General features: G+C 44.4%; 3 protein-coding genes across 4 annotated transcripts; all 3 read right to left on the bottom strand.

The window, feature by feature from the left end:
• Positions 1–7927: 7927 nt before the first annotated feature.
• Positions 7928–26721, bottom strand: LOC116982105 (interferon alpha-F-like). Of its 2 annotated transcripts, none has more exons than XM_033035424.1 (4): positions 26521–26721; positions 11954–12043; positions 8390–8629; positions 7928–8286 (listed from the first exon to the last, which is right to left on the bottom strand). In XM_033035424.1, the coding sequence occupies exons 1-4, from the start codon at positions 26539–26541 to the stop codon at positions 8176–8178; spliced, it is 462 nt and encodes a 153-aa protein (XP_032891315.1). In that variant the 5' UTR covers positions 26542–26721; the 3' UTR covers positions 7928–8175. The 2 variants fall into 2 exon arrangements, with proteins under 2 accessions (XP_032891315.1, XP_032891314.1); XM_033035423.1 differs by lacking the exon at positions 26521–26721 and adding an exon at positions 13006–13264.
• On the bottom strand, positions 21941–47803 carry LOC116982104 (interferon omega-1-like). Its single transcript, XM_033035422.1, has 6 exons — positions 47662–47803; positions 46579–46668; positions 44163–44402; positions 37990–38079; positions 22917–23156; positions 21941–22813 (listed from the first exon to the last, which is right to left on the bottom strand). The coding sequence occupies exons 1-6, from the start codon at positions 47680–47682 to the stop codon at positions 22715–22717; spliced, it is 780 nt and encodes a 259-aa protein (XP_032891313.1). The 5' UTR covers positions 47683–47803; the 3' UTR covers positions 21941–22714.
• Positions 47804–51795: 3992 nt separating this feature from the next.
• LOC116982252 (interferon alpha-1-like) lies at positions 51796–55694 on the bottom strand. Its single transcript, XM_033035532.1, has 4 exons — positions 55563–55694; positions 55179–55268; positions 52764–53003; positions 51796–52661 (listed from the first exon to the last, which is right to left on the bottom strand). The coding sequence occupies exons 1-4, from the start codon at positions 55692–55694 to the stop codon at positions 52563–52565; spliced, it is 561 nt and encodes a 186-aa protein (XP_032891423.1). The 3' UTR covers positions 51796–52562.
• Between the last annotated feature and the right edge of the window lie 5771 nt (positions 55695–61465).

Genomic DNA, 61465 nt, shown 5'->3' with positions numbered 1-61465 from the left:
AAACAGAAAATGTTGGAAACACTCAGCTGGTCAGGCAGCATCTGAGTTTTCCAGCATTCTCTGTTTTTATTTCAACAGACAAAATCTATAATTTTTTGATTCTCTTTAATATAAAGAGTACGGATAGGAATGGACAGAGATAGTTTAGAGATTTTAGTCATTGCTTTAAACTTTAGAAATGCAGCACGGAATCGGGCAATTCTGCCCAACAAGTCTGTTCTGATTTGCGATCATCCAGTACACAAGCTATCCTACACACTAGGGACAATTTATGATTTTACCGAAAACAATTTTAGCCAATTGTAGTGAGGAGGGCAGTTGGAAGCCCCTGACAAGCACTGTGGAACTGTCCACGAGAGGACCCGGCAATGGGCGGCTGAGGACAGGAGCGCGGTGGGTGCCGGAGGTCAGATGAGGACGTGCAACCTATACCTGGTGTATGATATGCAAAACAAAGAATTTCACTGTGAGATGTCACATGTGATAATAAATTATCTATCTACTAAACTAGCATCTGCATTTCCTTCCTACCCAACCGACGAACTTGTATGCCTTTGCAGTGTGGGAAGAATCCAGAGCACCTGGAAAAACCCATGCAATCACAGGGAGAACATACCAACCCCAAAGAAGCAGTACCAATAGTCAGAGTTGAACCTGGGTCTCTGGCGATGTAAGGCAGCAAATAAACTGCTGAATACTAGTCCTCACCTTTCACCCCACTAGCCGTCACATACAACAAGTAATCCTCCGTCAGTTTCGCCATCTCCAACGTGATCCCACCACTCGCCACATCTTCCCATCTCCCCCCATGTCTGCTTTCTGCAAAGACCGCTCCCTCCGCAACTCCCTTGTCAATTCTTCCCTTCCCTCCCGTACCACCCCCTCCCCGGGAACTTTCCCTTGCAACCGCAAGAGATGCTACACTTGTCGCTTTACCTCCCCCCTCGACTCCATTCAAGGACCCAAGCAATCATTCCAGGTGCGACAGAGGTTCACCTGCATCTCCTCCAACCTCATCTATTGCATCCGCTGCTCTAGATGTCAGCTGATCTACATCGGTGAGAATAAGCGGAGGCTTGGCGATCGTTTCGCCGAACACCTCCGCTCGGTCCGCCTTAACCAACCTGACCTCCCGGTGACTCAGCACTTCAACTCCCCCTCCCATTCCATATCCGACCTCTCTGTCCTGGGCCTCCTCCATGGCCAGAGCGAGCATCACCGGAAATTGATGGAACAGCACCTCATATTCTGCTTGGGGAGTCTGCATTCTGGTGGCATGAATATTGAATTCTCCCAATTTTGTTAGCCCTTGCTGTCTCCTCCCCTTCCTATCTCTCCCTCAGCCCTCAGGCTCCTCCTCCTCCTTTTTCCTTTCTTCTCCCAGCCCCCACCCCCCACCCCCCATCAGTCTGAAGAAGGGGTTCGGCCCGAAACATTGCCTATTTCCTTCACTCCATAGATGCTGATGCACCCTCTGAGTTTCTCCAGCATTTTTGTGTAACTGCTGTATACACACTGTACTGCCCCAAAGGTTAAGGTTGGTAGAAAGGGCATCCTGTCTGGACAAGATAAATCTAAGCATGCAGAGAAATGGATTGAGGTAGTGACTGCTCTGCTTATATTTTTCCAATCCTCTTCAGATATGGAGGAATAAACTTGGCCATCGCACGTCAGTGAGCCTCATGTTAACAGCACCATTAGTTTTAGAGACAATGATTTGAGACAAAATTATTTTGACTTAGTAAAAAAAAAAATTATTAGGACAGATATATGGAAAAGAAGGGATTGGATGGCTATGCGTCAAATGCAGACAAATGGGACTAGTCCTGTATGCCAACCACATTGGCATGGACAAAGTGGGACAAACTATTCAAATGTTTTAATGTGACTAGTGCTACATCTATCTATATTACTAAAAGTCTGTTCTTGACCGGTTTTGGCCATCTGTGCTGCGATTTCCGAGAGAACGCCGCCACCTACGGCCGTCATTTTTGGCCACCTTGCTCAAAGCCCCCCCCCCCCCCCCCCCTCCGCCGCATGTGTGCCGAGGATTTTTCCCGTTAATGAAAAATGACAGAGATATTAATGTTTTTACAAAATTCCCCATTCTCTCTGCTGCCCCCACTGGCGGCAGGGGGGAGGGACTATAAAACCAGGAAGTGGTGTGCCTCAGTCTCTTCAAGATGGAGGAAGGCAGAGGGTTACGTTTCTCTGAGCTGTGAATAACACTGAACACATGTCTACTCAAATGTAAGTACCCTTAGTGGTTCTAAAATGCTTGCAGAATATGTCTATTGGTTCTAAAGCTTGCAAAAAATGTTTATTGGTTCTAAAGCTTGCAAATAATGTCTATTGGTTCTAAAGCTTGCAAAAAATGTATATATTGGTTCTAAAGCTTGCAAAAAATGTCTATTGGTTCTAAAGCTTGCAAAAAAATGACTATTGGTTTTAAAGCTTGCAAAAAATGTCTATTGGTTCTAAAGCTTGCAAAAAAGTGTATATTGGTTCTAAAGCTTGCAAAAAAATGTCTATTGGTTCTAAAGCTTGTAAAAAATGTCTATTGGTTCTAAAGCTTGCAAAAAATGTCTCTTGGGTCTAAAGCTTACAAAAAAATGTCTATAGGTTCTAAAGCTTGCAAAAAAGTGTATATTGGTTCTAAAGCTTGCAAAAAATGTCTATTGGTTCTAAAGCTTGCAAAAAAGTGTATATTGGTTCTAAAGCTTGCAAAAAAATGTCTATTGGTTCTAAAGCTTGTAAAAAATGTCTATTGGTTCTAAAGCTTGCAAAAAATGTCTCTTGGGTCTAAAGCTTACAAAAAAATGTCTATAGGTTCTAAAGCTTGCAAAAAATGTCTATAGGTTCTAAAGCTTGCAAAAAATGTCTATTGGTTCTAAAGCTTGCAAAAAATGTCTATTGGTTCTAAAATGGTTCATACTAGCGCTCCAGAAAGCCCCCCCCCCCCCCCCCCCACTGGTCAGCAATATTGGAAGTGGTGCAGAGGTGGATTATTGCGTTGGGGGACCAGCCCTCCCATATGAAGCTGGGACCCAACGGGTCCCACTTAGTCTAGTATATTACTAAAAGTTTGCAAAAAAATGTCTATTGGTTCTAAAGCTTGCAAAAAGTGTCTATTGGTTCTAAAGCTTGCAAAAAATGTATATTGGTTCTAAAGCTTGCAAAAAAATGTATATTGGTTCGAAAGCTTGCAAAAAAATGTCTATTGGTTCTAAAGCTTGTAAAAAATGTCTATTGGTTCTAAAGCTTGCAAAAAAATGTCTCTTGGGTCTAAAGCTTACAAAAAAAGTCTATTGGTTCTAAAGCTTGCAAAAAATGTCTATAGGTTCTAAAGCTTGCAAAAAATGTCTATTGGTTCTAAAGCTTGCAAAAAAATGTCTATTGGTTCTAAAATGGTTCATACTAGCGCTCCAGAAAGCCCCCCCCCCCCCCCCCCCCCACTGGTCAGCAATATTGGAAGTGGTGCAGAGGTGGATTATTGCGTTGGGGGACCAGCCCTCCCATATGAAGCTGGGACCCAACGGGTCCCACTTAGTCTAGTATATTACTAAAAGTGTGCAAAAAAATGTCTATTGGTTCTAAAGCTTGAAAAAAGTGTCTATTGGTTCTAAAGCTTGCAAAAAATGTATATTGGTTCTAAAGCTTGCAAAAAATGTATATTGGTTCGAAAGCTTGCAAAAAAATGTCTATTGGTTCTAAAGCTTGTAAAAAATGTCTATTGGTTCTAAAGCTTGCAAAAAATGTCTCTTGGGTAAAAAGCTTACAAAAAAAGTCTATTGGTTCTAAAGCTTGCAAAAAATGTCTATTTGTTCCAAAGCTTGCAAAAAATGTCTATTGGTTCTAAAGCTTGCAAAAAAAATGTCTATTGGTTCTAAAATGGTTCATACTATCGCTCCAGAAAGTCCCCCCCCCCCCCCCCCCCCCCCCCACTGGTCAGCAATATTGGAAGTGGTGCAGAGGTGGATTATTGCTTTGGGGGACCAGCCCTCCCGTGTGAAGCTGGGACCCAACGGGTCCCACTTAGTCTAATATATTCCTAAAAGTCTGATCTTGACCACTTTTGGCCCACTGTGCTGCGATTTCCGAGAGAACGCCGCCACCTACGGCCGTCATTTTTGGCCACCTCGATCAGAGTCCACGTCTGCCTTCCTGGACCAGAGTATTTTTCCCATCTATGAAAAATCAGAGAGAAATTAATGTTTTTTAAAAATTCACCATTCTCTCTGCTGTCCCTGCTGGAGGGAGGGGGAGGGACTATAAAACCAGGAAGTGGTGTGCCTCAATCAGTCTCTGCAAGATGGAGGTCATTCTGAGCTCTGAATGACAATGAACAAATGTCTACACAACTGTGAGTACCCTTAATGTGGTTTGAAAATGAAAATATGGTTAGTTTGAAGTTAAAAAAAAGCACTGCCTGCAAATGGTTGTTTGGGTTGAAGTGAAAAGGCACTCTCTCTCTCCCCCACTCCTCTCTCTCCCCACCTCTCTCTCTCCCTATCCCTCTCTCTTTCTCCCTCTCCCTATCCCTCTCTCTTTCTCTCTCTCTCTCTCCCCCTTGTCTCTCTCCCTTTCTCTCTCTCTCTCTCCCCTCCTCTCTCTCCCCACCTCTCTCCCCTCCTCTCCTCTCCCCTCTCTCCTCTCCCCCCCCTCTCTTCTCTCCCCCCTCCCCACTCTCCCCTCTCCTCTCCCCCCTCACCTCTCCCCCCCTCTCCTCACCCCCTCTCCTCACCCCCCTCTCCTCTCCCCCCTCTCCTCTCCCCCCTCTCCTCTCCTCTCACCCCCCTCTCCTCTCACCCCCCTCTCCTCTCCCCCCCTCCTCTCTCCCTCCCCTCCCTCTCCCCCCCCACTCCTCCCCCCCTCTCCTCTCCCCCCCTTTCTCCTCTCCCCCCCCCCTCTGCTCTCCCCCCATCTCCTCTCCCCCCCGTCTCCTCTCCCCTGCCCATCTCCTCTCCTCTCCCCCCCTCTCTCCTCTCACCCCCTCTCCTCTCCCCCCTCTCCTCTCCCCCACCCCCCTCCCTCCTCTAAACCCCCTCCCCTCCACACCCCCTACCCTCCACACCCCCTACCCTCTTCCCTCCACCCTCCCCCCTCTCTGCTCCCCACCTCTCCCTCTCCCCCTCCTCTCAGCACCCCCTCTCTCTCCCCCTCACTCTCACCCTCTCTCCTCCCCTCCTCCCCCACCTTTCCCCCCTCACCCACCCTCCCTCTTCTACTCCTCTCCACCCCCCTCTCCCTCTTGCCCCTCTCTCTGTGTCTCTGTCTCTCTCTGTGTCTCTGCCCCTTCTCTCTCTGCTCTTACTCTCTAACCCCGCCCCCCCCCCGCCCTCTCTAGATGTGACTGTAAGTTGGGGGCTATGCGTCAGTAGATATGGTGGTTATGGGGTGAAAGGAGCAAATTAATAATATTAATATAATATCAAGGGGGGTAATTAGCGTGAGTGCGGGGGGGGGGATAGTTAGTGTGTGTGACGCTGCATGCCGCCTCCCCCCCCACAACCGCACGTTGGGGGAACAGACCCAATGGGTCTGCACTTGACTAGTTAGTTTAATATAGTTTAGATATTTAGAGAAACAGCATGAAAACAGGCCTTTCAGCCCAACAAGCCTGCGCTGACCAGCAATCACGCATTCACTAGTTCTGTCTTACACACTAAGGACAATTTACAGGAGTCAATTAACCTACAAATCTGCATGTCTTTGTAATGTGTGAGGATACAAGAATATCCGGAGAAAGTGCATGCAAAGGGAGAACATACACACTCTGTACACACAGCACGTACTCAGGATTGAACCTGGGTTTCTAGTGCTGTAAGGCAGTAACTCTACCACTGTGCCAATGTGCCATGCTGTAAATATGGAACTTCAGAGTTATATAAAAGACTTCCAATGCATCTACCTTTTCATTGACGATCTGCTCTCACCCACTGAATGCCCTATATCTTCATAACAGCACTATCTGTTATCTGTGGGATGATCACTATCTTCCTTTCACTATCTGTGGGACATTTTGGGCTTACCCCAGCCTCATTCAAGAGGACAATACAAAGATAAATACCAAAATATGAAATCAGTCCCCCATCCAGAAAATGGGAGATTGGGCCAAATCAGTTCAAAGTGCAATCAGAGGATTTGACTGATCAATGTCATTGGACATTACAAAGTGGAGAACAAAATGAGGGGAACAGCCTTTAACAGGGAGCAAGAGGAAATTAGAGAATTTATGCACAGTAAGGCAGTCAATAGACACAAATAAAAGTGTAACTTTGAAAATAATTTATTTAAATACTCATCTTCAATAAAAAAATATCAACACAAAAACTTTATCAACTGTAAACGGCTCATTAAATATTAATAACTTAACAAAGAATTTCAACTCTACAGAACTGAGGACATAACACTGAATAAATATTAAATAAGATGACCAGAGGTGAATTTATGCTCTGAAGGAACAAGCACTTAAGCATCATTGTGCAGTGTGGAAGTACAAACTTCAATGCCAAAACAATCAAATTAGGTAGATAACAGGACTTCTGGTTATCTGCCATGGGGTGGGATTGAGTTGTATTTGTTGATCTGTGTCTTTTGGAGGTACATGATTTATGATTGTTATAAAACCAATTCTGAAGAAGAAAACATGCAATGCAACAGTACACGACACATTAAAGGTAGATTCTGTATATTAGGAGCAGATGAATCTTTGTTCGGTGAGCAATCTGCTAGATTGCTCCCAGTGATCGCTGTATTTGATGCTCTTAAATAAGTCTTGATTGCCTTCCCGATGTTTGTGGTGTGTTTTAATGTTTTCTTTAACAGCAGCTGGGCTGAGATTAAGTCTCATCAGCCCGTAAATTCAACCTGCAAGTGCCCACAGTACTCTTGACAGAAATAAGAGACTGAATGATGGTTTGGACATTCCAAAAGCATATTGCAATTGGAATAGTAGCGATTCAATCAGAAGCTACAGAGAACGAAATAGAAATTAAGGAAATGGTCTTTGAGAAGGCACAAAAATCTACCATTCTCCAATTCATAATGTCACTACAAAATTAAGACAAAAATGTTCTGAGAATAATAGCACACTATGCACTTAAAACTACAGTCTCTAAAATAACCTAGCATAATTCTCAATAAATATTAAAGATGCTTTCTTGTTTTAGTCATTTTTGACTTTGCATAATGTACAAAAACAGTAACATTACATTGGTATAAAACCATTGAATGGGAAACATCACTCAGTTCATTGCGGAGGGTGAACTAAAGTAGCATCAACCAATACAGGTGGAATGAACAGAAGAACAGTGAGACAGGTAAGATGCCCGCAGTGCACTTGTCATGAAACTGTGAGTTGTTGCATTGGGTAGTCTATCCGAGCAGGAGTTGTACAAAACAGAATCATTCACTGAATTTCCTTACAGAACAATAATAAAGCAATGAATATCAATAAGTTAAAATTAACTCTGAGATGGTATATTTGATATATACATACACTGTAAATATTTGTGTGTGTGTGTGTGTATATATATATATATCATATTAATTAAATATAAATATACACACACATACATATGATCCTGACAAACATACATATAAATATGTGCACACATACACACACGCACACACACACGTATATATATATATAAACAGATACATAAATGCAGATATATATAAACACACACATATATTTATATATATATATATATATATATATATATATATATATATACATGCACGCGCACACACACATATATATATATTTAATTAATATGTATCACATATATGTGTGTGTGATACATATTAATTAAATATATATATATGTGTGTGTGTGCGCGCATGTATGTATATATATATATAAATATATGTGTGTGTTTATATATATCTGCATTTGTATATCTGTTTATATATATACGTGTATGTGTGTGTATGTATGTGTGCACATTTATATATATGTATGTATGTCAGAGGATCAGCAGACTTAAATAAAAGAGTGATATTGAGAATAATTATGTTAGAACCTTGCCCTCAATAAAAGATATCAATGTAAAAAGTGTTGCCAAATGCGTAACCTTCAATAAATGACAATAAATTAACAAAGTTTTTAAAACACCATTCACAAAGAAAGGGGTTATCTTAAATATATCATAATCATTCCCCGTCTCCATGTCACTTGAGTCTTCCATGTTCCCTGCTGATTGTTGCCATGATGAGAAGGAGCTGTTGTAAATGCGCCCTGGTCTCAGCGCGAGTAATTTCCCAGGCACAGTCACTGAATCCCTGAAAAGGGAAAAAGTCAAAACAATATATTAGATTGTGTAACAGATATAAATTGCCTGCAAAATCTGTTGGTAATCACAATGTTTCATGTCAATCAGCTCACCTTTTGTTTCAGAAACCTTCTCAGTTTCCTGAAGTATTTACGAACTGTAGCATTCTTCTTTGCCCTGGACCCTGTGCTTGGTTTCCTGACACAAACTTCCAGCTCCGTGAGCTGCCGATCCAGGAGAAGCCTGAAGTGTTCCACTGTGGCCTGGACCCACGTTACTGAGCTCAGGTTCATGCTGTAGATCTTGCTGAGGTGATGCAGTGTTTGATGGACAATCTGGATCCTGTCCTGGGCCTGTGCAAAACACACACAGTGGCATTAGTGGGGGCTTTGTCCCATTTCACATTAGAATTGCTCTAGAGTGCTCTGAAAACTACTATCAACAAGTTAAAAACCAGCAGTAGCACTCAACTGGAGCACTGAAAGGAGTTCAGATCCAGATGAATAGTTGGTAAAATAGCTAATGATCAACCAGCAACGCCTCTGGTGCAATTATGATATCCAAGTTGCTAACCACAAGTTCAAAAGAATGGTACCAAGTTACATGAGTTGTGGCAGAGAGAGGGAAAAGAAATCTGGGTTGAATAAATAAGGGAAGTTGTATCAAGTTATTATGAAGTTGTACGAGAATGTTTAAGTGAAGGTATAGTGAGAAAAGATTAAATAGGAAATTACGCAAATGCCCAACCTAAATAATTGTATGGTAAGAACTAGAAATGTGGCAGGGCAAGGGATAATAGTGCCAGGCCTTTCAAAGATCTCCTCCCGGCATGCGACAGAGTTACAGCAATATGTGACTTTGCAGCACAGGCTACACCAGCCTGATACTTTAAAATGGTTAGGCAGCCTGGAGAATCTTAAAGCATTTTGCAGCTATATGGACCTAATATGGATCTCCATGAATCCAGGAATATAGTTTGCTGTAGAGTGAGATTTTAGGGTGAGGGTTAGGGAAGGATATTTGCAGCAAGGTCGGCCTCTGAGAACAGCTGTAGCAACGTGAAATTTCAGAGCATATTTTGCAGGACTGTAGTGCTTTACAATGGGTTTTCAACAATGCAGGATTCGGGAGAACAGAGCTGGAAGCAAATTATTCTCAGTCCTGAGGGCCTGCATTTCAAAAATGAGATTGAAAGCAGAACTGGAGCTGGAAACCTTCATAATTATTGACTGCAGCACAGGGGAGACCTAGTGAGCGGAGCAAACTTGTACAAGATGTAAAAGGTAGACAAATATGCTGGAGAAACTCAGCGGGTGAGGCAGCATCTATGGAGTGAAGGGAAAAAGTGACGTTTCGAGTCGAGACCCTTACTGACGTGGGGGTGCGGGAGGGGGGGGGTGGAAGACGAAAGGAAGAGGTGCAGACTGGCTGGGAGGGGGGGGGAGGGGGGGGGAGACAGAAAAGGAGGAGAAAGAGGGAGAAAGCAAGGAATACCTGAAATTGAAGAAGTCAATGCTCATACCGCTGGGGTGTAAATTACCCAAGCGGAATATGAGATGTTGCTCCTCCAATTTGCGGTGGGACTCTGGCCATGGAGGAGGTCCAGGACAGAAAGGTCGGATTCGGAATGGGATGGGGAGTTGAAGTGCTGAGCCACCGGAAGATCAGGTTGGTTAATGCGAACTGAGCGGAGGTGTTCGGCGAAGCGATCACCAAGCCTGCGCTTGGTCTCACCGATGTAGAGCAATTGACACCTGGAACAGTGAATACAATAGCCGAGGTTGGAGGAGGTGCAGGTGAACCTCTGCCTCAGCTGGAAAGACTGTTTGGGTCCTTGGATGGAGTCGAGGGGGGAGGTAAAGCGATAAGTGTAGCATTTCCTGTGGTTGCAATGGAAGTACCAGGGGAGGGGGTGGTTTGGGTGGGAAGGGACGAATTGATCACGGAGTTTTGGAGGGAGCGGTCTCTGTGGATAGCCGAAAGGAGAGGAGATTGGAAGATGTGGCCAATGGTGGGATCCCGTTGGAGGTGGTGAAAATGTCGGAGGATTATCTGTTGTATGTGACACCTGGTAGGGTGGAAGCTGAGGACAAGGGGGATTCTGTCCTTGTTACGAGTGGGGGGATAGGGAGTGAGAGCGGAGCTATGGGATATAGAGGAGACCATGGTGAGAGCCTCATCTACAGTCAAATAGGGGAACCCCCGTTCCCTAAAGAATGAAGACATCTAGTTTGGAACACCTCATCCTGGGTGCAGATGCGGGGTAGACGGAGGAATTGGGAGTAGGGGATAGGGTCCTTACAGGAAGCAGGGTGGGAAGAAATGTAGTCCAGATAGCCATGGGAGTCAGTGTACAAGATGTCGGTGAGATGACATTTAGGGTATTGTTTCAATGTTGGTCACCCTGCTATATGAAGGATGTCATTAAGCATGAATGGATGCAGAGAAGATTTCCAAGAATGTTTACCGGAGTCATGGGCCTGAACGTTCGGGAAAGGCTGGGCAGGCTCGAACTTCATTCCCTGGAGAGCAAGAGGTGGAGCGAGTTCTTATAGAATGTATAAAATCATGAAGGAAATTGTTAGGGTGAATGCACAGTCTTTTACCCAGGGTAGGGAAATCAGGAATCAGAGGATATGGATTCATGGTGAGAGGAGAAAGATTAAATTGGAATGTTTTAACTCAGAGGATGGTGAATATATGGAACATGCTGCCAAAGGAGGTAGTTGAGGTAGGTACTATGACAGCGTATAAAAGTTGCTTGGACAGGTACATGGATAGGAAAGGTTTAGAGGCATATGTGCCTCATGTAGGCAAATGGGACGCTTAGATGGGGCATCTTGGTCGGCAGGGTCGAGTTAGGCTGAAGGGCTTATTTCAATGCGATATGATACTATTACTCTATGATTAGGAGGAAATGTGTACACTTTGCTGCAACATGATCAGAGGCAGAATCCAAACTCTGAAGCTGTGTAAAATTATACAATTTGGTTGCATTATATCAATTTAAAATATAAGTAAGTATTTTGGGATTTGTTTCAAAGTACAATGTTTGATAACTTAATGAGGAAATAGTTGGACAGAATGGCATAGATGGCAAAAGGAATGTGAAGGATAAAGGCCAGTCCTTGGACCATAACTGTCAAGACAAGGTGGTACCAGATGTACATGAATGTACACAATATACACAGGTGGCCTCTACTCTACCGACCTCAAGTGCAGTCAAATCCTCCCTGTCCTGAAAGACAAATCCAGGGACGACAACGCTTTAAATTATGGTCTTGAGGTGCAAAATGTGGAGATGGAGACAGACAAAGTGAGATGAGCAGACATGTTATTTGTTGATTGGAGGCTTGGGAGATTGGTTGTAGAGAGATAATAGGGTGTAGTTAAATAACTATAACAGGTGATGTGTGTGTGTGTGTGTGTGTGTCTCAGCGGGTTTGCAGTATTTGTGGAGGAAAGTGAACAAACAAGGTTGAGGGTAGAACCTTCATAGGAAAGCAGGTGATTTGGAAGGTGCGGTTAATAGATCAAATGTAGTAGTAAATTATTGCAATGAGTGTGATGATAAGAACGGAGTGAAGGATTTGATATTCTTCTATTGTCAGGTTTTTTTTTAATGTTCATACCAGCTACATCAAAGTAGGTAACATAAAAATGCAGGGTTTACTCACCTCAACCCCCATGGAAAGTTTCACCAGGTCCAAGGGCTTTGTTTTAAGCGACCGCCGCTCAGTCCTACATTGTCGGGGTAGGTGGCCACCCTGAGAAAATAAGATGTCTGCGTTACTCACAACCCCAGAGCTTTTGTTCTTCATGCTATCATTCTAATTAGAAATTACTATGCATCAATGCCATTAAGCAAACTCAAGTACAATGGATAGAGCGAAGGGGTAGATACTGAGTGCAGAATATAAACAGCCCCAGGGAAAGAAATACGGGAGAACAGGCTCCGTGTAATCACTGACTTTTTAACAAAAAGCCCGGACGGAGAGTGCAGACGGTCATTGGGAGCGGGGATAACTCACCATATCATTCAGTTTGCCAAGAGTTTCCGTGTTGAGAACTTGCAGTAACTGCAGCCTCTCACAGCCCAGGCTCAGGGTCCCGGATAACAACACACACACAATCCAAACTCTGCAAACACTGCCCAAAATCATCTTCGACGTGCACTGAGTAAAGCTCCGAGCTGAGACAAGAATCGGCTTCGAAAACGGTTCCCGATCGCTGACTGAAACTCTGGATATGGAAATGCAGCAACTTGTGATCCGAGAGGGGCCGCCTGTGCTGCCGAGACCGGTGGCTGTGGATTCTGCGAGTTGTCTCTGCCATGCTGCCCGCTTTAATATGTTACAATCCGAAGATAGGTGATGTATGAAAAGTGAAATGATTCCACTGGAAATTTGCAAGGTGTTGGGAGAGAGCGGTCTCCGTTCTGAAGTAAGGAATGTGAAAGCGGGAGAGTCCCGCAGCAGCGACAGGGAAATCCCCGATGGGAGAGAACAAGCAGCGCTGCGGCTCAGAGCTTCGCAGGTTCACATCAGGGGGGTCACAGATGTTGTGGGGGAAGCTCAGTATCGGCAGGGGACGGGGTGGGGAGGGGACGTGAATGTGTCTGTGCATCGCTGGGAGCTGCATTTTATCCGGGTTATAATAACACTGCGCCTTTCAGCCTCACCCTCTGAGACACGGACAGAAATTGTGTTAAAGCCGCCTCTCCACTCACCCAACTGCGGTGAAGCCACATCTCAGGGGAACAGTGCGGAGAGCCGGCTCACGGCCGCTTGGTTGGTGGCGACTCACTCAGCGCCGATACAGCGGACCCACACTCTGCTCTACGAGGAGAAAGTGCTTCTGCCTCTCTGTTCTTTACACCAGACATTTCTGCTTTTATTTGAAATTAAAAGGCTTCGAGCCGAGTGTGAAGTCGGTCCCGATCCCTTTCTTGTCTTCTCGCCGCCGCGGGAAGTCTCCGGCTCGGTCTGTTGAGGGGAAGCGGCCGAAGCGAAAGTGTGTCGGGGCAAAAGTCGGGCTCGTCACATCCGAAAGTGGGCGTGTTTGTGAACCGCTCGGGTCCCGCTGAGAGGCTGAAGGGAACGGGATAAACTGGTATTGGTTTATTATTATCACGTGCACTGAAATATTGTGAAAACCTTTGTGTTACCGTCATTCAGTCATATCTAACCTGGCTGGAGTCCAGTTTAGTTCAGAGATACAGCATGGAAACAGGCCAGTCGACCACAGAATCCATAATGACTTTCACACGCGTTCTATGTTATCCCACTTTCTCATCCATTCCCTACACACTAAGGCATTTTGAAATTCAAAATAATACCTACAGTTTGTGATTTAGGCCGCTGGTTATAAGCTGCATAAATGCTCTGTTGCGTTTGCTTGTGTTAGCCAGGCGCAGTTTGCTCCGTATTAGAGATTTGAATGTTCCACAATTATTACCACATCCATACTGGGCCAAAAAAATTTCACATTAACAATTCACAAGAATTCACAAATTTGAAAATTATGAATGTTGCGTCTGACAAGACGAGGGCGAGCAAATAATGAAATAAAAACCAATCATTTGGAAGCTGTGCGTTTGAACCTCTTTCTCACCTGGTAAGACTGTAGGTGTCTCTGGTAGAAGTGGGAGAGTTAGTGTAGAGATAGGTATTGCATGGCCTGCAGTTGCAGGGGGAAGTACGTGGTGAGAGGGCGGTTTGGGAGGGAAGGGAGTGGTGAAACAAGGGGTTGGGGAGATGGGGGGTCTCCGTGTAAAGAGCGGGTAACGGGACGTGCGATTGGTGGTGGGATCACGTTGAATGTGGCGGAATTGTGGGAGAATGATGTGTTGGATGCAGAGGATGGTGGGGTGAACGCCAAGGACCAGGGGAATTACTAAATCAATTATTTAGGTGAAGGGATTCAAAGTAACATTAACAAATTTGCAGAAGACACAACGCCGGGTGGCAGTGTGAACTGTGAGGTGGATGCTATAATAATAATAATAATGGATGGGATTTATATAGCGCCTTTCTAATACTCAAGGCGCTATGAGAATGCAGGGTGACTTGGACAGGTTGGGCAGATGCATGGAGCGAATGGAGCGGCTGGGCATGTACACTCTGGAGTTTGGAAGGATGAGAGGCAATGTTATTGAAACATATACGATTATTAAGGGTTTTGAAAGCTAGAGGAAGGAAACATGTTCCCGATGTTGGGGAGTCCAGAACTAGGGGGCACAGTTTAACAATAAGGGGTAAGCCATTTAGAACGGAGACGAGGAAACACTTTTTCTCACAGGGATTTGTGAGTCTGTGGAATTCTCTCCCTCATAGGGCGGTGGAAGCCGGTTCTCTGGATATTTTCAAGAGAGAGCTAGATAGGCCTCTTAAAGATAGCGGAATCAGGGGATATGGGGAGAAGGCAGGAACGGGGTACTGATGGGGGATGATCAGCCATGAATGGCGGTGCTGGCTCGAAGGGCCGAATGGCCTACTCCTGCACCTATTGTCTATCAGTCTATTTTGTTCCGTCAGGGGAAGTAAGTGAGATCCAGCCACAGAATACAGGGAGAGGAGTATAAAACATTTGCAATCGTAAATATATTTACAAACAACTGACATCCACAAACATTAATAATAAGACCAGTTCAGAAAAGATGTGAGTTTCTGAACAATTTATTGATAGTAAATTTGAATCTTTCAGTGTAAAATATTCCAGTGCAAAAAAAAATTACATCTCTTAATAAATAACTACAAATAAATATGTTACAAGATTAATTTACATAGTTACATTGAACAAAGGAATGCAACTTTCGTGGGCTGAATAATCAGCACATTTCAGATAAAACCACAGAAATGAATGAATAAATAAATATATAAAAGTTAAATAAACCAAGATAAATACATAAATAAACCGATATAATCCACAGTTTTAAAACAGGAATACACGTTGACAAGTTACGGCCAGCCGCTGAATGTATGTATTCAATGTTTAAGAAGGAACTGCAGATGCGGGAAAATCGAAGGTAGTCAAAAATGCTGAAGAAACTTAGCGGGTGCGGTAGCATCTATGCAGCGAAGGAAATAGGCGACGTTTCGGGTCGAGACCCTTCTTCACTGTTTGTCTTCCAGTGAAAGACATAATCCAGACGAAATTTCCACTTTCTCAACTCCCGGTTGAAGACGTTTACAAATAAATTATTGTTCAGTTAATTCTTCTTTCCCCGTAGATAGACACAAAGTGCTGGAGTATCTCAGCGGGTCAGGCAGCATGTCTGGAGAAAAGGAATAGCTGTGGTTTCGGGCCGAGACTCTTCTTGTGCTGCCCCAGCCCGGGGAAATGTTCAGTTTTAGCTCCTCGTGTTTGCCGTTATGAGAAGGATCTGCTGTAAATGGGCTCTTGTCTCGGCGCGGATCATTTCCCAGGCACAGTCGCCAAAGTTCTAGAAAAAGGAAGGAATCAGGAAAATACATTAGGCAAGGGACAGACTGAATTTGGGTGAAATGTAATATCTGCAAATAAAAACGGAGTATAAGCATAACCAACTCACCTCTTGTTTTCGAAAGCGTCGCAGTTTTCGAAAGTATTTGTGAACAGCAATGTTTCTCTTTTGCTGAGACTCCGGCGCCGGTTTCCATGCGCATTCCTCCAGCTCTCTGATCTGCCGATGCAGGAGAAGCCGGAAGCTTTCCACCTCTTCGCGGGGCCACGGGGCTGAGCCCGAATCCTCGCTGTAGATCTCGCTGGTTTTCCTCAGTGTTTGAAGGACAATCTGGATCTTTTCCAGAGCCTGCGGAGAGGAGACAATGTGGCATTAGAGCGGTCTTGTCGGCAATAGGGGTCTGTCAGTTATTGAAAAGAACACGGGGTAACGAAACCTGAAACCAATGAACGGGGATCATTTCCCAGGCACAATTTTAATTAACATGGGATATTTAGTTTTAATTAACATGCGTTCTCCACAAAGGGTGTAGAACGCATATTTACGAGAGATAGCAAACGAGCAATGTTAGGTGTTTAGAAGATAATGAAAAGTATTTTGGGTGCAGAGACAACAAATATTGGCGAATCAGTAAAAACAGTCATATTTCCCAGGATAACTAGAGACATCCGTACTTCAGCCTCATAATAAAAGACGAGCAAAAACATCGTGGCGACTTGCTGTCAGACAACCAGAACCTCAAAGAATCAATGAACACGCAAACTTTATAACAGGAAGGGAGTTCAAATTATTTTGTGTAGGCACATTAATAGGAAAATAACATTTACAGGATTTCAGTTGAAAAGAAAAATCAACTTCTGGACGTACTGTACACGAAGTAAAGGAAGAAACAATGTCACATTACTGGAAAGTATTCGAGATGTTCACAACGATGAATATGATGAATTTCTTTAAAAGCTTTGCAGTATTCAAAGTACATATTTATCTAGCTTTTTTAGAATTCAATTAAGAACATTAGAAAGGCAAATAAAATAAAAATATGGTTCTTAATGCAACTGCCTGTTTTAGATATTGGATACATTCCAGGAGATGGAATAAGTGGAAATATAACTCCCACGTCCCATAAAGATGGAAGGATAATCCAGAAAGGAACATGCAATTTATCTGCACTTCAATGTTAAGGATCTTGCTCTAATAATTCCAGGATTATATCACTTAACTGGCACCGTGTCATGTTCATGACATTGAGTTGAGGACGTGAGTCAGCGCCAAATTGTTAACGGGAGAAAGGTATGACATTCCCATGCGATTAGAGTGGAATTAAACGTTTGAAATGGACAGTAAGATTATGTCCATCGCGTTAGAAAGTGTGAGTAAAATAGGAAGGCGCAAAAGATTTTCTAAGACTCTGCCTGGAGAATATGTATTCAGAGATATGCAACCATCTGAGGAAATAAGATGCCTACTTTCAGTCTTCAATGACGATCACATGTTTGTAAACACTGAGCCGTGAGAACTGGATGATCCCAAAAGTGGAACCACACTCCATTTTCCACTCTAAATTTCAGTGGGCATCAAAATCTATCAGAAGTAATCAAAACTAGGCTTATCAGATCAACGGCGATCTTTCTTCAGAAGGAGGAGGCTACAGCGACTGAAGGACCCAAGTGCAAAATGCCAGGAATTTCCCTCTTTTGTTGGGTACCAAAAATAAAATCGACACCTAATATTCAACGTTATGCTGCATCATAATCTCTCCACAATTACAGCCGGGCTGCCTCGCTTTAGTAACACAACCTCATTGAATCGAAGTCCGGCACACATTTTGCTTCCTTGTTTATTACACAGAACATTGAACATCAACAGTACAGCAATGCAAGAGGCCCTTTGTCCCACCATGTCTGCGCTAATCATAATAAGATTTGAGAAAGGAGTTCTACAATTATTTGAATATCCAATATGAATTCACGTTATTAGTCGATGAAGGTTCTAAATAAAGCGAATGGTGAACTAGAATGAATGAAAAATCCAATCACTTACCGACAACCCATTTGCAAGGTTCACCAGTTTCAAGGGCTGTGTTTTCAACCGGACCTCTCTGACACAATGCCACGGAAAGGGGCCGCCCTGGGGGAAGAGGGTAAATTATGTTCTAGAGAATCCAGTAACTGACAGACAAGCGTCGCGGATATCAGACAGGGAACCCGTCAAAGCTTTAAACTATTGCACCGTATCTGACCAGGGAAATGAAAAATCAAAGATCGCCGGAGAGTGTCGGATCGGTGTCTGGGAGCGGGGACAACTCACCATTTCATTCAGTTTGCCCAGAGTGTCCGTGTTGAGATCTTGCAGTAACTGCAGCCTCTCACAGCCCAGGCTCAGGGTCCCGGACAACAACACCCACACAATCCAAGCTCTGCAAACAGTGGTCAAAGCCATCTTCCAACGCAACGTCTATGGAAATGCAGCGGCTTGTGATCCGGGAACGGCCGCCTGTGCTGCTGAGACAGGTGGCTGTGGATTCTGTCAGCTGTACCTGCCATGCTGCCGGCTTTAAAGTGCGGCATTACATTCCGAAACGGAAAGTGGGCGGGAGGTGTTTTGTAAAGAATGTGGCAATGTGATTGTTTCCGCACCGAAGCAGTGAATCCAAAAGCGGGAGGTGCCCGAGCAGTGATAGTGAAAATTCCGGATCAGAGTTCAATGCCACGCTCGCTCTGGCTCAGGACCGCGTGGGTCAGTCAACCTGGGACAATGACGGAGCAGAGCGAGGGTCAGCGCTGTGTCCACGGATTGTGGCGCACGTTTATATTCAGGGATCAGGTGACAGCGACTGGATCTGTGCTGCCGCCGTTAGTGCATGCAGAGAAACACTCTCTATTCCACGAGTGAATTATGTAACTGCAGCATGACCTCACAACTTAAATATTCAATTATTTGACGTTTGGCTAATGTGCAAAATGCCTTGTTGATCACCCTGTCTAACTGTAACGCCGCGTTCAAGGGAGTTCCCTGTATCAATTTCCATCCATTTTTCCTCGGCCCACATGTCCAGCCGATCAAGATCCTGTTGCAATGTTTCACAACCATCTTCACTATCTCCAGTACCATCTACTTTTGTATCACCTGCATACTTGCTAACTGCGTTCTCATCCAAATCTTAGATATAGATGCCATCATGCCAAACAGTAATGCCTCTGTCCCACTTAGGAAACCTGAACGGAAACCTCTGGAGACTTTGCGCCCCACCCAAGGTTTCCGTGCGGTTCCCGGAGGTTGCAGATTGTTGCCGGAGGTTGCAGGTGGTGGAAGCAGGTAGGGAGACTGACAAAAACCGTTTTACTTTATGACATTCACAGTCAATATTGGAAAATTAAAAATCCCTTACTATGACAACATTATTAGACTTGCAGGTGCCTGCCATCTCCTGACATATTTGCTCTTCTAATTCCCATTAACTATTTGGGGGCCGAACATGGGGATCATCCCTATCTTCTTCTTCTGCTCCGCCCGTATAGCCTTACTAGACAGACTGTCTGAAATGTCACCACTGATCACTGCCGTGACATCCTCCTTAACCAATGATGCAACACCCCCTCCTCTTTTACCCTCGCCTCTGTCTCTCCTGAAGCACCTGTAGCATGGAAAATTGAGTTGGCAGTCCTGCCCCACTTTTAACCAGGTGTCCGTAATAGCTACAATGTCCTAGTTGTATGTACACATCCATGCCCAAAGCTCATCTACCTTACCTGTCAGGCCTCCTGCATAAGAAATGTCAAATTGTAACCAAAAATCCTTCCTCAATGGACAATAGACAATAGGTGCAGGAGTAGACCATTCGGCCTTTCGAGCCAGCACCGCCATTCAATGTGATCATGGCTGATCATCCACAATCAGTACCCAGATCCTGCCTTCTCCCCATTTCCCCTGACCGCTATCTTTAAGAGCACTATCAAGCTCTCTCTTGAAAATATCCAGAGAACCGGCCTCCACCGCCCTCTGAGGCAGAGAATTCCACAGACTCACAACTCTCTGTGAGAAAAGGTGTTTCCTCATTTCCATTCCAAATGCCTTGCCCTTTATTTTTAAACTGTGGCCCCTGGTACTGGACTTCCCCAACACTGGGAACGTGTTTCCTGCCTCTATCGTGTACAAACCCTTAATAATTTTGCATATTTCAATGATCCCCTCTTATTCTTCTAAATTCCAGCGTGTACAAGCCCAGCCGCTTCATTCTCTCAGCATATGACAGTCACACCATCTCGAGAATTAAACTTTGTGAATCTACGCTGCACACCCTCAATAGCACAAATGTCCTTCCTCAAATTAGGGGACCAAAACTGCACACAATACTCCAGGTGTGGTCTCACTAGGGCCCTATACAGCTGCAGAAGGACCTCTTTGCTCCTGTACTCAACTCCTCTTGTTATGAAGGCCAACATGCCATTGGCTTTCTTCAACGCCTGCTGTACCAGCATGCTTACTTTCATTGACTGATGAACAAGAACCCCCCAGATCCCGTTGTACTTCCCCTGTTCCCAACTTGACACCATTTAGATAATAATCTGCCTTCCTGTTTTTGCTACCAAAGTGGATAACCTCTTATTTATCCACATTAAACTGCATCTGCCATGAATCTGCGCACTCCCAGTCTTTCTCCTGCCTACTCTGTCCACTAAACTTTCTCTCATCACCCTCTATACCAACTTGTAACCACTCATCTGCCTCTGCCCTACAGGCACCACACTGCCAGTCTAGTTTAAACCCAGCTGAGAAGCACTAGTAAACCTGCCTGGCAGGATATAGGAACCTCCGGAGTTAAGGAGCAACCCATCACTCCTGTGCAGATCACCTCTGCCCTGGAGGAGATCCCAATGGTCTAAAAATATGAATTCCTCCCTCCTGCACAAACTCATCAGGCATATGTACACCTCCATTATCTTTCTGTTCCTACACTCACGAGGTATTGGAAGCAATCCAGAGATCACTACCCCGGAGCTCCTGCCTTTTAGCCTTTTACCCAATTTCCCATACACCTCTTTCCTTTTCATACCTCTATCATTTGTGTCAACATGCACAATGACCTCCAGCTGCTTCACGCTCCATCAACCCCTTTTGAGGATGCTATGCAGTCACTCCAAGATGTACTTCACCCTGGCACCAAGGAGGCAGCACATCATCCTGGTGTCTTGACTGCTGCCACAGAGTCTTCGTCACTAACTATAGAGTCGCCCACCACTATGGCTCTGCCTGAAGTCGCCCTTCTCTGCTGTTGCTCAATGCAGGACTGATTTCACAGTCCTGCTGGACACTACCTTGAGGTTTCATTCCCCATTCCCCTTCCCCCCTCTTGTCCAGCAAACATCACCCAAGAGAGTGTGCCTCTTATGAAGAGGGATGGCCACTGAGGTCACCTGTACTCAAGGTCTTATTCCCTTCTTCATGGTCACCCACATTCTCTCTTCCAGGACCTTCCATGTGACAAACTTGCTGAGATGCCCCAAGCACTGGCTGTGGTAACTGGAGGCTGATCCATTTTTACATCCAATGGAGATGAGTCAGGAGGCTTTGACCAGTCCCCAGGACAACATGGGATATAGAACAGTACAGCAGAGAACAGATCATTTGACCTATAATTTCCATGCCAAGTTAAACTAATTACCTCTGCCTCCCGTTCCATCTCCTGAATATCCATGTCCCTATTTAAAGGCATCTAATTGCCAATGTTATATCTGCCTTGACTACCATCACCAGCACCCCATTCCAGGCAACCATCTTGCCCCAAGAAGTAACAAACTTGCCCCACACATCTCCATCACATTTTGCCCTATTCTCCTTAAAGCTGACATTCCTATCCTGGGAAAAGGGTTCTGTCTACCCTTTCCAAGCAAAGTTTGTGCAACCTCTCCTGATAGCTGATGAACCTTAGTCCATGCAGCAGTCTGGTAAACCCATACTGCCAACACTCCAAAGCCTACACATACTTTCTGCAACGTGGTGACCAGAACTGCAGGTAATACTCCAAATGGGGTCTCACATAAGTCCAAAAAACTGGCATCTTGACCTCCACATACTTTGTTTATGCGATGTGAGATTACAGAGGGAAAAATATATTCAAGGGACTTGTCTGGAAATGCGAGAATTCCCATTCATAAGACAGATTGGCAAAAAGAAATACAATGCTAAAAATATGCAATATTGAAAACACATTATATCCACATTTCATTGAAAAAGAATTTATTTTACAAAAAAAATATCCACTGATCTATAAAATACAATAAATTAACAAAGATTTTGACCACTATTGATATATGCTTAAAAATGTGTCAGTGCAAATATAAATAAACTGAAATGAATATATTCACTAAATGAATTTAATGAATTTACTAAATTTATCAGTGTTTGAATGAGAGGATCTTTCAAGATTCACAGTTCACCACAGGATAATGGTATAAAAATAAATATCAATAAATTAAATCAACACTTAAATACAGATAAATATCTAAATGTTCTTTGTTCTTCATGACTCTCAATCGTCAAAATAACGGAATAATACATTGTAAAATGCAGGATATACGCCACAGTTCAGAAAAACAGCTAAGAGACGAAAATATAACTAATGCTTCTGATTGAATAATAATAATTCTGGTTGAAAAACAGTTAACATTTCTGGTAATTACACTGTTTATTTGACCTAGGATAACTCAGATTTCCACTCCACACGTACTGAGTTGTTTGAACATCTTCCATTTCATTTATCACGTTTACGGCATAAGAAGTCTAAAGAATGGTCTCAACTTGAAACATCATCGAACCATATTCTACAGAGATGCTGCCTGATCTGCTGAGTTACTCCAGCACTTTGTGTCCTTCCAGTAATTCTTCCGTTTTGCTCCAGGAATGTAATACTAATATAAGAAATATTTTCTGTACAAAAAGGTACATTAAATAGTCATCAATTTGAGTCTCTTATGATTCAGTCTCTGAAATATCCTCATTGTTCCCTGCTGATTGTTGCCATGATGAGAAGGAGCTGTTGTAAATGTGCCCTGGTCTCAGCGCGAGTTATTTCCCAGGCACAGTCACTGAATCCCTGCAAAAGGGAAAATATCGAGAAAATGTATTAGATAATGAACAGAAATAATTTGTCTGTAAAATCTGTTAGTAATCACATAGTTTCATGACAATTAGCTCACCTTCTGTTTCAGAAACTTTCTCAGTTTCCTGAAGTATTTACGAACTGTGGCATTCTTCCTTGCCCTGGACCCTGTGCTTGGTTTCCTGACACAGACTTCCAGCTCTCTGAACTGCCGATCCAGGAGAAGCCTGAAGTGTTCCACTGTGGCCTGGACCCACGTTACTGAGCTCAGGTTCATGCTGTAGATCCTGCGGAGGTGATGCAGTGTTTGATGGACAATCTGGATCCTGTCCTGGGCCTGTGCAAAACACACATGGAGACATTAGCCAGATCCTGGATCCAATCTGGTTTAAATTGAAATATAATGCTTAACAATATTAGCAGAATAGGATAAGTCACAATCAAGCACCATTTTCAGACAATTAACTCTCGACTGGAGGCTTGCTATACACACAGAACTGAAAGAAGGTCAGAGCCAGTGGAATTGTAATCTGTAGTTAGAGGTTTAAACAGTGTATGATCAATTAACAAGCAGTACAGCCTCAGATGCAGGACACAGTGTCACGGTCTTTGATGGAATGTGAAAACTTTGCAAGAATACAATCTATTCTGAAGGACCAGAATTACAGGGAGAGATGGGAGAAGATCTGACTAATCTCATCAAACAGTGAATGTGACGTGGAGATTTTATAGAGGTGTACAATGTCAGTAAAGATGTATAAAAGGAAACAGTTGCCTGAATTGATTGTGTGAAACAATTGAACGGTAACTTCTGAAGGCAAGAGCAAATTCAATTGCAAATTCTATCAAAGTTCATAATTCCATCAAAGCTGAGATGTAATGCTGAGGATTTACAAGGCACTGGTCAGACCACATTTGGAGTAATGTGAGCAGTTTTGGTCCCCATGTCTGAGGAAGGATATGCTAGCATTCGATAGGGTCCAGCGGAGTTCTACAAGAATGATCCCAGGCATGAATGGGTGAACATGTGATGGGTGTTTGATGACACTGGGCATGTACTTGCTGTCGTTCAGAAAGATGAGGAATGACCTCTTTGTAATTTACTAAATAATGAAAGGCCTGGAAAGAGTGGATGTGGAGAGGATGTTTCCATTAGTGGAAGAGTCTTGGACCAGAGGCAATAGCCTCAGAATTATGGGGCGTACCATTAGAAAGGAGAAGAGGATGAATTTCTTAAGACAGATGGTGAATCTGTGGTATTAATTGCCACTGTAAAGTGTGGAGGCCAATTCAAAGCGCATTGTTAAGGCAGTGTTTGACATAATTCTAAATTTGCACGGATGTCAGCGTTTAAGGGGAGAAGGCAATAGAATGAGGTTGAGAGATAAAGATAGGTAATGAATGACTGAATGGCAGAGTAGACACAATGGGCCGAATGGCCTAAATCTGTTCCAATAACATATGGGCTTATGAACAATTGTATGGTAAATCTGTAGGTCCAGGAATGACACAAAGGTGAGTTGGTTAGGGGATGGGGGATTTAAAAAGATTAAAGGAGGGAGGAAGAGTCTTGTAATTTGTCTGAATATTCATCATATCAAGACCTTCAGGTAGCGAATGTGTAACAACCACCCCATAATAATAACAGGAAGAATTCAGCACACACACCTTCTACACTTCAAAACTTGAGTTGGGGGGCATGTCAACAACCACAGCACGATGGAGATACAATATAGGTCCTTCAGCCCTCTCTGTCTCTACCTCGCATTGTGTAAAAAAAAAAGACACACAGTGCTGAGGTAACTCTGCTTAATTACTCCAGCAGTTTTTTGTTTTTTTTGTAAACCAGCATCTGTAGTTCCTGGTGTCTACTTTCACTCCTTCCATTATCTATCAAGGCAGACCAACAATTGAGCCTGCTATACCATGGTGATCCCAATACTAGGCAGTGCACTCCAGAATTTAGCTATAGACTGGACAAAGATGTTTCTTTGTAGGCAATCTAAACATTTACATTTTTCTTCAAACTCATGGCCTCTGGTTCTAGATATCTCTGTTACAGGGGAACTATAAAGGCTGTCTACCCGTACTAAGACACTCATAATGTTGTACACCTCTCCTCTGTCTCCCTGTGCTTTCTCCTCCTTGAACCCAATGGACTTGCTGAGATGTGGAAATATTTAACCAGACCAGAAGTGATCTCAGAATCTGCGCTTAGTCATCAACGGGTTAGTGTGGTGTCAATGGTGACATCGCCTATGGTGGACACAGGTTATGAGATGCTTTGAGGGGAATAGAGTATTCCCAGGAGGTTAAGTTAAGATGTAAACTCAATAGGTGGGTGAGATAACTGGAATAGAGGTAAAACAAGTATAGAGGGTGTAAGTGTGAACGGCAGAAGATGATTGAGGGTGCAACACAGTAGTAGAGCATGTAGAACGATGAGAAGATGCAGAGCACAGGCTACTAGTGAATGGGATAGAGAGAGATGGAAGAGGTGTGTTAACTCCAGTGAGATACATTAGTGTGAACGAGCTCAGTTATGGAGTCAGAAATAGAGAGTACCGTGGGGTGGAAGAACTGATATCACTTTCTCTGGCGAAGAATTAAATGGGGTTCTTCAATTACTTAACATAAAGATCTTGAGTGAACGACGTTTAAGTAAAATGCAGAGTTAACTCACCGTAACCCCCATGGAAAGTTTCACCAGGTTCAAGGGCTTGGTTTTCAGCGACCGCCGCTCAGTCACACACTGTCGGGGTAGGTGACCACCCTGAGAGAAAAGATTCCAACGTTACTCACAACCCCAGAGCTTTTGTTGCTATCCATTCTAAACAGATAATAATGTTGTAAATGCAGACAAGTACAATGGGTGGAGCGAAGGGGGAGATACAGAGTGCAGAATATAAACATCCCCAGAGAGCGAAATACTAGAGAACAGGCTCCATGTAATCACTGACTTTTTTAACAACAAATATCCGCCTCTGGGAGCGTGTACAACTCACCATTTCATTCAGTTTGCCCAGAGTGTCCGTGTTGAGAACTTGCAATAACTGCAGCCTCTCACAGCCCAGGCTCAGGGTCCCGGACAACAACATACACACAATCCAAACTCTGCAAACACTGCCCAAAACCATCTTCAACGTGCACTGAGTAAAGCACCGATCTGAGACAAGAATCAGCTCCGAAAACCGCCCCTGATCGCTGACTGAAACTCTGGATATGGAAATGCAGCGACTTGCGATCCGGGAGCTGCCGCTTGTGCTGCCGAGACCGGTGGCTGTGGATTCTGTGAGCTGTCTCTGCCATGCTGCCCGCTTTAATATGTTACAATCCGAAATAGCTGATGTTTGAAAAGTGATATTATGCCACTGGAAATTTGGAAGGTGTCGGGAGAGAGCGGTCTCCGTTCTGAAGTAAGGAATGTGAAAGTGGGAGTGTCCCGCAGCAGCGACGGGGGAATCCGCGATGGGAGAGAACAAGCAGCGCTGCGGCTCAGTGCTTCGCAGGTTCACATCAGGGGGTCACAGGTGTTGTGGGGGAGGCTCAGTCTCGGTAGGGGACGGGGTGGGGAGGGGACGTGACTGTGTCTGTGCATCGCTGGGGCTGCATTTTATCCGGGTTATAATAACACTGCGCCTTTCAGCGCTCACCCTCGGAGCTACGGACAGAGATTGTGTTAAAGCCGCCTCTCCACTCACCCAACTGCGTTGAAGCCACATGTCAGGGGGACAGTGCGGAGAGCCGGCTCACGGCCGCTTGGTTGGTGGCGACTCTCTCAGCGCCGATACACCTGACCCACACTCTGCTCTCCGAGGAGAAAGTGCTTCTGCCTCTCTGTTCTTTACACCAGACATTTCTGCTTCTCCTTGAAATTAAATGGCTTGCAGCCGAGTGTGAAGTCTCCGGCTCCGTCTCTCGAGGCGAGGCTGCCGAAGCGAAAGTGTCCCGGGGGAAGAGACAGGCTCGTCACATCCGACAGTGGGCGTGTTTGTGAAACGCACGGGTCCCGCTGAGAGGCTGAAGGGAAACGGGATAAACTGGTATTGGGTTATTACTGTCACGTGTACTAAAATATTGTGAAAACCTTTGTTTTACAGCCATTCCGTCAAATCTAAACTTGCAGGAGTAAAACACGTTTAGTTTATGTCAGAGATATTGCATGGGAACAGGCCCGAATCCACACTGACCATCGATCACTCGTTCACGGTGGTGCCATAGATGGATGTGTTGGCTCTGGAGAGGGTCCAGAGGAGGTTTACAAGAATGATTCCAGGAATTAGTGGGTTGGCATGTGCTGACCGTTTGACAGCACTAGACCTCTACTCGCTGGAATTTGGAAGGTTGATGGGGGACCTTATTGAAACTTACAGAATAATAAAAGACATACATAGTGTGGATGTGGAAAGGATATTTCCACGGGTGGGAGAGTCCAGGACCAGAGGTCAGAGCCTCAGTATTAAAGGGCGCTATTTTAGAAAATAAATTAGGAGGAACTTCTTTAGTCACAACGTAGTTAATCTGTGATACTGATTGCCACAGAGGGCTGTGGAGGCCGTCAGTTAATAATTTTAAGGCCGAGATAGACAAATTCTTGATTTGAACGGGTGTCAAGGGTTATGGGGTGAAGGCAGGAAAATGGGATTAGACGGCATTGGTCGTCAGTGATTGAATGGCAGTTTGGACTCGATGGGCTGAATGGCCTAATTCTACTTCTATGCCTTATGAACTTGTGAACAATATAGTAACATGTACGCTGATTTACATAAAATGATGCACATTTCCGGAGTAACTCAGCACGTCAGGCTGCATCTGTGCAGGGTGCGGACAGGTGATGTTATGGGTCAAGATCTTACACCAGACGCAATGTTGTACGGAGAAGAAAGTTGGAAAAGCGATGCGACCAGGACATGATAGATTGATACATGTGAGGGGGAACAGTCCTATTTCCAACGTACTCCGGCACCACCCCCCAGCTCGTTCTTGGTTACATCGCGACTGTATCAGGGTAGCCCCTGTACTCATGAAAACATATTGATTTCTTTACCACTAACTTCCACCCTGCACTCATATTCACGTGGACTATCTCCAACACACCTCTCCGCTTTCTTCATCTCTCTGTTTCCATCACAGGGGACAGATTATCGACACGCATTTATTACAAACCCACCAACTCCCAGTGCGTTGGTTTGAATGTTTCTGGTGCCACCTCCTCCCACCCTTCATTTTGCAAATACTCGATTCCCTAATCTCAATGTCTCCATCTCTGCCACATTTGCCACCAAGATATTTTCAATTTGAAGCCATTCAATATATCCTCTTTTGTAAAAGTGGGTGCCCCCTGCTGTCACAGATGTATTCCTCACCCATGTGTCCTCTGTGTCCCAAGATTATGTTCTCCCTCCTCCTATTCCAAGAAGGAACAAGGAGAAATATCCTCCAAGTTCTTAATTGTTACACCACGGGCCTTTGCGCTCATTCTCTGAAATTTCTGCCACTTTCAATCGATCCCACCACCAGGATCTCCCCATCTCCTTCATTTTCCACCATCCACATAAACTACTCCCTCAGCAAGACCTTTACTCACTAATTATTTCCCACCTCCATCTCACGTACTTTTCCCTGCAACTGCAGGACACGTAACACCTGCCCCTTACCTCCTCCTTCACACCCATCCATGGACAAGAGCAGTCCATGCAGGTGAGATCAAGGTACACGTGCACCTCCTCTAACCTGATCTACCTCTTTTGGTGTTTTCTTTGTGGCCTCCTCTACCTCAGTGGAACCAAGAGGCTATTTAGGCCTCCTTGGTAGCCTTGGTACCACAAGGCTCAGTGCTGGGACCCCAGCTATTTACAATATATATGAATGATCTGGAGGAGGGAATTGAATGCAACATCTCCAGGTTTGCGGATGACACGAAGCTGGGGGGGCAGTGGTAGCTGTGAGGAAGATGCTAGGAGGCTGCAAGGTGACTTGGATAGGTTGGGTGAGTGGGCAAATGCATGGCAGATGCAGTATAATGTGGATAAATGTGAGGTTATCCACTTTGGTGGCAAGAACAGGAAGTAGACTATTATCTGAATGGCGGCCGATTAGGAAAAGGGGAAATGCAACGAGACCTGGGTGTCATGGTACACCAGTCATTGAAAGTAGGCATGAAGGTACAGTAGGCAGTGAAGGAAGCGAATGGTGTGTTAGCATTCATAGCAAAAGGATTTGAGTATAGGAGCAAGGAGGTTCTATTGCAGTTGTACATGGCCTTGGTGAGACCACACCTGGAGTATTGCGTACAGTTTTGGCCTCATAATCTGAGGAAAGACATTCTTGCCATAGATGGAGTACAGAGAAGGTTCACGAGACTGATTCCTGGGATGGCAGGACTTTCAAATGAAGAAAGACTGGAGAGACTCGGCTTGTAATGGCTGGAATTTAGAAGATTGAGTGGGGATCTTATAGAAACTTACAAAATTACTGGGGGTTGGACAGGCTAGATGCAGGAAGATTGTTCCCGATTTTGGGGAAGTCCAGAACAAGGGGTCACCGTTTAAGGATGAGAGGGCAGTCTATTAGGACCGAGATGAGAAAAATAAAATTCACACAGAGAGTGGTGAATCTGTGGAATTCTCTGCCACAGAAAGTAGTTGAGGCCACTTCATTGGCTATATTTAAGATGGAGTTAGATGTGGCCCTTGTGGCTAAAGGGATCAGGAGGTATGGAGAGAGGGCATGTACAGGATACTGAGTTGGATGATCAGCCATGATCATATTGAATGGCGGTGCAGGCTCAAAGGGCCGAATGGCCTACTCCTGCACCTATTTTCTATGTTTCTATAAACAAATATAATGCAAAAAAACATGTCTAATATCTTAAGAATCACATCTCAATTAAAAGTTTTTTATTCATGAAAAAATATTATCCATTGTTTATCTCTCAACAACAATAAATTAACAAAGATATTCAACTCTATTCACATATGTTTAAAAAATAAATATCGCTGAAAATATAAATAAATTATGGTGAATATATATTCTGACCAGTGAGGCAGCAATCTCATAATCATTACTTTGGGTGAAGGATGAAGTTAAGCATAATAGTTCAGCAAACCCACCACCTGAGAGGGCTCAGTGCAGGCTGGTTCACCCCCAATGCACAGTCTCACTGCAGCAGTGACACATAGAGGATGAATTTTCAGTAAAAGAGGCAAAAAGCTACAATTCTAAAGTTCAAACCGTTTAAACAGAAGCAAACTGGATGGACATTGTAACAGTTCATATAGATGAGATCATTCAATATGAAATGCCACCAGTTCAGTTCAGAGTAGGAAGTGAAATAGTATCGACCAGAACAGAAACAAGCTGCAGCAAGGCATTGACAATGATCAACTGACCACAGAGCACCTTATCCAGTCATGGAACTCTGCATTGCAGCAGCTGCCAGTTTTTGAATAATCAGATTCACATTTCATCACAGGATAATGATACAAAAATAAATATCAACAAATTAAAACAACACTTAAATACGAGCCAAAAGATCTTTGTTCTCCATCTCTTGCAAGATGAAATTCACATCAGTATCAGAAAAATATATATAGTGGTCAAAAAATGCTGAAGTTGCACATTCTGACAATCAGAAGGTGATATTTTAAATAAATAGTCGTTAATTATAGTCTCTTAAGAATCAGTCTTAAAAAATCTTCAGTATTCCTTGCTGATTGTTGCCATGATGAGAAGGAGCTGTTGTAAATGTGCCCTGCTCTCAGTGTAAGTTATTTCCCAGGCACAGTCACTGAATCCCTGGAAAGCGAAAAAGTCAAGTACATTTATTAGATAATGAACAGATAGAAATTGGCTGCAAAATCTGTTGGTAATTACAAAGTTTCATATGTGGCAGCTCACCTTTTGTTTCAGAAACTTTGTCAGATCCTTAAAATATTTAAGAACTGTGGCATTCTTCCTTGCCCTGGACCCTGGGCTTGCTTTCTTGACACAGACTTCCAGCTCTCTGAGCTGCCGATCCAAAAGAAGTGTGAAGTGTTCCGCTGTGGCCTGGACCCACGTTACTGAGCTCAGCTTCATGCTGTAGATCCTGCGGAGGTGATGCAGTGTTTGATGGACAATCTGGATCTTGTCATGGGCCTGTGCAAAACACACAAGGTGACATTAGACAGATCCTGGATCCAGTATGTTTTTAAGTTAGAATAGTAAGATTAAACGAGAACTTACCAGTTTGAAGTTTGATCTTTATTTTATGAGGAGGAACGTTGAGGGAATACGTGAAGAACCCCGCCTACGGCGCATGCGTGTCATTCTTCAAAGCAGCGGTGTGAGGTCACAGATAGAAAATAATGACCTAAGATAGTAAGATTATTAAAGAGATACCAGTTTAAGATATGACCATATAAGGGTGGGAGCGGAGGGCACGTATTCCCTCAACGTTCCTCCTCATAAAATAAAGATCAAACTTCAAACTGGTAAGTTCTCGTTTAATCTTACTATTTTACTTCGGAGTCACGTGAGTGACTTCGTGAAGACTTCAAAGCTCTGTGACCTCATGCCGTGGAACGAGTCCAATCTTCACAACTGCCTTGGTAGTTTGGGAGAAATTGTTACTGGTATTTAAAAAAAAACACAATGATACCAACATTTTTTAAGCAAAAATTGTAAATAATATTTATTAAATCAATTTATAAACCTTATAAGCTTCAGGTGTAAATTAAATAGAACTCAAAATTTTGCCCGAAAACGTTTCTTCTTTTCTAACTGGTTTGTTGTAATATGTGCGAAACGTTTTCTCTGATGACCATCCTGCAGTTCTGAGGATATTGTCCATCGGTACCTCCAGGCGATTAGCTGCTGATGTAGATGCAGCCCTGGTGGAGTGAGATTTGAATACATTAGTGTCCACTCCTGCCTGAACTAAGCAATATCTCAGCCACCGTGAAATGGTCTGAGTCGAGACTTTATGGTATGGCTTCTTATGGCTAATTAAAAGAGCCTTTTCATTGCCTCTGATAGCCTTCGTTCTGTCCATATATAACATGATGTGTTTTACTACACAGAGACGTTCATCCTGTGGATAGGCTATGAACTCTATCACCTGACCCGCTGATCCTGGTCTATTTTGCTTAATAAGGCCCTGGATCACGAAAATCAGCCTTCCTGTCGCCTCCGTCAAGTTATCCAATCTTAACTTCTGTAATGACTGGACCCTTTGCGCTGTGACCAGCGCCATAAGCATAACCATTTTCATAGTTAGATAGTTTAGCGGTAATGCCGTAGCCGGTGACCAATTCCGTAACATTTTTAGGACTACGCTCACATCCCAGATTTGGCTATATCTAGCCCTTGGTGGGTTAGTGTTAAAGATGCCTCGTAGCAGTTTTATTACTAGAGGATGTGAGCCGACACCCTGTCTTTCTGTGCCTTCCCATAAATAACTGGACAAGGCACTCCTAGCACTATTGACCGTGCTGTAACTGAGTCCTTCAAAGTGCAGGCTTGTGAGGAATTCTAGGACAGCTGGAATATCCACCTTTCTGTGGTCTAGATTGTTGTCCAGGCAGTATTTAGTCCATTTCTTGACATGACATAAATATTGTTTTTGAGTGGAAAGTCTCTGTGCTGCTGTGATCATGTCCACAGTTCTATCAGATAAACCCATATGCCGAAATGGTTCCTTCAGAGTCTACAAACCAATAAATTTAGATAATTATGGCAAGGATGGCTGTCCCCAGTCACCGGATGCACCAGCAACTGAGGACTATGTTTTAAAGTAATATATGGTGTAAGCACCAAATCCTGCAGCACCGAGAACCATGGTTGGGTAGGCCAATCAGGTACTATGAGAATCCCAGATGCCGAGTCTAGCTGAATTTTCCGTAGTACCCGATTGATGAGGCAGAAAGGAGGAAATGCATAAATGAACCATTTCCCCCAGTGCAAAGAGAATGCATCTGTAGCTTCTGCCTCAGGATCTGGTTCCCATGATATATACCTAGGTAACTGATGATTTAACCTGGATGCAAAAAAAGATCAATATCCGGCCTTCCGTACTTTGCTGTGATATCAGCAAATATCTTTCTGTCTAACATCCATTCCGTATTTTCATTAAATTTTCGTGACCTGGCGTCTGCCACTGAATTAAGTATCCCTGGTAGATACGTAGCCGATAACCAAATATTCCTTTGGATACACCATTCCCAAATATGGTTTGCCAATTCATCACAGGATATTGATATATTTCCACCCATATGATTTATATATGCCACCACCGTGGTATTGTCTATCTGCAATCTAACATGCTGGTTAATCATTCCCGAGCAATAAGATTTTAAACCATAAAAAGCACTCAACATTTCTAAGTAATTTATACCCTTTGTGGTAAGTAGGTTAGTTTCCTGTATATTCCATCTCCCTCCAGAGCTCGAGATGGTATCCGTTGCTCCCCAACCCAGTGCACTTGCATCTGTTTGTAATACCACAGATGGGTTTGGAATAACTATTGGGTTGGAGCTATATATAACATTTTGTTCCCACCATTGTAGTTCTTTTATAGCTCTAATTGTTAGCTCCATAGGCCTATCAAAATGGCCTCTATTAATTTTTAGTGCTCTAATTTTTTCTCTCTGTAAATTTTGGTAATGCAATCGTCCAAATTGAATGGCAGGAAACGTGGCTATAATTTTCCCAATAATCCTGGCTACCCGTCTAATGGATGGTTTAACGGTATTAATAAGCTCTGTGCAATCCTTTTGGAACTCAGTGGCTTTCCCTATAGGTAAAGTCACTAACATATCAAGTGTGTTAATAGTGAACCCCAAGTAATAAATATTAGTTGCAGGTGTTAATCTTGACTTAATTGGATGGATAATGAATCCCAGCTGTTCCATCAATTTTCTTGTGGCAACCACTGCTCTACTAGCCAATTCATAAGTTTTCCCCACAATCAAGATATCCATTTTAAAATGAGCATATTGTACAAACTTATTAAGTGTTGATAAATCAATAATTATCCGGCAACCCCCATCTTTCTTATGTCTAATGAATATATTTGAGACAAATTCCTGTTGTTCATGTTTGGTTTTTTTTTTTTTTTTCAATTACTCCTTTCGTGAACAACCTTTGTATTTCAATTTTTGCTTTAGCTCTGTCTAATTTGGTAAGCATATAAGTTCTGTCCGGTGTATGTTGTACTGGAGGTTCTTGTATGTGTATAAACTCTATAAGATATCCCTTAATACTGCTAAGGATATACCTATCCACAGTTAACTTACACCATGCTTCCAAATGAAATTGCAACCTCCCTCCAAGTTCTGTGCTCCTTATTAATTTTTGAGGCACAGACCCACCTACCTCCATGGTTATCGGTGGTGTTACTTTCTTGGTCTTAACCGAGGTTGCGGAGGGCCTTGAGGTTGAAAGTGGGGTAAATGTTGAAGTGGAGGCTTCCGCATTTTCCATTGTGGGCGTCCCGGGCCAACCCCTAAAAAAGGACGCTGTTGCTGGTTTCCTCTGGCCTCTCTCCAATTTTTCGTACTATACATACTAGTACTTGCTTTTTTAGTCGTCCCATAAGGATGATACCGTTTTCCGACATATCCTTTGGTCGCTTTTATTAGGCCCAACGTTTTGGCCTCTTCCTCCAAATCTTTGACCTGTTTTGATAGGTCACCCCCAAACAACAAATTTTGAGGTTTTATGGCTTTCTGTTTGCACAGGATTGCAAATTTTGGGTCTAACGTTGGCTGAATAGCCCCTTTCCTGATGTTGTTCAGTTCAAATTGAACATTGCAAAACAGTGCTAAAGCGTCTTTCATGTCATTGGACATATCCACATTTTCCAGCCTACGGGCCAAAGCTGTTATACCCGCCGAGAGTCCTTTACTAGCATTCTGTATTTTTATATCCAGACTCCGAATATCCTGCCCCACGTGTCTCCAAATGCTTCGGTTCACCTTGGGTACATTCAGAGCCGCACAATTTCGCGGAGGTAAATGTCTTGCCCATACCTCAGCTAAGGTATCAGTTTTGAGGTGATGGGTCGTCATATAATCAATGCTGGCCGCCATCCTGGCCTCTAGGTCTTTTCCAGTTTCTTCTTGCTGGAAATATGTGTGCACCATGTCCAGCAACTGTGTTCCCTCATCCTCCATATGGGAACGTGGCTCTGACTCTTGTTCAGAGTCCGAGTCAGGCAGCCCTTGAACACCCTCTTCAGATGAGGATGATATGTCCAGCAGCCTTTTCTGGCCATGCTCTGAGGGACTTACACCTGTATGTGTGCGGCTTTTATCCATTTTCTGGAGCCTGACACTATGGAGATGTTCCTCCCACAACCGCTCCAGCCGACTTTCGTGCTCTCCCGCACTAGTCGCTCGCGGGTGTTTCTTTTTAGCCCACCGCTCCTGCCGACTTTCGTGCCCTCGGGCACTAGTCGCACGCGGTTTAAATCGCAACTCGTCGCCATGCCTACCGGCTCTGGTTGCTCCCGGCCGCTGCAAACGCCGTTTTTTCGCCGTCCCGGTACTCCTCCAAACAGATAGATGACGGCCCCACATGCTGCAGCCACTCGTACTGTTTTCCGAGCTCTGCAGATGCGATCGCTGCCGGCTGCTCTATGCCCTGCAGCTGGTCATCATCACTGCTATACAAGTAAGTATTTACCGGCGATTTTTCGGGCTCACTTTCCCAGCGGTTCGTTTTGCGTTTCGCCTTCCCGCCCGGTCTAGAATTAGTTTTTCCCGGCGCGGGGTTTGAATCTGGCACAGCTGGCTCAACGCAAACTGCCTGTGCCGTCGGCTGCTGCTGCTGGTCCCCGGCACCTTTACCGCCGACATCCTGCAGCTTCTTCACAGCCTTTCTGCGTCCTCTATCCATTCCTAAAAAACGGTGAAAATGCAGAATCACTTACCTGCCGTCGACCGGCTGTTTAACTCTCCCGTTCAAGGGGACGTTCTCCCCAGGTCCGACACGTTCAATGCGTGTATGCGATATGACACGCATGCGCCGTAGGCGGGGTTCTTCACGAAGTCACTCACGTGACTCCGAAGTAAAATAGAATGCTTATGAGTCTTAGTAGAATAAGACAAGGTGTAATCAGGTATAGTTTCAAACAACAAATGCATAAATACTAGAAGCCATTACTTCAATGTGACAAGGGACAGTTTAAAGGAGATCTGTGAGGCAGTTTTAAATACAGAAGGGTTGTCCGCCTGAAATGTGCTGCCAGAGGCGGAAGTAAAGCAGATATGTTCATGGCATTTAAACAACGTTTGGATCGGCTCATGGATACACAGGGATTGGGGGGCTACGAGGTATTTGCAGGTAGATACGTGATAGTCTTGGCATCAGGTTTGGCACAGACACTGTGTGCAGAAGGGCCTGTTCTTGTGCTGTACGTTCTATGTTCAACTGGAGTTCTGCTAATCTTTCACAAATGAAAAGAAGGTCAGAGCCAAGTGAAATTGCATATAATTGTTTGAACAGTGCAGGTGCATTTAGCAAAAGGACAAAATATGCTGGAGTAACTCAGTGGGTCAGGCAGCATCTCTGGGCAAAAAGGATAAGTACCATTTTGGGTCAAAATACTTCATCAGACTGATTGTAGGGGTCGGGGAAAAGAAAGCTAAAAATGGCAGAATTTGGACAAAGCATGTCAGGTAATAGATTAGCATCGGCAAGTGGGGGTTTTGATAGGTTGGTGGATGGAAGAAAGGCCAGAGATAAGAGAGGAAGGGGTGGAGGTTGAACTTGTAACAATTAGTATGGCCTTTTATTATTATAGAATTATGGACTATGGGAGAATGTGAATCGGTTTATATGACTGGTATGAATGGTGAAGGACCTTAGTTACAGAGAGGTGAGAGAAGATGTGGCTGTTCTCCTCAAGGCAGAGAATGTCAAGCATAAAAAAAAGATATTGAGCATGGGAAGAGAAGTATTGCAAGTTGTCCAAAGGTTCATCGTATCAAGGCCTTGGGGTCTTTTGCATTTGCAATTCAATTTTTTCAAAAAAATCAGCACAGGTATTTTCCACACCAGACTTGAATGGAGGCAAACAATCAAAGTGCAACAGAGTCATTCAAATAGACCCATCATCTCTCCCTGCTCATATCTCACATTAAAGTATTCATTCATAAGAACATCAGATCCTTCTATGCTTTAGAGGTTCAATATTTAGACCACGTGGATTCAAGAAAGGAAATGGTCCAGATACCTCCTAAATGGTGTTGGTATTTCTGACTCAAGGACCCTCTCAGTCAGTGAGTCCAAAATCCAACTACACACCGGATGGAAAATATGTTTTCGTTCTATCCTATCCTAGCATTTAGTTCTCACCGTCAAAGCAAGATCTCTGGTTAGCGGTATCTCTATTATGGAGAAATGTTTACTGTAGTCCACCCTATTATGGCTGATCATACTGTTGTAGGAAAGATGTCAAGCTGGAAACGGTACAGAGAAGATTTACGAGGATGTTGCCAGGACTAGTGGGTCTGAGCTATAGAGAGAGATTGAGTAGGTTGAGACTCTATTCCCTGGAGCACTGGAGGATGAGGGGTGAACTTATCGAGGTGTATAAAATCATGAGAGGAATAGATCGGGTAGATGCACAGTCTCCTGCCCAAAGTAGGTAAATCGAGGACCAGAGGACATAGGTTTAAAGTGAAGTGGAAAAGATTTAATGTGAATCTAAGGGGTAAACTTTGCACACAAACGGTGGTGGGTGTGTGTAACAAGCTGCCTGAGGAGCTAGTTGAGGCTGGGACTATCCCGACGTTTAAGAAACATTTAGACATGTACATGGCTAGGACAGGTTTGGATCATTTGGATAGCATAGCTGGGATATGTTGGCCGGTGTGGGCAGGTTGGACCGAAGGGCCTATTTCCACACTGTATCAGTATGACTGTGAGAGGATTTCCTGCAGATTAACTGCAAAAACCCAATAGATGGACAAATGAACTAGATAAGGTGAAACCGGGAGAGAGGGTTTGGGAGCGACAACAGAGGCCACGGGCGGTTGAACAAAGGTGCAGAACAGATTACACGATTAGAAGGGGTTATTTACTGTGATCACATTCTCAGGCGAAGGATCAGATGGGATTCATTAAAACTTTTAACCTAAACAACTCGATGAACCACGTTGAAGTAAAATGCCGAGTTTACTCACATGAATTCCCGTGGAAAGTTTCACCAGGTCCAAGGGCTTGGAATCCAACGACCGCCGCTCAGTCCCACACTGTCGGGAGAGGTGGCCACCCTGAGACACAAGATGTCAACGTTAGTAGGGTTAGGGTTATATTGACACGTGTACCGAGGTACAGTGATTAACTTTGTTTTCCATGCTATGCATTCTAAACAGATATACTGTAAATAAATACAATCAAGTCAAACATGTCGAGTCGGTAGAGCGAAGGGGAAGATCCAGAGTGCAGAATATCAACAACCCCAGAGAGAGAAACACTTTAGAACAGGTTCCGTGTAATCATTGACATTTGAACAACAAACAACCCGGAGAGTGTCGGATCGGTCTCTGGGAGCGTGTACAACTCACCATTTCATTCAGTTTGTCTAGACTGTCCGTGTTGAGAACTTGCAGTAACTGCAGCCTCTCACAGCCCAGGCTCAGGGTCCCGGACAACAACATACACACAATCCAAACTCTGCAAACACTGCCCAAAGTCATCTTCAACCCACAGTGAGTAAAGCACCGATCTGAGATCAGAATCTGCTCCGAAAACGGTTCCTGATCGCTGACTGAAACTCTGGATCTGGAAATGCAGCGACTTGTGATTCTGGAGCGGCCGCCTGTGCTGCTGAGATCGCTGGCTGTGGATTCTGTGAGCTGTCTTTGCCATGCTGCCCGCTTTAATATGTTACAATGCGACGACAGGTGATGTTTGAAAAGTGAATTTATTGTGCTGGAAATTTGCAAGGTGTCAGGAGAGAGCGGTCTCCGTTCTGAAGTAAGGAATGTGAAAGTGGGAGAGTCCCGCAGCAGCGACGAGGAAATCCGCGATGGGAGAGAACAAGCAGTGCTGCGGCACAGAGCTTCGCAGGTTCACATCAGGGGGGTCACAGGTGTTGTGGGGGAGGCTCAGTATCGGCAGGGGACGGGGTGGGGAAGGGACGTGACTGTGTCTGCTCATCGCTGGGGGTTGCATTTTATCCGGGTAATAATAACACTGCGCCTTTCAGCGCTCACCCTCGGAGCCACGGACAGAGATTGTGTTAAAGCCGCCCCTCCACTCACCCAACTGCGTTGAAGCCACATCTCAGGGTGACAGTGCGGAGAGCCGGCTCACGGCCGCTTGGTTGGTGGCGACTCTCTCAGCGCCGAAACACCTGACCCACACTCTGCTCTCCGAGGAGAAAGTGCTTCTGCCTCTCTGTTCTTTACACCAGACATTTCTGCTTTTGTTTGAAATTAAACGGCTTGCAGCCGAATGTGAAGTCTCCGGCTCGGTCTGTCGAGGGGAAGCGGCCGAAGCGAAAGCGGCCCGGGGAAAGAGACGGGCTCGTCACATCCGACAGTGGGCGTGTTTGTGAACCGCTCGGGTCCCGCTGAGAGGCTGAAGGGAAACGGGGTAAACTGGTGTTCAAGAGGGAACTGCAGATGCTGGAAGATCGAAGGTACACAAAATTGCTGGAGAAACTCAGCGGGTGCAGCAGCATCTATGGAGCGAAGGAAATAGGCAACGTTTCGGGCCGAACCCCTTCTTCAGATTGATGGGGGGGGGGGGGGGGGGGGGGGGCGGGGAGAAGAAAGGAAAAAGGGAGGAGGAGGAGCCCGAAGGCTGAGGGATGGGAGGAGACAGCAAGGGCTAACAAAATTGGGAGAATTCAATGTTCATGCCCGCAGGATGCAGACTCCCCAAGCGGAATATGAGGTGCTGTTCCTCCAATTTCCGGTGTTGCTGGTATTGGGTTATTATTATCACGTACACTGAGATATTGTGAAAACCTTTGTTTTACAGCCATTCCGTCAAATCTAAACTTGCTGGAGTAAAACACGTTTAGTTTATGTCAGAGATATTGCATGGGAACAGGCCCGAATCCACACTGACCATCGATCACTCGTTCACGGTGGTTTTATGTTATCCCACTTTCTCATCCATTCCCTGCACTCGAGGGTCAATTTACAGAGGCACTTTTTCAGGTTGGCTGCCAGTGACTCGTGGAGTTCCGCAAGGGACGGTGCTGGGGGGGGGGGCGCTTCTTTTCACGATGTATGTTCATGATTTGGGTGAGGGATTGAAGGCCTTGCAGATGATGCTACCATCGATGGAGGGGCAGGTAGTGTAGAGGAAGCAAGGACTCTGCATAAGGACATGGACAGGTTAGGCGAGTGAGCAGAGAAGTAACAGATGCAATTCAGTGTAGCAAAGTGCGGAGTCGTGCATTTTGGTAATAAGAATGAAGACGTAGATTATTTTCTAAGTGGAGAGAGAATCCAGAAATCGGAGGTGCAAAGGGAATTGGGAGTACGGGTGCAGGACTCCCAAAAATTTAATTTGCAAGTCGAATCGGTAGTAAGGAAGGCAAATTCAATTTTAGCATTTCTATCAAGAGGACTGGCATACAAAAACAGAGATGTAATACTGAGGCTCTATAAAGCGCTGTTGAGGCCGCATTTGGAGTACTGTGAGTAAATTTGGGCACCGTATCTGATGAAGGATGTGTCGGCCCTGGAGAGGGTCCAGAGGAGGTTTACAAGAATGATTCCAGGAATTAGTGGGTTGGCATGTGCTGACCGTTTGACTGCACTAGACCTCTACTCGCTGGGATTTGGAAGGTTGATGGGGACCTTATTGAAACTTACAGAATAATAAAAGACATACATAGTGTGGGTATGGAAAGGATATTTCCACGGGTGGGAGAGTCCAGGACCAGAGGTCAGAGCCTCAGTATTAAAGGGCGCTATTTTAGAAAGGAAGTGAGGAGGAACTTCTTTAGTCAAAATATAGTTTATCTGTGATACTGATTGCCACAGAGGGCTATGGAGGCCGTCAGTTGATAATTTTAAGGCCGAGATAGACAAATTCTTGATTTGAACGGGTGTCAAGGGTTATGGGGTGAAGGCAGGAAAATGGGATTAGACGGCATTGGTCGTCAGTGATTAAATGACAGTTTGGACTCGATGGGATGAATAGCCTAATTCTAGTTCTATACCTTATGAACTTGTGAACAAGATAGTAACATGTACGCTGATTTACATAAAATGATGCACATTTCGGGAGTAACTCAGCACGTCAGGCTGCATCTGTGCAGGGTGCGGACAGGTGATGTTTTGGGTCAAGATCTTACATCAGACGCAATGTTGTACGGAGAAGAAAGTTGGAAAAGCGATGCGACCAGGACATGATAGATTGATACATGTGAGGGGGAACAGTCCTATTTCCAACGTACTCCGGCACCACCCCCCAGCTCGTTCTTGGTTACATCGCGACTGTATCGGGGTAGCCCCTGTACTCATGAAAACCTATTGATCTCTTTACCACTAACTTCCACCCTGCACTCATATTCACGTGGAATATCTCCAACATACCTCTTCGCTTTCTTCATCTCTCTGTTTCCATCTCGGGGGACAGATTGTCGACACGCATTTATTACAAACCCACCAACTCCCAGTGCGTTGGTTTGAATGTTTCTGGTGCCACCTCCTCCCACCCTTCATTTAGCAAATACTCTATTCCCTATTCTCAATGTCTCCATCTCTGCCACATTTGCCACCAAGATATTTTCAATTTGAAGCCATCCAATATATCCTCTTTTGTAAAAGTGTGTGCCCCCTGCTGTCACAGATGGATTCCTCACCCGTGTGTCCTCTGTGTCCCAAGATTATGTTCTCCCTCCTCCTATTCCAAGAAGGAACAAGGAGAAATATCCCCCAAGTTCTTAATTGTTACACCACGGGCCTATGCGTTCAACAAATCATTCTCTGAAATTTCTGCCACTTTCAATCGATCCCACCACCAGGATCTCCCCATCTCCTTCATTTTCCACCATCCACATAAACTACTCCCTCAGCAAGACCTTTACTCACTAATTCTTTCCCACCTCCATCTCACATACTTTTCCCTGCAACTGCAGGACACGTAACACCTGCCCCTTACCTCCTCCTTCACACCCATCCATGGACAAGAGCAGTCCATGCAGGTGAGATCAAGGTACACGTGCACCTCCTCTAACCTGATCTCCCTCTTTTGGTGTTTTCTTTGTGGCCTCCTCTACCTCAGTGGAACCAAGAGGCTATTTAGGCCTCCTTGGTAGCCTTGGTACCGCAAGGCTCAGTGCTGGAACCCCAGCTATTTACAATATATATGAATGATCTGAATGCAACATCTCCAGGTTTGCGGATGACACGAAGCTGGGGGGCAGTGGTAGCTGTGAGGAAGATGCTAGGAGGCTGCAAGGTGACTTAGATAGGTTGGGTGAGTGGGCAAATGCATGGCAGATGCAGTATAATGTGGATAAATGTGAGGTTATCCACTTTGGTGGCAAGAACAGGAAGTAGACTATTATCTGAATGGCAGCCGATTAGGAAAAGGGGAAATGCAACGAGACCTGGGTGTCATGGTTCACCAGTTATTGAAAGTAGGCATGAAGGTACAGCAGGCAGTGAAGGAAGCGAATGGTGTGTTAGCATTCATAGCAAAATGATTTGAGTATAGGAGCAAGGAGGTTCTATTGCAGTTGTACAGGGCCTTGGTGAGACCACATCTGGAGTATTGCATACAGTTTTGGCCTCATAATCTAAGGAAAGACATTCTTGCCATAGAGGGAGTACAGAGAAGGTTCACGAGACTGATTCCTGGGATGGCAGGACTTTCAAATGAAGAAAGACTGGATAGACTCGGCTTGAACTTGCTGGAATTTAGAAGATTGAGTGGGGATCTTATAGAAACTTACAAAATGACTGGGGGTTGGACAGGCTAGATGCAGGAAGATTGTTCCAGATGTTGGGGAAGTCCAGAACAAGGGGTCACAGTTTAAGGATGAGGGGTAGTCTATTAGGACCGAGGTGAGAAAAATAAAATTCACACAGAGAGTGGTGAATCTGTGGAATTCTCTGCCACAGAAAGTAGTTGAGGCCACTTCATTGGCTATATTTAAGATGGAGTTTGATGTGACCCTTGTGGCTAAAGGGATCAGGAGGTATGGAGAGAAGGCAGGTACAGGATACTGAGTTGGATGATCAGCCATGATCATATTGAATGGCGGTGCAGGCTCAAAGGGCCGAATGGCCTACTCCTGCACCTATTTTCTATGTTTCTATAAACAAATATAATGCAAAAAAACATGTCTAATATCTTAAGAATCACATCTCAATTAAAAGTTTTTTATTCATGAAAAAATATTATCCATTGTTTATCTCTCAACAACAATAAATTAACAAAGATATTCAACTCTATTCACATATGTTTAAAAAATAAATATCGCTGAAAATATAAATAAATTATGGTGAATATATATTCTGACCAGTGAGGCAGCAATCTCATAATCATTACTTTGGGTGAAGGATGAAGTTAAGCATAATAGTTCAGCAAACCCACCACCTGAGAGGGCTCAGTGCAGGCTGGTTCACCCCCAATGCACAGTCTCACTGCAGCAGTGGCACATAGAGGATGAATTTTCAGTAAAAGTGGCAAAAAGCTACAATTCTAAAGTTCAAACCGTTTTAACAGAAGCAAACTGGATGGACATTGTAACAGTTCATATAGATGAGATCATTCAATATGAAATGCCACCAGTTCAGTTCAGAGTAGGAAGTGAAATAGTATCGACCAGAACAGAAACAAGATGCAGCAAGGCATTGACAATGATCAACTGACCACAGAGCACCTTATCCAGTCATGGAACTCTGCATTGCAGCAGCTGCCAGTTTTTGAATCATCAGATTCACATTTCATCACAGGATAATGATACAAAAATAAATATCAACAAATTAAAACAACACTTAAATACGAGCCAAAAGGTCTTTGTTCTCCATCTCTTGCAAGATGAAATTCACATCAGTATCAGAAAAATATATATAGTAGTAAAAAAATGCTGAAGTTGCACATTCTGACAATCAGAAGGTGATATTTTAAATAAATAGTCGTTAATTATAGTCTCTTAAGAATCAGTCTTAAAAAATCTTCAGTATTCCTTGCTGATTGTTGCCATGATGAGAAGGAGCTGTTGTAAATGTGCCCTGCTCTCAGTGTAAGTTATTTCCCAGGCACAGTCACTGAATCCCTGGAAAGCGAAAAAGTCAAGTACATTTATTAGATAATGAACAGATAGAAATTGGCTGCAAAATCTGTTGGTAATTACAAAGTTTCATATGTGGCAGCTCACCTTTTGTTTCAGAAACTTTGTCAGATCCTTAAAATATTTAAGAACTGTGGCATTCTTCCTTGCCCTGGACCCTGGGCTTGCTTTCTTGACACAGACTTCCAGCTCTCTGAGCTGCCGATCCAAAAGAAGTGTGAAGTGTTCCACTGTGGCCTGGACCCACGTTACTGAGCTCAGCTTCATGCTGTAGATCCTGCGGAGGTGATGCAGTGTTTGATGGACAATCTGGATCTTGTCATGGGCCTGTGCAAAACACACAAGGTGACATTAGACAGATCCTGGATCCAGTATGTTTTTAAGTTAGAATAGAATGCTTATGAGTCTTAGTAGAATAAGACAAGGTGTAATCAGGTATAGTTTCAAACAATAAATGCGTAAATACTAGAAGCCATTACTTCAATGTGACAAGGGACAGTTTAAAGGAGATCTGTGAGGCAGTTTTAAATACAGAAGGGTTGTCCGCCTGAAATGTGCTGCCAGAGGCGGAAGTAAAGCAGATATGTTCATGGCATTTAAACAACGTTTGGATCGGCTCATGGATACACAGGGATTGGGGGGCTACGAGGTATTTGCAGGTAGATAGGTGATAGTCTTGGCATCAGGTTTGGCACAGACACTGTGTGCAGAAGGGCCTGTTCTTGTGCTGTACGTTCTATGTTCAACTGGAGTTCTGCTAACCTTTCACAAATGAAAAGAAGGTCAGAGCCAAGTGAAATTGCATATAATTGTTTGAACAGTGCAGGTGCATTTAGCAAAAGGACAAAATATGCTGGAGTAACTCAGTGGGTCAGGCAGCATCTCTGGGCAAAAGGGATAAGTACCATTTTGGGTCAAAATACTTCATCAGACTGATTGTAGGGGTCGGGGAAAAGAAAGCTAAAAATGGCAGAATTTGGACAAAGCATGTCAGGTAATAGATTAGCATCGGCAAGTGGGGGTTTTGATAGGTTGGTGGATGGAAGAAAGGCCAGAGATAAGAGAGGAAGGGGTGGAGGTTGAACTTGTAACAATTAGTATGGCCTTTTATTATTATAGAATTATAGACTATGGGAGAATGTGAATCGGTTTATATGACTGGTATGAATGGTGAAGGACCTTAGTTACAGAGAGGTGAGAGAAGATGTGGCTGTTCTCCTCAAGGCAGAGAATGTCAAGCATAAAAAAAAGATATTGAGCATGGGAAGAGAAGTATTGCAAGTTGTCCAAAGGTTCATCGTATCAAGGCCTTGGGGTCTTTTGCATTTGCAATTCAATTTTTTCAAAAAAATCAGCACAGGTATTTTCAACACCAGACTTGAATGGAGGCAAACAATCAAAGTGCAACAGAGTCATTCAAATAGACCCATCATCTCTCCCTGCTCATATCTCACATTAAAGTATTCATTCATAAGAACATCAGATCCTTCTATGCTTTAGAGGTTCAATATTTAGACCACGTGGATTCAAGAAAGGAAATGGTCCAGATACCCCCTAAATGGTGTTGGTATTTCTGACTCAAGGACCCTCTCAGTCAGTGAGTCCAAAATCCAACTACACACCGGATGGAAAATATGTTTTCGTTCTATCCTATCCTAGCATTTAGTTCTCACCGTCAAGCAAGATCTCTGGTTAGCGGTATCTCTATTATGGAGAATTGTTTACTGTAGTCCACCCTATTGTGGCTGATCATACTGTTGTAGGGAAGATGTCAAGCTGGAAACGGTACAGAGAAGATTTACGAGGATGTTGCCAGGACTAGTGGGTCTGAGCTATAGAGAGAGATTGAGTAGGTTGAGACTCTATTCCCTGGAGCACTGGAGGATGAGGGGTGAACTTATCGAGGTGTATAAAATCATGAGAGGAATAGATCGGGTAGATGCACAGTCTCCTGCCCAAAGTAGGTAAATCGAGGACCAGAGGACATAGGTTTAAAGTGAAGTGGAAAAGATTTAATGTGAATCTAAGGGGTAAACTTTGCACACAAACGGTGGTGGGTGTGTGTAACAAGCTGCCTGAGGAGCTGGTTGAGGCTGGGACTATCCCGACGTTTAAGAAACATTTAGACATGTACATGGCTAGGACAGGTTTGGATCATTTGGATAGGATAGCTGGGATATGTTGGCCGGTGTGGGCAGGTTGGACCGAAGGGCCTATTTCCACACTGTATCAGTATGACTGTGAGAGGATTTCCTGCAGATTAACTGCAAAAACCCAATAGATGGACAAATGAACTAGATAAGGTGAAACCGGGAGAGAGGGGTTGGGAGCGACAACAGAGGCCACGGGCGGTTGAACAAAGCTGCAGAACAGATTACATGATTAGAAGGGGTTATTTACTGTGGTCACATTCTCAGGCGAAGGATCAGATGGGATTCATTACAACTTTTAACCTAAACAACTCGAATGAACCACGTTGAAGTAAAATGCCGAGTTTACTCACATGAATTCCCGTGGAAAGTTTCACCAGGTCCAAGGGCTTGGAATCCAACGACCGCCGCTCAGTCCCACACTGTCGGGAGAGGTGGCCACCCTGAGACACAAGATGTCAACGTTAGTAGGGTTAGGGTTATATTGACACGTGTACCGAGGTACAGTGATTAACTTTGTTTTCCATGCTATGCATTCTAAACAGATATACTGTAAATAAATACAATCAAGTCAAACATGTCGAGTCGGTAGAGCGAAGGGGAAGATCCAGCGTGCAGAATATCAACAACCCCAGAGAGAGAAACACTGGAGAACAGGTTCCGTGTAATCATTGACATTTGAACAACAAACAACCCGGAGAGTGTCGGATCGGTCTCTGGGAGCGTGTACAACTCACCATTTCATTCAGTTTGTCTAGACTGTCCGTGTTGAGAACTTGCAGTAACTGCAGCCTCTCACAGCCCAGGCTCAGGGTCCCGGACAACAACATACACACAATCCAAACTCTGCAAACACTGCCCAAAGTCATCTTCAACCCACAGTGAGTAAAGCACCGATCTGAGATCAGAATCTGCTCCGAAAACGGTTCCTGATCGCTGACTGAAACGCTGGATATGGAAATGCAGCGACTTGTGATTCTGGAGCGGCCGCCTGTGCTGCTGAGATCGCTGGCTGTGGATTCTGTTAGCTGTCTCTGCCATGCTGCCCGCTTTAATATGTTACAATGCGACGACAGGTGATGTTTGAAAAGTGAATTTATTGTGCTGGAAATTTGCAAGGTGTCAGGAGAGAGCGGTCTCCGTTCTGAAGTAAGGAATGTGAAAGTGGGAGAGTCCCGCAGCAGCGACGAGGAAATCCGCGATGGGAGAGAACAAGCAGCGCTGCGGCTCAGAGCTTCGCAGGTTCACATCAGGGGGGGCACAGGTGTTGTGGGGGAGGCTCAGTCTCGGCAGGGGACGGGGTGGGGAGGGGACGTGACTGTGTCTGCACATCGCTGGGGGCTGCATTTTATCCGGGTAATAATAACACTGCGCCTTTCAACGCTCACCCTCGGAGCCACGGACAGAGATTGTGTTAAAGCCGCCGCTCCACTCACCCAACTGCGTTGAAGCCACATCTCAGGGGGACAGTGCGGAGAGCCGGCTCACGGCCGCTTGGTTGGTGGCGACTCTCTCAGCGCCGATACACCTGACCCACACTCTGCTCTCCGAGGAGAAAGTGCTTCTGCCTCTCTGTTCTTTACACCATACATTTCTGCTTTTGTTTGAAATTCAACGGCTTGCAGCCGAATGTGAAGTCTCCGGCTCGGTCTGTCGAGGGGAAGCGGCCGAAGCGAAAGCGTCCCGGGGAAAGAGACGGGCTCGTCACATCCGACAGTGGGCGTGTTTGTGAACCGCTCGGGTCCCGCTGAGAGGCTGAAGGGAAACGGGGTAAACTGGTGTTCAAGAAGGAACTGCAGATGCTGGAAGATCGAAGGTACACAAAATTGCTGGAGAAACTCAGCGGGTGCAGCAGCATCTACGGAGCGAAGGAAATAGGCAACGTTTCGGGCCGAAATCCTTCTTCAGATTGATGGGGGGGTGGCGGGGAGTAGAAAGGAAAAAGGGAGGAGGAGGAGCCCGAAGGCTGAGGGATGGGAGGAGACAGCAAGGGCTAACAAAATTGAGAGAATTCAATGTTCATTCCCGCAGGATGCAGACTCCCCAAGCGGAATATGAGGTGCTGTTCCTCCAATTTCCGGTGTTGCTGGTATTGGGTTATTATTATCACGTGCACTGAGATATTGTGAAAACCTTTGTTTTACAGCCATTCCGTCAAATCTAAACTTGCTGGAGTAAAACACGTTTAGTTTATGTCAGAGATATTGCATGGGAACAGGCCCGAATCCACACTGACCATCGATCACTCGTTCACGGTGGTTTTATGTTATCCCACTTTCTCATCCATTCCCTGCACTCGAGGGTCAATTTACAGAGGCACATTTTCAGGTTGGCTGCCAGTGACTCGTGGAGTTCCGCAAGGGACGGTGCTGGGGGGCGCTTCTTTTCACGATGTATGTTCATGATTTGGGTGAGGGATTGAAGGCCTTGCAGATGATGCTACCATCGATGGAGGGGCAGGTAGTGTAGAGGAAGCAAGGACTCTGCATAAGGACATGGACAGGTTAGGCGAGTGAGCAGAGAAGTAACAGATGCAATTCAGTGTAGCAAAGTGCGGAGTCGTGCATTTTGGTAATAAGAATGAAGATGTAGATTATTTTCTAAGTGGAGAGAGAATCCAGAAATCGGAGGTGCAAAGGGAATTGGGAGTACTGGTGCAGGACTCCCAAAAATTTAATTTGCAAGTCGAATCGGTAGTAAGGAAGGCAAATTCAATGTTAGCATTTCTATCAAGAGGACTGGCATACAAAAACAGAGATGTAATACTGAGGCTCTATAAAGCGCTGTTGAGGCCGCATTTGGAGTACTGTGTGAGTAAATTTGGGCCCCGTATCTGAGGAAGGATGTGTCGGCTCTGGAGAGGGTCCAGAGGAGGTTTACAAGAATGATTCCAGGAATTAGTGGGTTGGCATGTGCTGACCGTTTGACAGCACTAGACATCTACTCGCTGAGATTTGGAAGGTTGATGGGGGACCTTATTGAAACTTACAGAATAATAAAAGACATACATAGTGTGGATATGGAAAGGATATTTCCACGGGTGGGAGAGTCCAGGACCAGAGGTCAGAGCCTCAGTATTAAAGGGCGCTATTTTAGAAAGGAAATGAGGAGGAACTTCTTTAGTCAAAAGATAGTTAATCTGTGATACTGATTGCCACAGAGGACTATGGAGGCCGTCAGTTGATAATTTTAAGGCCGAGATAGACACATTCTTGATTTGAACGGGTGTCAAGGGTTATGGGGTGAAGGAAGGAAAATGGGATTAGACGGCATTGGTCGTCAGTGATTGAATGACAGTTTGGACTCGATGGGCTGAATGGCCTAATTCTACTTCTATACATTATGAACTTGTGAACAATATAGTAACATGTACGCTGATTTACATAAAATGATGCACATTTCGGGAGTAACTCAGCACGTCAGGCTGCATCTGTGCAGGGTGCGGACAGGTGATGTTTTGGGTCAAGATCTTACATCAGACGCAATGTTGTACGGAGAAGAAAGTTGGAAAAGCGATGCGACCAGGACATGATAGATTGATACATGTGAGGGGGAACAGTCCTATTTCCAACGTACTCCGGCACCACCCCCCAGCTCGTTCTTGGTTACATCGCGACTGTATCGGGGTAGCCCCTGTACTCGTGAAAACCTATTGATTTCTTTACCACTAACTTCCACCCTGCACTCATATTCACGTGGAATATCTCCAACACACCTCTTCGCTTTCTTCATCTCTCTGTTTCCATCTCAGGGGACAGATTGTCGACACGCATTTATTACAAACCCACCAACTCCCAGTGCGTTGGTTTGAATGTTTCTGGCGCCACCTCCTCCCACCCTTCATTTTGAAAATACTCTATTCCCTAATCTCAATGTCTCCATCTCTGCCACATTTTCCACCAAGATATTTTCAATTTGAAGCCATCCAATATATCCTCTTTTGTAAAAGTGGGTGTCCCCTGCTGTCACAGATGGATTCCGCACCCATGTGTCCTCTGTGTCTCAAGATTATGTTCTCCCTCCTCCTATTCCAAGAAGGAACAAGGAGAAATATCCCCCAAGTTCTTAATTGTTACACCACGGGCCTTTGCGTTCAACAAATCATTCTCTGAAATTTCTGCCACTTTCAATCGATCCCACCACCAGGATCTCCCCATTTCCTTGATTTTCCACCATCCCCATAAACTACTCCCTCAGCAAGACCTTTACTCACTAATTCTTTCCCACCTCCATCTCACATACTTTCCCCTGCAACTGCAGGGCACGTAACACCTGCCCCTTACCTCCTCCCTCACACCCATCCATGGACAAGAGCAGTCCATGCAGGTGAGATCAAGGTACACGTGCACCTCCTCTAACCTGATCTACCTCTTTTGGTGTTTTCTTTGTGGCCTCCTCTACCTCAGTGGAACCAAGAGGCTATTTAGGCCTCCTTGGTAGCCTTGGTACCGCAAGGCTCAGTGCTGGAACCCCAGCTATTTACAATATATATGAATGATCTGGATGAGGGAATTGAATGTAACATCTCCAGGTTTGCTGATGACACGAAGCTGGGGGGCAGTGGTAGCTGTGAGGAAGATGCTAGGAGGCTGCAAGGTGACTTGGATAGGTTGGGTGAGTGGGCAAATGCATGGCAGATGCAGTATAATGTGGATAAATGTGAGGTTATCCATTTTGGTGGCAAGAACAGGAAGTAGACTATTATCTGAATGGCAGCCGATTAGGAAAAGGGGAAATGCAACGAGACCTGGGTGTCATGGTACACCAGTCATTGAAAGTAGGCATGAAGGTACAGCAGGCAGTGAAGGAAGCGAATGGTGTGTTAGCATTCATAGCAAAAGGATTTGAGTATAGGAGCAAGGAGGTTCTATTGCAGTTGTACAGGGCCTTGGTGAGACCACACCTGGAGTATTGCATACAGTTTTGGCTTCATAATCTGAGGAAAGACATTCTTGCCATAGAGGGAGTACAGAGAAGGTTCACGAGACTGATTCCTGGGATGGCAGGACTTTCAAATGAAGAAAGACTGGATAGACTCGGCTTGAACTCGCTGGAATTTAGAAGATTGAGTGGGGATCTTATAGAAACTTACAAAATTACTGGGGGTTGGACAGGCTAAATGATGATGCAGGAAGATTGTTCCAGATGTTGGGGAAGTCCAGAACAAGGGGTCACAGTTTAAGGATGAGGGGGAAGTCTATTAGGACCGAGATGAGAAAAATAAAATTCACACAGAGAGTGGTGAATCTGTGGAATTCTCTGCCACAGAAAGTAGTTGAGGCCACTTCATTGGCTATATTTAAGATGGAGTTAGATGTGGCCCTTGTGGCTAAAGGGATCAGGAGGTATGGAGAGAAGGCAGGTACAGGATACTGAGTTGGATGATCAGCCATGATCATATTGAATGGCGGTGCAGACTCAAAGGGCCGAATGGCCTACTCCTGCACCTATTTTCTGTGTTTCTATGTTTCTATAAACAAATATAATGCAAAAAAACATGTCTAATATCTTAAGAATCACATCTCAATTAAAAGTTTTTTATTCATGAAAAAATATTTTCCATTGTTTATCTCTCAACAACAATAAATTAACAAAGATATTCAACTCTATTCACATATGTTTAAAAAATAAATATCGCTGAAAATATAAATAAATTATGGTGAATATATATTCTGACCAGTGAGGCAGCAATCTCATAATCATTACTTTGGGTGAAGGATGAAGTTAAGCATAATAGTTCAGCAAACCCACCACCTGAGAGGGCTCAGTGCAGGCTGGTTCACCCCCAATGCACAGTCTCACTGCAGCAGTGACACATAGAGGATGAATTTTCAGTAAAAGTGGCAAAAAGCTACAATTCTAAAGTTCAAACCGTTTTAACAGAAGCAAACTGGATGGACATTGTAACAGTTCATATAGATGAGATCATTCAATATGAAATGCCACCAGTTCAGTTCAGAGTAGGAAGTGAAATAGTATCGACCAGAACAGAAACAAGCTGCAGCAAGGCATTGACAATGATCAACTGACCACAGAGCACCTTATCCAGTCATGGAACTCTGCATTGCAGCAGCTGCCAGTTTTTGAATCATCAGATTCACATTTCATCACAGGATAATGATACAAAAATAAATATCAACAAATTAAAACAACACTTAAATACGAGCCAAAAGATCTTTGTTCTCCATCTCTTGCAAGATGAAATTCACATCAGTATCAGAAAAATATATATAGTAGTCAAAAAATGTTGAAGTTGCACATTCTGACAATCAGAAGGTGATATTTTAAATAAATAGTCGTTAATTATAGTCTCTTAAGATTCAGTCTTAAAAAATCTTCAGTATTCCTTGCTGATTGTTGCCATGATGAGAAGGAGCTGTTGTAAATGTGCCCTGCTCTCAGTGTAAGTTATTTCCCAGGCACAGTCACTGAATCCCTGGAAAGCGAAAAAGTCAAGTACATTTATTAGATAATGAACAGATAGAAATTGGCTGCAAAATCTGTTGGTAATTACAAAGTTTCATATGTGGCAGCTCACCTTTTGTTTCAGAAACTTTGTCAGATCCTTAAAATATTTAAGAACTGTGGCATTCTTCCTTGCCCTGGACCCTGGGCTTGCTTTCTTGACACAGACTTCCAGCTCTCTGAGCTGCCGATCCAAAAGAAGTGTGAAGTGTTCCACTGTGGCCTGGACCCACGTTACTGAGCTCAGCTTCATGCTGTAGATCCTGCGGAGGTGATGCAGTGTTTGATGGACAATCTGGATCTTGTCATGGGCCTGTGCAAAACACACAAGGTGACATTAGACAGATCCTGGATCCAGTATGTTTTTAAGTTAGAATAGAATGCTTATGAGTCTTAGTAGAATAAGACAAGGTGTAATCAGGTATAGTTTCAAACAATAAATGCGTAAATACTAGAAGCCATTACTTCAATGTGACAAGGGACAGTTTAAAGGAGATCTGTGAGGCAGTTTTAAATACAGAAGGGTTGTCCGCCTGAAATGTGCTGCCAGAGGCGGAAGTAAAGCAGATATGTTCATGGCATTTAAACAACGTTTGGATCGGCTCATGGATACACAGGGATTGGGGGGCTACGAGGTATTTGCAGGTAGATACGTGATAGTCTTGGCATCAGGTTTGGCACAGACACTGTGTGCAGAAGGGCCTGTTCTTGTGCTGTACGTTCTATGTTCAACTGGAGTTCTGCTAATCTTTCACAAATGAAAAGAAGGTCAGAGCCAAGTGAAATTGCATATAATTGTTTGAACAGTGCAGGTGCATTTAGCAAAAGGACAAAATATGCTGGAGTAACTCAGTGGGTCAGGCAGCATCTCTGGGCAAAAAGGATAACTACCATTTTGGGTCAAAATACTTCATCAGACTGATTGTAGGGGTCGGGGAAAAGAAAGCTAAAAATGGCAGAATTTGGACAAAGCATGTCAGGTAATAGATTAGCATCGGCAAGTGGGGGTTTTGATAGGTTGGTGGATGGAAGAAAGGCCAGAGATAAGAGAGGAAGGGGTGGAGGTTGAACTTGTAACAATTAGTATGGCCTTTTATTATTATAGAATTATGGACTATGGGAGAATGTGAATCGGTTTATATGACTGGTATGAATGGTGAAGGACCTTAGTTACAGAGAGGTGAGAGAAGATGTGGCTGTTCTCCTCAAGGCAGAGAATGTCAAGCATAAAAAAAAGATATTGAGCATGGGAAGAGAAGTATTGCAAGTTGTCCAAAGGTTCATCGTATCAAGGCCTTGGGGTCTTTTGCATTTGCAATTCAATTTTTTCAAAAAAATCAGCACAGGTATTTTCCACACCAGACTTGAATGGAGGCAAACAATCAAAGTGCAACAGAGTCATTCAAATAAACCCATCATCTCTCCCTGCTCATATCTCACATTAAAGTATTCATTCATAAGAACATCAGATCCTTCTATGCTTTAGAGGTTCAATATTTAGACCACGTGGATTCAAGAAAGGAAATGGTCCAGATACCCCCTAAATGGTGTTGGTATTTCTGACTCAAGGACCCTCTCAGTCAGTGAGTCCAAAATCCAACTACACACCGGATGGAAAATATGTTTTCGTTCTATCCTATCCTAGCATTTAGTTCTCACCGTCAAGCAAGATCTCTGGTTAGCGGTATCTCTATTATGGAGAAATGTTTACTGTAGTCCACCCTATTGTGGCTGATCATACTGTTGTAGGAAAGGTGTCAAGCTGGAAACGGTACAGAGAAGATTTACGAGGATGTTGCCAGGACTAGTGGGTCTGAGCTATAGAGAGAGATTGAGTAGGTTGAGACTCTATTCCCTGGAGCACTGGAGGATGAGGGGTGAACTTATCGAGGTGTATAAAATCATGAGAGGAATAGATCGGGTAGATGCACAGTCTCCTGCCCAAAGTAGGTAAATCGAGGACCAGAGGACATAGGTTTAAAGTGAAGTGGAAAAGATTTAATGTGAATCTAAGGGGTAAACTTTGCACACAAACGGTGGTGGGTGTGTGTAACAAGCTGCCTGAGGAGCTAGTTGAGGCTGGGACTATCCCGACGTTTAAGAAACATTTAGACATGTACATGGCTAGGACAGGTTTGGATCATTTGGATAGGATAGCTGGGATATGTTGGTCGGTGTGGGCAGGTTGGACCGAAGGGCCTATTTCCACACTGTATCAGTATGACTGTGAGAGGATTTCCTGCAGATTAACTGCAAAAACCCAATAGATGGACAAATGAACTAGATAAGGTGAAACCGGGAGAGAGGGGTTGGGAGCGACAACAGAGGCCACGGGCGGTTGAACAAAGCTGCAGAACAGATTACACGATTAGAAGGGGTTATTTACTGTGGTCACATTCTCAGGCGAAGGATCAGATGGGATTCATTAAAACTTTTAACCTAAACAACTCGATGAACCACGTTGAAGTAAAATGCCGAGTTTACTCACATGAATTCCCGTGGAAAGTTTCACCAGGTCCAAGGGCTTGGAATCCAACGACCGACGCTCAGTCCCACACTGTCGGGAGAGGTGGCCACCCTGAGACACAAGATGTCAACGTTAGTAGGGTTAGGGTTATATTGACACGTGTACCGAGGTACAATGATTAACTTTGTTTTCCATGCTATGCATTCTAAACAGATATACTGTAAATAAATACAATCAAGTCAAACATGTCGAGTCGGTAGAGCGAAGGGGAAGATCCAGAGTGCAGAATATCAACAACCCCAGAGAGAGAAACACTGGAGAACAGGCTCCGTGTAATCATTGACATTTGAACAACAAACAACCCGGGGAGTGTCGGATCGGTCACTGGGAGCGTGCACAACTCACCATTTCATTCAGTTTGTCTAGACTGTCCGTGTTGAGAACTTGCAGTAACTGCAGCCTCTCACAGCCCAGGCTCAGGGTCCCGGACAACAACATACACACAATCCAAACTCTGCAAACACTGCCCAAAGTCATCTTCAACCCACAGTGAGTAAAGCACCGATCTGAGATCAGAATCTGCTCCGAAAACGGTTCCTGATCGCTGACTGAAACTCTGGATCTGGAAATGCAGCGACTTGTGATTCTGGAGCGGCCGCCTGTGCTGCTGAGATCGCTGGCTGTGGATTCTGTGAGCTGTCTCTGCCATGCTGCCCGCTTTAATATGTTACAATGCGACGACAGGTGATGTTTGAAAAGTGAATTTATTGTGCTGGAAATTTGCAAGGTGTCAGGAGAGAGCGGTCTCCGTTCTGAAGTAAGGAATGTGAAAGTGGGAGAGTCCCGCAGCAGCGACGAGGAAATCCGCGATGGGAGAGAACAAGCAGCGCTGCGGCTCAGAGCTTCGCAGGTTCACATCAGGGGGGTCACAGGTGTTGTGGGGGAGGCTCCGTATCGGCAGGGGACGGGGTGGGGAAGGGACGTGACTGTGTCTGCACATCGCTGGGGGTTGAATTTTATCCGGGTAATAATAACACTGCGCCTTTCAGCGCTCACCCTCGGAGCCACGGACAGAGCTTGTGTTAAAGCCGCCCCTCCACTCACCCAACTGCGTTGAAGCCACATCTCAGGGGGACAGTGCGGAGAGCCGGCTCACGGCCGCTTGGTTGGTGGCGACTCTCTCAGCGCCGATACACCGGACCCACACTCTGCTCTCCGAGGAGAAAGTGCTTCTGCCTCTCTGTTCTTTACACCAGACATTTCTGCTTTTGTTTGAAGTTAAACGGCTTGCAGCCGAATGTGAAGTCTCCGGCTCGGTCTGTCGAGGGGAAGCGGCCGAAGCGAAAGCGTCCCGGGGAAAGAGACGGGCTCGTCATATCCGACAGTGGGCGTGTTTGTGAACCGCTCGGGTCCCGCTGAGAGGCTGAAGGGAAACGGGGTAAACTGGTGTTCAAGAAGGAACTGCAGATGCTGGAAGATCGAAGGTACACAAAATTGCTGGAGAAACTCAGCGGGTGCAGCAGCATCTATGGAGCGAAGGAAATAGGCAACGTTTCGGGCCGAAACCGTTCTTCAGATTGATGGGGGGGGTGGCGGGGAGAAGAAAGGAAAAAGGGAGGAGGAGGAGCCCGAAGGCTGAGGGATGGGAGGAGACAGCAAGGGCTAACAAAATTGGGAGGGTTCAATGTTCATGCCCGCAGGATGCAGACTCCCCAAGCGGAATATGAGGTGCTGTTCCTCCAATTTCCGGTGTTGCTGGTATTGGGTTATTATTATCACGTACACTGAGATATTGTGAAAACCTTTGTTTTACAGCCATTCCGTCAAATCTAAACTTGCTGGAGTAAAACACGTTTAGATTATGTCAGAGATATTGCATGGGAACAGGCCCGAATCCACACTGACCATCGATCACTCGTTCACGGTGGTTTTATGTTATCCCACTTTCTCATCCATTCCCTGCACTCGAGGGTCAATTTACAGAGGCACTTTTTCAGGTTGGCTGCCAGTGACTCGTGAAGTTCCGCAAGGGACGGTGCTGGGGGGCGCTTCTTTTCACGATGTATGTTCATGATTTGGGTGAGGGATTGAAGGCCTTGCAGATGATGCTACCATCGATGGAGGGGCAGGTAGTGTAGAGGAAGCAAGGACTCTGCATAAGGACATGGACAGGTTAGGCGAGTGAGCAGAGAAGTAACAGATGCAATTCAGTGTAGCAAAGTGCGGAGTCGTGCATTTTGGTAATAAGAATGAAGATGTAGATTATTTTTTAAGTGGAGAGAGAATCCAGAAATCGGAGGTGCAAAGGGAATTGGGAGTACTGGTGCAGGACTCCCAAAAATTTAATTTGCAAGTCGAATCGGTAGTAAGGAAGGCAAATTCAATGTTAGCATTTCTATCAAGAGGACTGGCATACAAAAACAGAGATGTAATACTGAGGCTCTATAAAGCGCTGTTGAGGCCGCATTTGGAGTACTGTGTGAGTAAATTTGGGCCCCGTATCTGATGAAGGATGTGTCGGCTCTGGAGAGGGTCCAGAGGAGGTTTACAAGAATGATTCCAGGAATTAGTGGGTTGGCATGTGCTGACCGTTTGACAGCACTAGACCTCTACTCGCTGGGATTTGGAAGGTTGATGGGGGACCTTATTGAAACTTACAGAATAATAAAAGACATACATAGTGTGGATATGGAAAGGATATTTCCACGGGTGGGAGAGTCCAGGACCAGAGGTCAGAGCCTCAGTATTAAAGGGCGCTATTTTAGAAAGGAAGTGAGGAGGAACTTCTTTAGTCAAAAGATAGTTAATCTGTGACACTGATTGCCACAGAGGGCTATGGAGGCCGTCAGTTGATAATTTTAAGGCCGAGATAGACACATTCTTGATTTGAACGGGTGTCAAGGGTTATGGGGTGAAGGAAGGAAAATGGGATTAGACGGCATTGGTCGTCAGTGATTGAATGACAGTTTGGACTCAATGGGCTGAATGGCCTAATTCTACTTCTATACCTTATGAACTTGTGAACAATATAGTAACATGTACGCTGATTTACATAAAATGATGCACATTTCGGGAGTAACTCAGCACGTCAGGCTGCATCTGTGCAGGGTACGGACAGGTGATGTTTTGGGTCAAGATCTTACATCAGACGCAATGTTGTACGGAGAAGAAAGTTGGAAAAGCGATGCGACCAGGACATGATAGATTGATACATGTGAGGGGGAACAGTCCTATTTCCAACGTACTCCGGCACCACCCCCCAGCTCGTTCTTGGTTACATCGCGACTGTATCGGGGTAGCCCCTGTACTCGTGAAAACCTATTGATTTCTTTACCACTAACTTCCACCCTGCACTCATATTCACGTGGAATATCTCCAACACACCTCTTCGCTTTCTTCATCTCTCTGTTTCCATCTCAGGGGACAGATTTTCGACACGCATTTATTACAAACCCACCAACTCCCAGTGCGTTGGTTTGAATGTTTCTGGCGCCACCTCCTCCCACCCTTCATTTTGAAAATACTCTATTCCCTAATCTCAATGTCTCCATCTCTGCCACATTTTCCACCAAGATATTTTCAATTTGAAGCCATCCAATATATGCTCTTTTGTAAAAGTGGGTGCCCCCTGCTGTCACAGATGTATTCCGCACCCATGTGTCCTCTGTGTCTCAAGATTATGTTCTCCCTCCTCCTATTCCAAGAAGGAACAAGGAGAAATATCCCCCAAGTTCTTAATTGTTACACCACGGGCCTTTGCGTTCAACAAATCATTCTCTGAAATTTCTGCCACTTTCAATCGATCCCACCACCAGGATCTCCCCATTTCCTTCATTTTCCACCATCCCCATAAACTACTCCCTCAGCAAGACCTTTACTCACTAATTCTTTCCCACCTCCATCTCACATACTTTCCCCAGCAACTGCAGGGCACGTAACACCTGCCCCTTACCTCCTCCTTCACACCCATCCATGGACAAGAGCAGTCCATGCAGGTGAGATCAAGGTACACGTGCACCTCCTCTAACCTGTTCTACCTCTTTTGGTGTTTTCTTTGTGGCCTCCTCTACCTCAGTGGAACCAAGAGGCTATTTAGGCCTCCTTGGTAGCCTTGGTACCGCAAGGCTCAGTGCTGGAACCCCAGCTATTTACAATATATATGAATGATCTGGATGAGGGAATTGAATGTAACATCTCCAGGTTTGCTGATGACACGAAGCTGGGGGGCAGTGGTAGCTGTGAGGAAGATGCTAGGAGGCTGCAAGGTGACTTGGATAGGTTGGGTGAGTGGGCAAATGCATGGCAGATGCAGTATAATGTGGATAAATGTGAGGTTATCCATTTTGGTGGCAAGAACGGGAAGTAGACTATTATCTGAATGGCAGCCGATTAGGAAAAGGGGAAATGCAACGAGACCTGGGTGTCATGGTACACCAGTCATTGAAAGTAGGCATGAAGGTACAGCAGGCAGTGAAGGAAGCGAATGGTGTGTTAGCATTCATAGCAAAAGGATTTGAGTATAGGAGCAAGGAGGTTCTATTGCAGTTGTACAGGGCCTTGGTGAGACCACACCTGGAGTATTGCATACAGTTTTGGCCTCATAATCTGAGGAAAGACATTCTTGCCATAGTGGGAATACAGAGAAGGTTCACGAGACTGATTCCTGGGATGGCAGGACTTTCAAATGAAGAAAGACTGGATAGACTCGGCTTGAACTCGCTGGAATTTAGAAGATTGAGTGGGGATCTTATAGAAACTTACAAAATTACTGGGGGTTGGACAGGCTAGATGCAGGAAGATTGTTCCAGATGTTGGGGAAGTCCAGAACAAGGGGTCACAGTTTAAGGATGAGGGGGTAGTCTATTAGGACCGAGATGAGAAAAATAAAATTCACACAGAGAGTGGTGAATCTGTGGAATTCTCTGCCACAGAAAGTAGTTGAGGCCACTTCATTGGCTATATTTAAGATGGAGTTAGATGTGGCCCTTGTGGCTAAAGGGATCAGGAGGTATGGAGAGAAGGCAGGTACAGGATACTGAGTTGGATGATCAGCCATGATCATATTGAATGGCGGTGCAGACTCAAAGGGCCGAATGGCCTACTCCTGCACCTATTTTCTGTGTTTCTATGTTTCTATAAACAAATATAATGCAAAAAAACATGTCTAATATCTTAAGAATCACATCTCAATTAAAAGTTTTTTATTCATGAAAAAATATTTTCCATTGTTTATCTCTCAACAACAATAAATTAACAAAGATATTCAACTCTATTCACATATGTTTAAAAAATAAATATCGCTGAAAATATAAATAAATTATGGTGAATATATATTCTGACCAGTGAGGCAGCAATCTCATAATCATTACTTTGGGTGAAGGATGAAGTTAAGCATAATAGTTCAGCAAACCCACCGCCTGAGAGGGCTCAGTGCAGGCTGGTTCACCCCCAATGCACAGTCTCACTGCAGCAGTGACACATAGAGGATGAATTTTCAGTAAAAGTGGCAAAAAGCTACAATTCTAAAGTTCAAACCGTTTTAACAGAAGCAAACTGGATGGACATTGTAACAGTTCATATAGATGAAACCATTCAATATGAAATGCCACCAGTTCAGTTCAGAGTAGGAAGTGAAATAGTATCGACCAGAACAGAAACAAGCTGCAGCAAGGCATTGACAATGATCAACTGACCACAGAGCACCTTATCCAGTCATGGAACTCTGCATTGGAGCAGCTGCCAGTTTTTGAATCATCAGATTCACATTTCATCACAGGATAATGACACTAAAATAAATATCAACAAATTAAAACAACACTTAAATACGAGCCAAAAGATCTTTGTTCTCCATCTCTTGCAAGATGAAATTCACATCAGTATCAGAAAAATAAATATAGTAGTCAAAAAATGCTGAAGTTGCACATTCTGACAATCAGAAGGTGATATTTTAAATAAATAGTCGTTAATTATAGTCTCTTAAGAATCAGTCTTAAAAAATCTTCAGTATTCCTTGCTGATTGTTGCCATGATGAGAAGGAGCTGTTGTAAATGTGCCCTGCTCTCAGTGTAAGTTATTTCCCAGGCACAGTCACTGAATCCCTGGAAAGCGAAAAAGTCAAGTACATTTATTAGATAATGAACAGATAGAAATTGGCTGAAAAATCTGTTGGTAATTACAAAGTTTCATATGTGGCAGCTCACCTTTTGTTTCAGAAACTTTGTCAGATCCTTAAAATATTTAAGAACGGTGGCATTCTTCCTTGCCCTGGACCATGGGCTTGCTTTCTTGACACAGACTTCCAGCTCTC

The sequence above is a fragment of the Amblyraja radiata genome, chromosome 16 (genome assembly GCF_010909765.2).
Source record: "Amblyraja radiata isolate CabotCenter1 chromosome 16, sAmbRad1.1.pri, whole genome shotgun sequence".
Taxonomy (NCBI): Eukaryota; Metazoa; Chordata; class Chondrichthyes; order Rajiformes; family Rajidae; genus Amblyraja; species Amblyraja radiata.
Note: the sequence above shows the minus strand (reverse complement) of the source record. Positions and strands in the feature narration are given on the sequence as shown.

Excerpts from the sequence above, each read along its gene's own strand:
- LOC116982105 (XM_033035424.1), bottom strand. The coding sequence starts at position 26,541 with ATGTGGCTTCAACGCAGTTGG. Across the intron at positions 12,044-26,520 it reads TGTGGCTTCAACGCAGTTGG|GGTGGCCACCTACCCCGACA; the intron begins GTGAGTGGAGAG and ends TTATTTTCTCAG. Across the intron at positions 8,630-11,953 it reads AACTTTCCATGGGGGTTGAG|GCCCAGGACAGGATCCAGAT; the intron begins GTGAGTAAACCC and ends TGTTTTGCACAG.
- LOC116982104 (XM_033035422.1), bottom strand. The coding sequence starts at position 47,682 with ATGTGGCTTCAACGCAGTTGG. Across the intron at positions 44,403-46,578 it reads AACTTTCCACGGGAATTCAT|GCCCATGACAAGATCCAGAT; the intron begins GTGAGTAAACTC and ends TGTTTTGCACAG. Across the intron at positions 23,157-37,989 it reads AACTTTCCACGGGAATTCAT|GCCCAGGACAGGATCCAGAT; the intron begins GTGAGTAAACTC and ends TGTTTTGCACAG.
- LOC116982252 (XM_033035532.1), bottom strand. The coding sequence starts at position 55,694 with ATGACTTTGGGCAGTGTTTGCAGAGTTTGGATTGTGTGTATGTTGTTG. Across the intron at positions 55,269-55,562 it reads TAGACAAACTGAATGAAATG|GGTGGCCACCTCTCCCGACA; the intron begins GTGAGTTGTGCA and ends CTTGTGTCTCAG. Across the intron at positions 53,004-55,178 it reads AACTTTCCACGGGAATTCAT|GCCCATGACAAGATCCAGAT; the intron begins GTGAGTAAACTC and ends TGTTTTGCACAG.